General features: G+C 34.6%; 1 protein-coding gene across 1 annotated transcript; it reads right to left on the reverse strand.

The window, feature by feature from the left end:
* Positions 1–24,584: 24,584 nt before the first annotated feature.
* On the reverse strand, positions 24,585–26,871 carry LOC131848567 (cytochrome P450 6B6-like). The gene is made up of 2 exons (XM_059198481.1): positions 25,506–26,871; positions 24,585–24,766 (listed from the first exon to the last, which is right to left on the reverse strand). Exons 1-2 carry the CDS (start codon positions 26,869–26,871, stop codon positions 24,585–24,587), a joined length of 1,548 nt encoding a protein of 515 aa, XP_059054464.1.
* Positions 26,872–72,089: the final 45,218 nt, after the last annotated feature.

Here is a 72,089-nt window from a genome sequence, read left to right on the forward strand (position 1 = left end):
AGATTGTTTCAAGGGAACCAGTTTAGACCGATCAAAAAATTTTTTTATTCCATATATCTAAATATATATATAACTCAAAGGTGACTGATGGACATAGTGATCTATCAACGCATAGCCCAAACCACTGGACGGATCGGGCTGAAATTTGGCATACAGGTAGATGTTATGACGTAGGCATCCGCTAAGAAAGAATTTTGATTAATTACTACCCCCAAGGGGATAAAATAGGGGATGATAATTTGTATGAAACTTTGTCAATTTTAAACCGATCGGGCTGAGACTTTGCATGTATAAAGCTACTATGACATAGGCATCCTCTAAGAAAGGACTTTGATAAAATCCACTATGATGAAGTTAACGCGAGAAGCCGCGGTAAAGTTACACATTATAAGTAGTCAAGAATATGTGTCTAACATCTAATGCAAATTCCATTATTCCTAATTCTATGAGGACTTAATGAGGATAAAGCGTACGAGACAGAATGGCAGCTCGTTGGAGATGGTGAAGGTGGTGCTTGTATAGGCTTCGTTTTTAGTGTGTTTAGGTATGTGTTTTTCTTTATTCAAATAAAGTTTTCTGTTTCAAGTCGATTAAAATTGTGTATTTATAATGAGATTATATTTAGGTGGTAACCTCATTGTCTTGGTATCGGAAAGTGTACTAACGCACAAGTTATGCAATATCAACCTAATGCATTTGTATTGTTGATGTTGGTACAGCCTGTTTTGTTGTAGTCACTGATTTGTTGTTGCTCTATATTAGTGAACATTACTACAACATTATTCATTTATTTATATATATATATTTATATGTATGAATATTAAATTAAAACTTTAATATTTATACACATATAAATATATATAAATATAATATATTAAAAATATAAAAAAAAATTTATATATATATATATATATATATATATATATATATAAACTTCGTAAACAATATCGCATGCCGTGGCAACCAGTAATTAAATCAACATATACCTGAACCTTTTTCGTGTTATAATAATTGTAACCTCATGGTGTATGTCTTGTTGGTCGCTCAAAGAAATAAAATAAAATATATATATATATATATATATATATATATATATGAATTGCTGTTCTTAAGTCTCCTAAAACTCGAGAACAGCTGAACCGATTTGACTAATATTAGTCTAAACATGCACGCGGTATAGGGCACCGCGACTACGTCCGCGGAATTTATTTATTTTTATTCTAAAATAAAAGTAGCCTAAGTTATCTTCTATTACATAAGCAATACTAGTTGGGCTGTGCGTTGATAGATCACAATGTCAGTCAGTCACCTTTGAGTTATATATGTATATTTAGATAATGGATGTGAAATATTAGAAAAAATATGTTTACTAGAAAAAAATATGTTGCCATTACCTTGTCTTTGTATATTTGAAATGAGTTTATTTGTGAAAAGAAATATTGATATGTTCGCAGATCAAAATCTAAGAATACAGAATAAATTAATAATACCGATGCATACTGCACATGTTTCAGAGAAATTGTTATTGCATGGCTATTAAATTAAACAACAAATTGTCTGACAAAGCAAATATATTAAAATACGCTAATTAAAAAAGAAATTTTAGAATACATATGTGATAAATAAATGCTTTATTCTGTAGAAGATTTTAACGAACTGCAATGAATCAAATATTTGGTGAATCACGTTCACTTAAAAACTGAAGATACAAGAAATATAATAGAAAATAATCTTTATTCAAAATAAACTTAATATAAGCACTTGAATAGTCAAGTTTTTTTATTCTACCGTTTATTCGAATGCAGACTTATCATAACAAGAATAAGGCAGGAAACATGTGCTGGTTTCAAGGAATGTCTAGATAATATTGTTGTTTTAAATAGAATACAATTTTTTTATACTACGATAGTGGCAAAGCATACGGCCCATCTGATGGTAAATGGTTACCGTAGCCTATGAACGCCTGAAACACCAGGGCACGTTCTTGATCCTTAAAAATTTTTAATATATCCTTTCTGAAAAACCCTATGCTGTAGTCTCGTGGGAAAACCTCGGCAGGAAGTTCATTCACACCAAGTGTACACGGAGGAAGCCCTTCTGAAACCGCACTGTTCGAGACCACTAGGTTCCAGTGTGGGGATGAATTCCCTGTCGATGCGAGCGGTGCGATGATAAAAAAGGTAGCCATCGCATCATGTCGAACTTATTCCTCAGAACACAGTCCGTTGTATAATCGGTAGAATACACAAAGCGAGTATGAAAGTCTCGCTCAAATGAATTAAATAGGAATACAAAAAAAGATAATTTTCACGCCTATAAATAATACCTACAATGACATACAGTATAGTTATTTTCTTAATTCCATACCAACCTATTATAATGTATTTAAAATATTAAGCTTGATATGACATAACAGTATGAAGTTAAGTAGTGTGATATCATCATAATCATTAGGTTAATCTTGTCAAAGCAGACTGACACTTAATGATCATCATGACAGCCTACTTTGTCCACTACTGGGGACGGTTTTCCTGAAGACTTTGCCACGTGGCCAAATAGTATATTATATTTGTACTAGCTACTCGTCCCGGCTTCACACGGGTGTACATAATAACAACAAAGTTTTTATGTTTAGTGTCGTATGCCTTCTTCTTGTTAATGTGTATTTAGTTAAAACAATGTTTATTTAAAATCATAAATAAATGTTGTTTTCAGTAAATACTCAAAAATTTGCGTGGCTCTTTCAATAGCAGAGATTTTTTTGCTTATTTCCATCTCCCATCTTGTGAGAAGTCTGCTTTACAAATGAGTGGTAGAATAAAAAAAACTATTTCAAAGTATGCAAAAATATGTAAATAAACGTTATTATGTAAATAAAGTAAATATTCAAAAACTTTGTGTGGCTCTTGCAAGAGCAGAGAATTTTTTGCTTATTCATCTTGTGAGAAGTCTGCTTTACAAATGAGTGGTAGTAAATTTATTTGAATAAGATTATTTCTATATCTTAAACAGATAGAAATGAATGGTTCACCCATCTCGATGAACCAGTGATCATTATACCATCAGTCAAAGATAAGATGACCCTAAATACAGTCAGATCTGATTGACTACATCCTATCGTTTCTCACACTTCAGTTCAGTTAGCTTATCCTAACAAATTACCCGTGGATATCCCACGGGAAAACGGGCGATGAGTAAACTGGCTTTGTATACACTGGTAGCAATGCTCAACAACTCGATATCTGCCTTCTATTATGAAATGAAAATGAAATTATTTTTATTTTGTGAAGGAATGTGGTGTGCACTGATGTTATAAAGTGGGTACATATGGTTTCATACAATCCGCCTTATATGAAGACATGCAAAATTTTATATCAGTTACGCTTCTGTAAATAATTACATATTCTTATTAGTCTTTCAGATAGCATATTACATTATTGTATTATACATTTAAAAAAACATATTATACCTATATCATTATTTAGTCATTATATGTCAATACTAGCATTATTGTGTGTATAGTGTTATTTTATCCCCTTAGGGGTGGAATTTATCAAAATCCTTTCTTAGGGGATGCCTACGTCATAGTAGCTTTATACATGCAAAGTCTCAACCCGATCGGTTTAAAATTGACAAAGTTTCATACAAACTTTCATCCCCTATTTTATCCCCTTAGGTGAGAATTAACCAAATCCTTCTCCTCAGCGGATGCTTTACGTCATAACATCTACCTGCATGCCAAATTTCAGCCCGATCCGTCCAGTGGTTTGGGCTGTGCGTTGATAGATCACTACGTCAGTCACTTTGGTTATATATATATAGTGTTAGGGAAAATACACTCTGCTACCAAAATGTTAGGGAAAGTACTATGTATATATATATAGGGAAAAATATGTGTGGAAGCGTCTGTCACGTACCTTTATGGTACTGCGGATTTCTTGGGCTTCAGGGTCTCGAAGATATCTTCGCTAGCTTTCCAGCTTCACAGTAGGTTTCACAGTAGGTTAACACAGTTCTAATTTATTTTAATTCACAACAAAGGCGCGCGCGTCATGGCCGGCGTACGGTCCGTTCAGTACTAGGTGAGGGAGGGGAAGGGAACGCGCGGGAGCACAAACTAACGGACTCAATATAATAATCTGTGCTTACGATGATACAGGGTATATTTTGAACATATAGATAGATTTACATACAGTCAGTTATAGATGAAACAAACCCAACTGACTCGAGTTAGGTACCAGTTAATATTGTAGAACGAATACTCATCGCAGTAATTGGCCGGCCGGAGTATATAGGACACATTCGACCGATACCTCCAGCCCAGCACTTGGACTTTGTTTGTGAATTCCTCTTCCCCGCAAGAAGCAACAGTTAATAGCTTATTTCGATCCTGCTAACTCCAAAACGACCTTACACCGTCAGGATAAAGTTTAAATTGTGAAATTGTAAAAGCTCCTATTGGGATTATCCTTACGGGGACGTCATCTCTAAAGTTAGGTTTAATTAAAGTTACCACTGAGCTCGTCTTAAACTCCGATTTCTAGTTTAGTTCAGTTACTATTTGCATTTTATGTATTACTTGTTCAATAATTAAGTTGTGCGGATCACGTCGACTTAGATCACTGCGTAATACTTCAAAGTGACACAGACGCCGCTCTGACTGTCTTATATGTATACTGGAAGCATTAAACATATAGTTTATATATACATATAAATAAAATTGTAGCGTCTGTTTGTAATATTGAAATAACTGTTTTTTACTACATGCATATGAATATAAATACGGCAGATACACCAAAATAAAATTTTTTACAATTTTTGTCTGTCTGTCTGTCGGTCTGTTTGTTCCGGCTAATCTCTGAAATGGCAGGACCGATTTTGACGGGACTTCTGTTGCAGGTAGCTGATGTAATAAAAAGTAAATTAGGCTACTTTTATTTTAGAAAAATAAAGTTAAAATCCACGCGGACGAAGTCGCGGTTACAGATAGTTATATTATAATTCGGTGGTCTAGCGGTTTAGCCTTACCTTCCGCCTTACTTCCGATGTTCACGGGTTCGATTCCTCGCACGGCACTAACATTTGTATTCATGAGTAAGATTGTTTGTATCGGTCTGGGTGTATTCTAAGTATAATATGTATGTATTTACGACAAAAAATTATCTATGTGTTAGTATCAGTTATCTAGTACCCATTTATTATTATTGTTATTCTTTATTTTTTCTCAGCTATTGCTGGTTTTCTCCACACTTACGGGCCGAAACCAAGTAAGTGCAGAGTGTGTGTATGTGTGAGTGTGTGTGTACTTATTGTGTGCCTGGTGTGACTGGTGTTATATCATTTTATTTATTTATTATTATTATCATTATCATTATTATTATCATTACATATTATAAAAAAATAAAGTCGCTATCGCTGTCTGTCCCTATCTATGCTTAAGTCTTTAAAACTACGCAACGGATTTTAAAGTGGGTTTCTTTAATAGTAGAGTGATTTAACAGTAATATTTATATATATAATACATTTACACTCGTGCGAAGTCGGGGCGCGTAGCTAATATATTATATAAGGTAACTATGTGAAAATCTATTGACTTACATGTAGAGAATAAGAACTTATAAATAGACCACATTCAGCAAGAATAGAATAGAATAGAAAATCATTTATACAAATAAATTTAATTTAAGCACTTTTGAATAGTTACAATATTTTTTTTTATCTACTGCAGCAGCAGATACACCGTAGCAGCAAGATACAGATTTGTGAAATAATAGAGATGTTCGTGTCACGTAGTATATTTCTGAACTACATAAAAAATAAGATAAAAAATGACGTGTCATAAGCGTCTAGTACGTCCCTACATATCACTAACGTTATAAACATGAAAGTTTGTGGAGATGGATGGATGTTACCCTTTCACGTAAAAACTGCTAGATGGATTTGACGACCTCGCTGGTCTAGCGGTTTAACGCACCGCCATACTTCCGATGGTCGCGGGATCAAATTCAAAATGTCTTTATTCATGTAGGTATATTACAGACTCTTATGATATGTCAAATCTACCGTCAGTTCGGAATGATTGCGAGATGAGAAGAACTGACAAGAATCTCAGCTCGTATTCTTTTTAAAAAAAATTACACGTTGATAATATTGTAAAAAATAAAAAATCTAATCAGTGTTCGCAACCTGAACAGACCAGTCCCCACAAGCAGCACCCATTTACGAGTATATCGGATCGATTCCTGTTACAAACATTTGTATTTATGAGTATGATTGTTTGTATCGGTCTAGGTGATTTCTATGTATAATATGTATGTATTTACAAAAAATTATGTATCTCTTGTCTAGTTAGTACCTATAACACAAGCTCTGCTTAACTTGTGACTAGAATGCTCTATGATTTGACATAAAACATTATTATTGTTTGTGAGTTTTAGGGAGAAGAAAAAAAAAAGAAGAAAGAAAAGAAAGAAGAGCGTCTTGATGGTGTAATTAAAGTCGGAGATTTTAGGCTAGTTTTTAATTTACTACAACACAATACAAATACATGCGTATGATAATGTAAATGTAAACTTACAAGGATTATTTAAAAGACCAACACACAAGTTTCTTGCTCGTTCTTGTGATGAGACAGCTTTCCGAACGAGCGGTAGATAAAAAAAATTTTTATGACTATTCAAAAGTGCTTAAATTAAGTTTATTTGAATGAATGATTTTCTATTCTATTCTATTCTAAATGCGAACGTTGATAGATTATGAATATGAACTTATAATTGCGTATTGTCTCTGGCCCGCTGGAATACCGACGTTGTAGGGTTGCTATACAAAAAAATAATATCTGGGCCACATGTACTACAACCGTGCCTGTATAATTATTATATTATTACAAAAAATTGTAAAGTATTTATATAATATTTTGATTAGATAATAGTGTGATTATGTCACATATTCTATATATATTAGAAATGTGAATGTAGGGATATCTGTTAAGCTTTCACTCAAAAACTACTGAACCGATTATCATGAAGTTTTGTACACATGTTCTTGGAGGTATTAGAATGAACATAGGATACTTTTTATTAAAAAAAACAAAAAAATTAAATATGTATATTTTGCTAATTCAGAGCCATCTAGCAGCCAGTAATAAAGTTATGCGAACCAAGCCGATGAAGATGGGCCGTATGCTTGATTGCCACCGTTTTTTTTTTGTTCTATGATATAGAACAAAAAAAAAAAAAAAAATTAAATTAAATTAAAAAAATTTGTTAAAATTAAAAAAAAAACCGCGGGTAAAAGGTAGTGTTCTGTATTAACACATATATAATTTAATTTTAATTATTTTTATATGTGTTAATATAAAATAATACGTTTATTTTTTAATTTTACCACATTTTTTATATTTAATTTTAATTTGTTTTTATACTATGATGGTGGCAATCGAGCATACGGCCCATCTGATGGTAAACGGTTACCGTAGCCTTTGAACGACAGAAACACCAGGGGTATCACGTGCGCGTTGCCGACCCTTAAGAAACCTTAATATACCCTTCTTGAAAAACCCCATTTAATACTTAAATTTTTTTTTTCACATGCAAGAAAGTACGTATATTATTGTGATTAAAAAAATCGTTGAATGTTTTGCAAACATTTTACATAGGAATGCTAATTACGAGCATGTCAACTCATCTCGGGCTGGGTCCGGCTCCACTCGCTTTGATAATCGGACCGTGGTACCTTTTGCACACCTACGCAATATACTTCCAGCAACACTGAGAGTACGAGAGCAAACGTACAAAGTACAAAGAACATTCATAATATTAAAAATAAAATTCAAAATATCTTTATTCATGTAGGTCTATTACAGACTCTTATGATATGTCAAATCTACCGTCAGTTCGGAATGATTTCGAGATGAGAAGAACTGATACGAAACTCAGCTCGTATTCTTTTCAAATAACTGTCGTACTTGAATATACATTTATTTCTACGTAGTATATAAAAAAAAACATATATTAAAAAGAGCAACACGCAAGTTTCTTGCTCATTCTTCTTGTGATGAATCTGCATTCCGAGTGAGTGGTAGAATCAAAATATGACTATTCAAAAATGCTTGTAATGAGTTTATTTGAATAAAGATTTTTTTATTTATTCTCTTTATTAAATTAATTTTAATTAATTAATTACAGAACAAAAAACAATTTAAATAGAAAATATACATTGACTATGTACAAAAGGCGGTCTTATCGCTGAACAATCTCTACCAGACTGCCTTTGGGTGGATGGAGAAAAAAAAAATAAGAAATAGGTAGAAATTGCGCACGTAATAAACAAACATAAATATATCAAATGTATTCTAATGTTTACTAATTGTCTACATAGAGTAGTATAAAATGTTTATACAGAAAAGTCCTATCTTGTCTCATTGTGCCTTGCCTCTTATGCTCATTGTCCCGCAGGAATTAAGATCTGCCTTAAAAGCAAAAAAATTTGGAGTCATCATCATCATCATCGCAGCCCGGAAGACGTCCACTGCTGGACATAGACCTCCCCCAAAGATCTCCACGACGATCGGTCCTGCGCTGCTAGCATCCAATGCCTTCCAGCGATCTTGACCAGATCGTTGGTCCACCTTGCTGGAGGCCTTCCCACGCAAATGTTACTATATATGCAAATATGATACTCCAAAAATTTTGGAATAACATATTTAAATTAAAATTAACATAAAGGAAGAAGAATAAATAAATGACGACCTCGGTGGTGTAGCGGTCTAGCACACCGCTTTACAACCGATGGTCGCAGGTTCGATTCCTCGCACGGTATGGACATTTGTATTATAAAAGCGAAAGTTTGTGAGTATGGATGGATGTTTGTTACTGTTTCACGCAAAAACTGCTGAACGGATTGTGATAAAATCTTTACAGTAATATAGTATCATTATTACATATGTAGTATAAAACAAAGTTGCTGTAGCTGTCTGTCCTTATCTATGCTTAAATCTTTAAAACTACGCAACGGATTTCGAAGCGAATTTTTTTAATAGATAGAATGATTCTAGAGGAAGGCTTATATATGTAATACATGTACACCCAGGCGAAGCCGGGTACGGTACATACACCAAAATAACAGTTTTACAATTTTTGTCTATCTGTCTGTTTGTACCGGCTAATCTCTGAAATGGCTGGACCGATTTTGACGAGAATTTTATTGGCAGGTAGCTGATGTAATGTGGAGTAACTTAAGCTACACTTATTATAGATATATAAAGTTAAATTCCACGCGGACGAAGTCGCGGGAACAGGTAGTTTATATTAATCTTGTCTTGTCTTATATTTGAGCTATTTAGTAAAATAGTATTAAAACAAGCGAATAAATATTACCTCGTTATTTTCAGTGCAGATTAATATCATTCCTTCAAAATGTTCTTAGAATAGGGCCAAATGGGGCCAGCGATAAACATAATCACCGCCCTTTCGGTTCTTTACCGATCGTATCATTAGGACATCCTGTTTCAGCGACATTATACGTAATTACGTATTATACATCTATACATATAAAAAAAATTGGAGTGTCTGTCTGTAATATTGAAATAACCGTGCTTTACTGCATGCATTTGATGAATATAACGGTACATACACCAAAATAACATTTTTTACAATTTTACTGTCCGCCTGTTTGTACCGACTAATCTCTGAAATGGCTGGACCGATTTTGACGAGACTTTTATTGGCTGGTAGCGGATGTAATGAGGAGTAACTTAGGCTACTTTTATTTTAGAAAAATAAAGTTAAATTCCACGCGGACGAAGTCGCGGGAACAGCTAGTCTGAAACAAAACGAATAGGAAGGGGGAGAATCAAAGCGATTTCATGTGCGACCATGGTTCAAAGAGAATCATTATAACAGCCAGGGGCGGATCGGGAATTTGTGGGGCCCTGCGCTAAAACTTAGGGCCCTAATTATATTACTCAACTAAAAAAATACACCGACCACAAACAAGCGACAGATTCACCATTCCGTTCTATAAACGCGCACATCCATGCGTTGATTAATCTCAGATATCTAACCTTACGATTCATTTATTCATAACTGACAGCCTCGGTGGTCTAGTGGTTTAGCATACCGCTTTACTATCCGACGGCCGCGGGTTCGATTCCTCGCATGGTACAAACATTTATATTCATGAGTATGATTGTTTGTATCGGTCTGGTTGTTTTCTATGTATATTATGTATGCGTTTACAAATAATGTATCTATGTATTTATATCAGTTGTCTAGTACCCATAACACAAGCTCTGCTTAGCTTGGGACTAGACGGCGCTGTGTGAATTGTCCTGAGATATTATTATTATTACATATAATTTAAGAGCTACTTTATTACCAGCTGCTTACCCAACTTAGTCTGCAAGCATTGTCTTGCATCATCTTCGTTATCATCAGTCTCGCGGAGCTTATCACCATATCAATATATGTGTAATCCTTGTTATAGTATTTATGTAGTATAAGTAGTTTAATAACATAATTCATCACATTATTTACAGTTTATTCAGACTTTATACATTTTGACTAGCTCTTGCCTGCGCCTCGCTTGCGTTAATTTATCCCCTTAGGGGTGGAATTTATCAAAATCCCTTCTTAGGGGATGCCTACGTCATAGTAGCTTTATGCATGTAAAGTCTCAGCCCGATCGGTTTAAAATTGATAAAGTTTCATACAAACTTTCATCCCGTAGTTTATCCCCTTGGGGGTAGAATTAATCCAAATCCTTTCTTAGTGGATGCCTACGTCATACCATCTACCTGCATGCCAAATTTCAGCCCGATCCGTCCAGTGGTTTGGGCTGTGTGTTGATAGATCACTATGTCAGTCAGTCTTTGAGTTATATATATTTAGATAAAGAGCTCGATGTTTAATATTTATGTCATTTTCTTAGTAATAAGTATAGTATAAGTAAGGAATCAACAGAATATCAGTGCTGCAGAGTTATCTGTAGCATTATGCTGAGTTGGCTACCTTTTCACTTTTGCGGCACATAAAGTCACCTACATTTCATTTATAATAATAATAATATAATAATAATAATAATTTTATTTTGCATCCAATATTTACAATTTAACTTGTTCCCTGGTACCTAAACTAAGTAGAAACTTGTATTTTAGGTATCAGTTCCCTCCTCTTACAATTCACAATGTTTGGAATTACAATTTATAAAAAGACAATTAAATAAGTTAATAACACAAGCTTATCATTATTTACTTGCAAAGTGTATGTGTATGTGTGTGTGTGTGTGTGTGTGTGTGTGTGTTTGTGTGTGTGTGTGCGTGTGTGTGTGTGTTTTATTAATTCGTGTTTTTTCTGTATCTCATCTATGTTATGCGTCTGTAATTGTGAATAAAGAATTTATCTATCTATCTATCTACGCTCTTGTCGGTGTATCTCTTGCCATTTTCCGCGATCTTCCATGCTCTTTAATTGTTAATACGACACCACTCCGATTTTGTTCTTAATTTGTTTGATGTAGCTGTGCCTCGGTCTTCCCCTCCCCTCTTTCCTTCTATTTTCCCCTCAATAATAATTTTCATGAAATCATCGTGCCGTATCAAGAGTCCCAACATTTTTCCTCGTCTTACCTTAACCTTACGATAGGTTTTTTAATCCAAATATTGCCTATTCAGTGGGGGCTGGGGGCCCTATATATCCGCGGGCCCTGGGCTACCATAAAGCCTGTAGGTAGGTCCGCCCCTGAGTAATAAATCTGGCAATATGCTGCCACGTGTGAAATCATAGGCAATTATCATTTTCATAGAGGAGATTACGTGATATCCTCTTAGTGCCACATTGGGATATTAATCTGCAAGATTGTGTGCAGTAGCATCTGTAGATTGCGTGTAGCAATTACATTCTATACTCGTAAAGAGTAATGCAACTTGCGGGAGACATTAATTTAATACTACACACAGACACCTATTTATATGTAAATAATGTACTCAAACTGGCTTTAAAAAAGAAAAGAAGTTTAGTTAAGTTCTAAAATATTTTTGATTTGATTCGATGTAAGCTGGGAAATAAATTTTGCAATTACAATATAATAATATCTCAGGACAATTCACACGGCTCCATCTTTTCCAAACTAAACAGAGCTTGTGTTATGGGTACTAGACAACTGATATAAATACTTAGATTTTTTTTTAATATGACCATAACATATGTAGAAATCACCCAGACCGATATAAACAATCATACTCATGAATACAAATGTTTATGCCGTGCGAGGAATGGAACCCACGACTATCGGACGTAAAGCGGTGTGCTAAACCGCTAGACCAACGAGGTCGTCTTAGTAGTGTATATGACTTGTGAGTGATGAGTGATACTACATGTATTGTTGCCATCATGTTTGTGGAGAAATAAATAAATCATAAAAAAATATGAGAAATTATTTATTTAGTCTTTTGTACACAAAATCCAATCAAAACTATAGCGAGTTGTTATTTATTATTATATTATATATACCTGAATGTTTGCACCGTACGAGGATTCGTACTCGCGACCATCTGAAGTTAAGCGGTGTGTTAAACAACTAGACCACTACGGCTTATTATTATTATATTATGATTTAGTTGTCAAGTTATTTCCAATATACATATAGCATAGAATAGAATAGAAAATAATTTATTCAAATAAACTTAATTTAAGCACTTTTGAATAGTCATAACAATTTGTTTTTTATCTACCACTCGTTCGGAAAGCTGTCTCATCACAAGAAGAACGAGCAAGAAACTTGTGTGTTGCTCTTGAGTAATAAAGTATGTGATAATAGTAGATACGTACTATATAAATCTACAGTATATTCATGCATAATATCGATGTATAGAAATCGCCTATGAATAATGTATAGGTGTTAATTTGAACAAATCCAGCGTCGCGTCGTTGTAGCTGGCGGAGGGAAGTGTATCGGTTCCCAGCGAGGCATTATCGGCCAATCGATCATAGAGTTTATCACACATTGTGTACATTTAGTCCCTCTAATTAACCCTCTATAATATATATCAAATATATATTATAGAGGTTTAATTATATAATATATATCAAATTTAATTATAATTATAACGTTTTTAGTGATGTCAGAGTATCCGACATGGGTTTTATATATTTGTATATAAGTCAATTATATATTATTAGGTCTCTCGACAAATTAAACTATGCGTTTGTTATTGCATAAAAACAAAGCGTAAAGGGATGCTAAGTAAGTATTTCTCTATATGTATACTAGCTGTACCGGCAAACGTTGTTTTGCCATGTAAATTAATAACGCTATAAAAAAATAGGGGTTGATGATAGAAGGGTGAAAATTTAGGATTGTATGTATTTTTGTATGTTGTATCATAAAAAAATAGAAACTAAAAATTTTGTCTAAAAAATAAAAAAAAAAATTTAGGGATGGACTACCCTTAACATTTAGGGGGATGAAAAATAGATGTTGGCCGATTCTCAGACCTACTCAATACTCATACGCTCACAAAATTTCATGAGAATCGGTCAAGCCGTTTCGGAGGAGTATGGGAACGAAAACTGTGACACGAGAATTTTATATATATAAGATAAATCATTTTTCTGTATTATATAAATACATTAATTTTCTGTATCTATTTTTTATAATTTTCTTTTTTTTTCTTTCAATTAATTATAAAAGCGCACAGCCTTATTATCTCTGATCACCGCGACTGTTGACTGGTAGGAAATACCATCAGGCATCAAGTCTGCCATGTATACATTTTTATGTACAAAAGAATAAATAAATAAATATAAGCTAGTAATTTGTGAAGCATGATTTAATATAAGTAGCACAGTATGTATGTATGTATGTGTGTATATTAGGCGACATACATTACACGTGAGCGACATTAAACTCGTATTATCAGATATGAGTGTGGGAACAATCCGCTAATGTTAGGTCGAGTTGGATTTACATATAATTGGCGCGGTGACATTAGCCTCCACTGCCAAGTCTAATACGCCACACACCGCCCCATACTGCCGGCTGTTACCTAATTATACCATTAGTATAGACGAGGGGGAGGGATTATTAGTAATGGGGACTAATATCGCCATTGGTAATCGCTAGGTCTAAAGTCAGGTATAGACGAGGGGAAAGGATTATTAGTAATGGGGACTAATAACGCCATTGGTAATCGCTAGGTCTAAGGTCAGGTATAGACGAGGGGAAAGGATTATTACGGGGACTTGGTAATTGTAGGGTCAGAGGTAAGGCTATATTGGAAATATTCGTGCCCAGTGACTGATGACTGGGTTTTTTTTAGAGGATGATAATGGAATGGTGCAGTCGCCTGCGCTAAAGGTTTAGGCCATATAAGATGAGCATGAGGTTCAGTTAGCCCACCGTGACAAATTCACCGTAAAATTTATCACTGGGGGTTTTTAAATCACATGGTTTTTTTTAGAGGATGATAATGGAATGGTGCAGCCGCCTGCGCTATCAGTTTACACTGGCGGGGCACCAATGGAGGATGATAAGATGAGCATGAGGTCAGGTCAGTTAGCCCACCGTGACAAATTCACCGTAAAATTTATCACGATGGTTTCCAGGGGTAGCCGTGTTGAGAAAGGGAAGAATTAAATCACATGGTTTTTTTAGAGGATGATAATGGAATGGTGCAGCCGCCTGCGCTAATGGTTTACGCTGGCGGGGCACCAGTGGTGGATGATAAGATGAACATGAGGTCAGGTCAGTTAGCCCACCGTGACAAATTCACCGTAAAATTTATCACGATGGTTTCCATGGGTAGCCGTGTGGAGAAAGGGAAGGGAGGGAAGAATTAAATCACATTACTGACAATTCCTTCCCCCCAGGGGAAGGGATTATTAGTGATGGGGACTTGGTAATTGTAGGGTCAGAGGTAACGCTATATTGGAAATGTTCGTGCGCAGTGACTGATGATTGATTAACGGTTTACGCTGGCGGGGCACCAGTGGAGGATGATAAGATGAACACGAAGTCAGATCAGTTAGCCCATGACCATTTCACCGTAAAATTTATCACGATGGTTTCCAGGAGGAACCGCGTGAAGGTCGACCTGACATGGTCCATTGCTAGCAATGGGATGATTAGTCCACATTACTAACAATCCCCTTTCCCCTGATGACTGGGTTAACCAATTTGACTTCAAGTCCATTCCCTATAATAGATTTTTGGTGCACCCGCCTGCGCTAACGGTTTACGCTGGCGGGGCACGAGTGGAGGATGATAAGATGAACATGAAGTCAGGTCAGTTAGCCCATCTTGACAAATTGACCAGGAATTTATCACGACAGTTTCCAGGAGTAACCGTGTGAAGGTCAACCTGACTTGGTACATTGCTAGCAATGGAAGAATTAAAGCTCATTACTGACAATTTCTTCCCCCCAGGGTAAGTGATTATTAGTGACGGGGACTTGGTAATCGTTGTTCCAGAGATAAGGCCAAATTGGAAATGTTCGTGACTGATTATTGGGTTATCCAATTTGACTTCAAGTCCATTCCCTCCAATAGGTTTTTTTGGTGCACCTGCCTACGCTAACGGTTTACGCTGGCGGGGCACCAGTGGAGTATGTCAAGATGAGCTTCAGGTTAGGTTACTTAGTCCAGTATGATAAATTCACTGTGAGTTTATTAAGTGAATTTATCACGTCCGATTTGATTAAGATCCGTTCATCCGAACGTTTAGTGGTGAAATAGTAACAAACATACGAACACTCTCTCATTTATGATATTACTAGCTACTCGCCCCGGCTTCACACGGGTGTACATGTATTATATATATATAAACCTTCCTCTTGAATCACTCTATCTAGAAACACCGCTTCAAAATCCGTTGCGTAGTTTTGAAGATTTAAGCATACATAGGGACAGACAGTGACAGCGACTTTGTTTTATACTATGTAATGATTACGGTATAAACTTTGATAACAAAGGACAAACATTTATAATAGAAACGCAAATTTTATGTTTCTAAACACGTAAAGTTAGGACTATTGGCAAATTTCAGTGGTCTTGTGATTTTGCATATTGTAATAGGTACTTAGAGGTAGTCGGCTTAAGGTCGATTTCGGCACAACTAAAATATAGTCACAGAGGACATTCAGGCCAACACAAACAGTCATTCAAATTTAAATTCAAATTATATTTATTCATGTAGGTCTATTACAGACTTTTATGATATGTCAAATCTACCGTCAGTTCGGAATGATATCGAGATGAGAAGAACTGACAAGAAACTCAGCTCGTATTGTTTTAAAATTAATATTATACATGTTTACAATAATACTGATTAATTTAATTATGCTTATGAAAGTGTAACTAAATCTTTACCTTACCTTTCTAGTATAGTTCATATATTTTCTGTCCCTCTTGCATTGATTGCCTAAAAATGTATAGTACAGCTAAAAACTATAAATCTCACAACTTATCGGTGCACTCGTAACCGATTATCGACTTAGCTGTATTAAGAACTGAGCTCAATTTAGTTTCACCATGTAAACGCATCCACTTGTAAATTAGTGGAATCCAATGCGATTGGAACAATCAGTATAATTTGCATTAGAAAGGTGAAGGCGTTGGCCTGATGGGGCTAGCGAGGGCGGGCGCGGCGCGTCGGGGGTGGAGGGGGGTGGAGATTTTTTCTTATTTTCGTCGGTAATTCCGGCGCTTTTTTAAATCTCGTCGTGATCCGCGCGATGAGCTCGCAAATTACCGGATCTTCTATGCATACGAATGGCTCGTTGGGCCTCGCCTGATATTCGCATTTGGCAGGTAATAGCTATGGTCGACCATCCCCAGTGAATTATACCGCCCATGTATTACAGTACATGACGACCTCGGTGGTCTAGTGGTTAAGCACTCCGCCGTAATTCCGATGGTCGCGGGTTCGATTCCTCGCACGGCACAAACATTTGTATTCATGAGTATGATTGTGTCGGTCTGGGTGTTTTCTATGTATAATATTTATAAAAAAAAATATCTATATATTTGTATCAGTTATCTAGTACTCATAACACAAGCTTTAGCTTAGCTTAACTTGCGTCTAGATGGCGTCTAGATGGCGCTGAATTGTCCTAAGATTATTATTATTATTGATACTACACTTGTTTTATTATTTCTTACATTTTATGTACCAGTTTATATATTTATGTGTCAGTTTTTCTGTCACAATTTTTTTCAATTCACTAGTTAGTCCTAATGTAAGCAGACCTTGTTTGGGGTACTAGACAATTGATATAAATACTTGTAGGTCTACGGAGTCGAAATAATTCAAAATCAAATTTAAAATACCTTTATTCATGTAGATCTATTAGACTCTTATGATATGTCAAATCTACCGTCAGTTCGGAATGATTTCGAGATGAGTAGAACTGACAAGAAACTCAGCCCGTATTCTTTTAAAAAAAAAAGCAAATTCCGAAATTAAATTAATAAATAATAATAGAATTTTTGCGCGTTACTAATTTAATTTCGGAATTTGCATGAAAGCACATACGAGAATGGTTAAAAAATAAGGAATTTTACAATTTAATGGATTTTTTTGACAATATATAATATAAATATCAACGAATTATTATTTATCTCTGTATAGACTAATCTAAATATATATAACTCAAAGGTGACTGACATAGTGATCTATCAACGCACAGCCCAAACCACTGGACGGATCGGGCTGAAATTTGGCATGCAGGTAGATGTTATGACGTAGGCATCCGCTAAGAAAGGATTTTGATAAATTCCACCCCTAAGGGGATAAATCATAATCATAATAATATACATAGGAAAGACCCAGAAAAATACAAACAATCATACTCATGAATATAAATGTTTTGACTGCGCGATATTATTTTTGCATGTCAGAAGTGTGCTCAACCGTTAAACCATTGAGACCATTCGTATATATTATTCTAAAAGATAAAATTATAAAAATGCTTTGATAGAGGTAACATTTTTGAATTAGACTACGAGTGAAACCGTCGGGACCGTGCTACGTCTTATACGTTATATTGGGAACCAATAAAATGTCTTTGTAAGTTAATAAGGGATTGCAAAACTCGGTTCCTTCTGCGTGCAGCCCGTCAGCCGGCGGAGTGGAGTGGAATGGAGTGGAGAGGAGAGGAAAGGAGAGGCGAGGAGGCTGCAGGCTGCCACTTCGCTTATTGCCCAATTACATAAACTGCACTTGGCTGGTTCGCTCGCTCGCTTTAAGTTCTCCGAATTAATATCCTCGTATATTTTGAAGTTGGAGTCGCGAGTGCATTAAAGTTGGCAAAAGTCATTGTTGCCACTTCACTGTTGGAGACCGGAGTACCTATACTATACTTAATCTTTACTTATAAAATATTTCCTATTGACACACTATCAATAAACTCAGCAAAGTTGGTAAGTATAGAAAGCTTAAATTACTTACATAGTTTTATTAGAATAGAAAATTATTAAAATATATATATCTATTCTATTCTGCTACGAAGTGCTGGAATAATATATCTCCTACTATAAAGGATTCTTTAATTGTGCAGATTTTTAAAAATAAATTAAAAAAAATACTCCTTCTCACTCAGGAAGCTGTGCCGTGATGTGTCTGCACTCTAACAGCAGGGTAATGCAAAGTGTCAGCCTACTAGTGTCATCAGAACTTTATGTTTCAGTGTGTAGTTATGTTTGATGTTTATTTATATCCCATCAAAAACATAAATGTGAAATGATAGCCGAGTTTAATATTATGATATATGCCTTGATTGTTGACTTCTACGACAAAAGAGGTGAGATCTAAATGGGTGCCAAGTTCAATGGTATGTCCTGAAATGTATTTATAACAATATATAATATCATTTCTTCTTATAACTTAGGATAATATACTGTAGCCTAAGGTCTAACTTGGCCAGTTCTCATATACCAATTATTACTTTCGATTGCTAGTTACTACTAATAATAAAATAGGAACCGACAAGTAACTGTTGTAAATGTTTAGAACTTGCGAAGGCTACAGTATATTTCGTTTATATTCCTTTATTTTTTCCTTTATATTCACCTAATTACCTATCTGCATGCCAAATTTGAACTTCCTAGGTCATCTGGAAGTGGGTTATAATTTTGATCTATAGTTGATAAGTGATAAAAATGACGATATTTGGACGTTAATATCTAAATAACCGTTTGCAACATAATAACACATATTTATCTCGCAAGTCTCAATATATGGACCAAATTTGACAGGTTTATGTGAAAGAGTTTTTGAGTTATGAGGGGGTCAAAAGTGGCTCCAAATGGTTCGTGTAAATATACACACGGTACTGCTTGCCAGTTACTTGAAACTCGGCTTGACACGCTACCGCGTGTCTAGATATGGTAGTATGTCATAAATGTTTACTCTGTGTTATCCGCCTAGGTCTATGTATGTATATTATTATATTATTATATATGAAGGTATCCGCAGAAATCCAGCGTTGTGGCACCCCGTCACGACATATGCTGAGCGGAGACCTATTTGGTACTGTAAAATTAATATAAACCGATAAAATGTAAATTAAAATTAAAAATTATTTTCAGTGTACCAAATAAACAATTTTCTTTCTTTCTTTCTTTCAAAATAAACTTAATTTATGCACAATTTTTTTTAATCTACCGCTCATTCGGAAAGCTGTCTCATCACAAGAAGAACGAGCAAGAAACTTGTGTGTTGCTCTTTTAAACAATTCTTGTAAGTTCACATTTACAAGTCGAAACGTGTGAATACAAACTACCAACCAGCACTAATTTATTAAGATCAAATTTTATAAGGATGTAAAGTTTGTTTGTTTGTTTGTATTGAATAGGCTCCGAAACTACTGGACCGATTTCAAAAATTCTTTCACCATTACGAAGCTACACTATCCCTAAGTATCATAGGCTATATTAAATTTTCAAAAAAATTAGGGAGCCTTACTAAAAGTCTAATATTGTAACCCAAGGTGTAATAACATCACACTACTGAGCACGGACCTTTAATCACGCAGTAACCAATAGTCCACGCGGGCGAAGTCGCGGGCGGAAAGCTAGTACATAATATGATTATTGTTTGAAAATCATTTGAAATGAATATTTAATAACTTAATCGTAATCAACTCAGGCACGTAAAGATGTGAATATCCATACATTCATGTACGGAATATTTATATATATAAATAAAATTGGAGTGTCTGTTTGTAATATTGAAATAACCGTTTTTTACTACATGCATATGAATATAAATACGGTACATACACCAAAATAACATTATTTACAATTTTTGTCTGTCTATCAGTTTTTTCCGGCTAATCTCTGAAATGGCTGGACCGATTTTGACTGGCCTTCTATTGGCAGGTAACTGATGTAATAAGGAGTAACTTAGGCTACTTTAATTTTAGGAAAACCAAATAAGGTAAGGAAATTGTTAGTAACGTGTGACTAATAACTAGCAATGGGTGCTAGCAATGTACCACGTCAGGTTCTTCTCTAGAACCCATGGTAATAATTTTTTGTTGAATTTAACTCTATGGCCTAACTGACCTGATCTCATGCTCATCTTATCCTCAACTGGTGTCCTGCCAGCGTAAACCGTTAGCGCAATCAGGACCATCATTCCTTTATCAACCATTAAAAAATTTGAAATATTTGTGTTCCATTCGTCGATTCAAAGAATAGAATAGAATAGAAAATCATTTATTCAATTAAACTTACATTGAAGCACTTTTGAATAGTCATTACATTTTTTTAATCTACCGCTCATTCGGAAAGCTGTCTCATCACAAGAAGAACGAGCAAGAAACTTGCGTGTTGCTCTTTTAAATAATTTTATTATTACTTTACATTTTTAAGTTTAAGTGTGTGAATACAAACCACCAATTAGGACTAATTCAATTAAATACTCAAATAGAAAAAATATTAAATATATAACCAACTGGTTAAACAATTAATAAGAGGAAATCAATCATAGTGATTAGAGCAGACCAGTCCCTACAAGCAGCACCAGTTCACGAGTATCATACTCGTAATGTGGCGATAGATACTTTTTTTTATGTGGGGAAAATCCCTCATGAAGACCCGGCCGTTTCAGGAGTTGGACGGACGGGTACTGTGAGACTCCTACTCACCAAAAACCCTACGATATTCCTTCTCGCCGCAATAGTGCCAGGGTCGCGGGATAGAGCTGGCAATCAACCGCGACATGGTGATACATACCTAGATATTATGTATCTATCGTTGATAAAATAACTTAGACCTCGGTGGTTTAGCGGTCAATCACACCGCTTTACGACCGATGGTCGCGGGTTCGATTCCTCGCACGGCACAAACATTTGTATTCATGAGTATGATTGTTTGTATCGGTCTGGGTGTTTTTATATGTATAATATGTATGTATTTATAAAAAATATATATATGTATATATTGTATCAGTTATCTAGTACCCATAACACAAGTTATAGCTAGCTTAACTTGGGTCTAGATGGCTCTGTGTGAATTGTCAAAAAAAAAACTTATATATATTTTATATATATTTATCTATTAATTTTATATCAGTAGGTAGATGTTGTAATAGATTACAATGTTTCAAAACAGGATGCTTATTAACATGATTTGAGATTATGATATGATTTATTTATTCATGATAATACTGGCTTTGTTTAAACATACTAATAATAATCTATACTAATACTAGCTACTCGCCTGGCTTCGCATAGGTGTCATCATCATCATCATCATCATCATCGCAGCCCGGAAGATGTCCACTGCTGGACATAGGCCTCCCCCAAAGATCTCCACGACGATCGGTCCTGCGCTGCTCGCATCCAATGCCGTCCAGCGATCTTGACCAGATCGTCGGTCCACCTTGCTGGAGGCCTTCCCACGCTGCGTCTTCCGGTCCGTGGTCGCCACTCGAGGACTTTACTGCCCCAACGGCCATCTGTCCTTATGTGTATATGTATTAGATTGTAAATGAGTAGTTCTTTTGATAACTTTAGTGGTGTGGCAGTTTAGTATGTGAATTTACTTCTGATGGTTTCCTGTTCTATTCCTCGCAATCTATAATTCAAATTCAAAATATCTTTATTCATGTAGGTCTATTACAGACTCTTATGATATGTCAAATCTACCGTCCGTTCGGAATGATATGGAGATGAGAAGAACTGACAACAAACTCAGCTCGTATTTTTTTCAAATAATAGTTGTGCATAACGCACCTTTTTATATGATAATTATATTTTTTTATCATCATCATCATCGCAGCCCGGAAGACGTCCATTGCTGGACATAGGCCTCCCCCAAAGATCTCCACGACGATCGGTCCTGCGCTGCTCGCATCCAATGCCTTACGATCTTAACCAGATCGTTGGTCCACCTTGCTGGAGGCCTTCCCACGCTGCGTCTTCTGGTCCGTGGTCGCCACTCGAAGACTTTACTGCCCCAACGGCCATCTGTCCTACGACCTATGTGCCCTGTCCATTGCCACTTCAAAGTCGCAATTCTTCGGGCTATGTCGGTCACTCTGGTTCTTCTGCGGATCTCCTCGTTTCTGATTCGATCACGCAGAGTAACTCCGAACATAGCCCTCTCCATTGCCCTCTGAGTGACTCTGAGCTTGTTGATGGGGCCCATAGTTAGCGACCACGTTCCGTAATGTTCCGTAAGTCATCACTGGCAACACACATTGGTCGTAAACCTTCATCTTGAGACACTGCGGAAATTTGGACGAAAAGATATATCAGAGCTTCCCGAACGCGTTGGATTCGAGTTGGATATCCGATATCCGAGTTGGATTCGATTTTTTTATATATGTATTTAAATATTTTATGTTTCGTTCGATTTTTATTGTCAATTTGAAATATATGTCTTTTACGATCAGTGACCGTAGTTTCTCTTGTAACTAAAATTAAAATATATATTACAAATACAGTCCTTAGAAACATTAATAATTAATAATAGTGGAACATGTTTATAATAATATACAGTCAATAAAATTCAAATTTGGGAGAATAGAGTGACCACCAGCATATGCTATCGCAAAGAACAAAAAATTTAATCAGTGTTCACAACCTGAACAGACCAGTCCCCACAAGCAGCACCCGTTCACGAGTATGACGTATGATGTAATATTTATGAGTATGATTGTATGCATTGGTCTATGTGTTTTCTATGTTTATTAGATATATATAAACCTTCCTCTAGAATCACTATATCTATTAAAAGACTGCTTCAAAATCTGTTGTGTAGTTTTAAAGAGTTAAGCATACATAGGGACGGACAGTCAGCGACAGCGACTTTGATTTATGCTATGTAATGACAATTCACACACCGCCATCTAGATCCAAGTTAAGCTAACTAAAGCTTGTGTTATGGGTACTAGATAACTGAAATCTGATACAAATACATAGATATATTTTTTTCGTAAATACATATCATACATAGAAAACAATCAGATCGATACAAACAATCATACTCATGAATACAAATGTTTGTGTCGTGTGAGGTTCGAACCCGCGACCATCGGAAGTAAGACGGTGTGCTAAACCGCAAGACCACCGAGGTAGAATTTACTTATAGTTAATACAATTTGACGGCAACATTTGTGTTTATGAGTATGACTGTTTGTCATCAGGAGTACCTATCTAGATTTTAGAAGTTAATTACAAAAAAAAAATTGTAAAGATATTTACTCGACTGTGAGTTGTCTACCTATAACACAAGCTTGGGACTAGATGTCACTGTATAATCTGTTCTAGGTTATAATTATATAGCTTTTTGTGAGATTATTATTATTATTATTACTAGCTGTTCCCGAGACTTCGTCCGCTTGGAATTTAACTTTAATTTCTAAAATAAACGATGTTTTTCTAAAATAAAAGTTACTCCTTATGGCATCAGCTATCTGCCAAAAAAAGTCTCGTCAAAATCGGTCCAGTCATTTCAGAGATTAGCCGGAAAAACAGGCCGACAGACAGACAGACTAAAATTGTTATTTTGGTGTATGTACCGTATTTATATTCATACGCATGTAGTACAAACGGTTATTTCAATATTACAAACAGACACTCCAATTTTATTTATATGTATATATTATGAAGAAGGTTTAAAATAAAAAAGTGTATTTTAATATATTTATAGTTGATGTTATAGACATTTGCTTTGGTTACATCAACATACACATATAATAAGACAGTATAGTTTTAAAAAGCAAAATATATAAAAAAGTAACTGTAAATAGAACAGAACAGTTCTGATTTTCAGTTACTATATGAAAAGGCACTCGTAAAAAAATCTTGAAATAAAATTGGAGTATGTATAGATAAACCTATATAGTAAAACCAGGTATATACCAATAAAATGTATTGTAAATTTTTAATTACTTTTATTATAAATGATAAAATATTAATTTAACACTATTTACAATATTTATACACACTTAAATCATAATCCGTGATAAATTAGTCTTCAACGAGATTTCTGTAATCTTCTAACAATAAATGTATATTTATCATAATTATAATTATCTAGAACCTACGCTATGATGAATTATTTAATAAGAATGTCAATTAACACGTTTTGTCCTTTCTTTCACGGAATATAAGTGGTATACCGCCAATGATGTTCTGCACGATGTTGGATTTGGGGTCTGATGTCAGCTCCTTCTTGGATTCTGAAGCCGGTTCAACAGTGAACCGAGCTAGAACCGCGGCTAGACCTGCCACAGACTGCATCTGGCCCAGACGACCTCCTGTAATGTCCACGAATGCATTTTAGTACAGGACTTAATATATAAGCTACATATAGAGTATCATTAAAGTGTGATCTGCTATTCCATGTAAAAAAGTAACAAACAGACAGATACTCGTACTTAGAGTTTGATTATAATATTACAATGGATAAATTGACAGTTAATAATTTAATAGTAATTGCCTTTGTTCAGCCGTGGACGTCTTCCAGGCTGTGATGATGGTGATGATAAATAGTGATTGGCAATTTGTCGATTGTTAATATGAATAATTAAATAAAATATTTATACTATTACTAGGTGTACCCACAGTTTCACTAGTGTGAAATTTATAGACTACTAGCTGTCCCGGCAAACGTTGCTTTGCCTTAAAGTAAAAAAAAAAAATTAGGGGTGGACTACCCCTAACATTTAGGGGGATGAAAAATAGATGTTGGCCAATTATCAGACCTACTCAATACGCTCACAAAATTTCATGAGAATCGGTCAAGCCGTTTCGGAGGAGTATGGGAACGAAAACTGTGACACGAGAATTTTATATATAAGATATGTTATTCTATATTACTGTAAACTTTAATCAAAATCCGTTCAGTAGTTTCTGCATAAAAGAATAACAAACACCCATCTATACTCACAAACTTTCGCATTAAATAATATTATAATATTAATAAGATTAATCAAAGTTTAGTAATAAGAAATTTAAATTAACGATAATTAAAATTTATTTAAAGTTAATACATACCAATACAGGAGCGGGGTCCATCTCCAAACGGCAAATAAACAAATTTGTGCCTCTTGCTTACTTCCTCGGGTGAGAACCTCTCTGGTCTGAATTGTGTTGGATTATCAAAATATTTAGGATCATTGTGCAAGGCCTGTATCGGAATAGTCACCTTAACACCTTCATCAATTGTTATATCAGTACCAGGTATCGTGTATTTCTTCACGCACCGTCTCATCAGAAATCCTGATGATGGAAACATTCTCATTCCCTCCTGGAAACTCCACTGTAAGTATGTCATTTCTTTTATTGCATCATAGCTTAGTTTATTGTCATATTTATTTAATACTGCATCTATATTTTCTTGTACTTTCTTTTGAACGCTAGGATTGTAAGCCAGTTGGTGTAGTGTAAAGCTGGTAGCCGATGATGAAGTTTCGAAACCAGCTGCGAAGAATATAAAGGCCTGAGCTGCTAGCAAGTAGTTATCCATTTCGAGTTCTGCTATCTCCGGGCTGCCATCTGGCTTCACTCGTTCCAGAGATTCTACTACAATTTTGCCTTTTTGTTTTAATTCTAATAGCATATCTATGAAGTCATTACGGCCTGATGGTTCATAATTTCTTTGCTTTTGTATGGCATTTACCAAACTTACTACGTCATCTTCCAGATCTTGACCGAGAAATTTAAGGTGCTTGAACACATCAGGAAACAGTGTCTTTAGTATTACTGTAAATGCACGCGTTAGAGTTAAATTGAAAATTTTAGCGCCCAGTTTTCTTACTCTAGAATTGTCATCGTTCAGTGAATCTGCATCGAGTCCGAAGCCACAGGCACCAATGAAATCGGTTGTGTATCGTGCCATGAGATCTCGTGCATCTATAGGAGTTCCAGATGCAGCGGCTGCAAGCGCTCTCGCTTGCAACTTTTCAGCGCGGTCGACGATAAGTGGAAACATGGCTTTTAACTTACCACTCGTAAACGCCGGACTCATCCGCTGGCGTAGCAGCCTCCACAGATCTCCATCCGCGAAGAACAAATTACGCAGTAAAGGTTCAATAACTTTATGTTCAGGAGAGAGGCCGCGGGAGTAGAAGTTATTGAAATCAGTTATTATAATACTTTTTATGAGGTCTGGATCTCTCACCACTAGTTCAGGTATGCTTCCTCGGTAGTAGCCAACGAAGCGTTCTTCTGGAAACTTCCAATATGTGTCCACCGCCATCTGAGTAACGTTCTTCTGTAGGAGATGGCGCTTGGTGTCGTTGCCGAATAGGGGAATTGGTTTCTCATGCTTCACCCCTCTCTTCTTCCAGTAGTCGTGGTTCCTCGTACCGTAAAGATACAGAGAGCTGATGAAGATTACTAGCAGAATTATTGCAATCATGTTTGCGCTGATTGACACTGTCTATCACTGATAAATAATTTGGTGAGCGCTACTCTTTATATATAGAAAACAAAATATGTAATCACTAAGACTGTCTAATTAGGCAACAATGATTTAGCAATGAGTCATGATAACAATTATCCTGGTAGATAAGAGAACAAAAATAATATGTTTACATGTTATATTGTATTAGTAAAGATATAATCAAGGTATTTTTATATTCAGGTTAATTGAATGACTGCAATATGTATGTAGGTTATAAACTGCATACATAACAAAAAAACTTACGCTGTGGCATACCTGGAACAACAAATTTGATGGCATTTAACCTGACGACCTCGGTGGTCTAGCGGTCTAGCACACTGCTTTACGACTGATGGTCGCGGGTTCGATTCCTAGCACGGCACAAACATTTGTATTCATGAGTATGATTGTTTGTATCGGTCTGGGTGTTATACATAGAAAATGTATAATATGTATGTATTTACAAAAAAATCTATATATATGTATCAGTTATCTAGTACTCATAACACATGCTTTAGCTAGCTTTACTTCTAGATGGAGATGTGTGAATTGTCCTGAGGTTAGGTAGGTTAATAAAGTCATCCAATATTTTTTTGTCATATATCTGTCCATCCCCTAAGATCGATACCCCGTCCAATTCAAACGGGGGTCGAAATTCCGAGTGCTTGAGCCGAGGTTCGAACCTCTAACGGTGCCCTTAGAATAAAGTCGTATCCGTCAGGCGGAAGTTGGCCTTCAGCCGCTTCATAATAATAATAATAACAATAAATGCTGAGAAAACATAATGTACCAAGAATAATAATAATAATAAGAAATCCTTTCAATCGTTATGTCGGTGAACGGTCTTATCCCAACCAGTCTGGAACAACATCTCAGACGGTTGGGATTCCGAGGCGGCTCACTCCCGGGAAAGATGCAGAAAGCGGTGCTCTTAGATTCTGCCCGCATTGTACGCCGGTTTCTCTACCTGGGGCCCTGCGGCCGACTGTGCTTCTGCCGGAGGTATGTTGCCATCTCCTCTCCTTAAGAGGGCAGATGAGAATTTTTGGAAAAGAAAAATAATAATAATAGTGTGGAGAAAACCAGCAAAGGCTGAGAAAAAAAAATACAATAATAATAATAATAATAATAAATTTTATTTCATCTCCCCAAATTACATAATTCCAGTTTTATTATATGAATGCCAACAATAAATATAATTTGTGGGAAATCTGGAGCCCAAACTAAGCAATAGCCTGTACCTCAGACACCAGGTCTTCCTTCATATAAATTTGTAATACATCTAGTATTAAGCGTAAACGTAGAATGCATTGAGTATGTGTGTGTGGACTTGTGTATGCTCCATAAGTCCTTCCTTTGGTTTGGAGTGCCATCTGCACTCGCCCCTATCGTCCGGTGAAGCTGTAAAGGCCAGCTGCAGCTAACAGCATTAGAGTAGTCCGAAAAAAAATCTATCTAAGTACGGACAGCAATCACTAATGTTTTTATATGTATAGAAGAAGGAAAATGCAGTCGTCATTGTTGATGACTCGTATAAAAATGATTTCACTAAATTACGTATAGATTATAAATGCAGATAACGATATGATTTCTTGTTTTGCCACAAAACTGATTGGGTTGTAACCAAGTGGCTTGCTTCTCTGTGTCATCACAACGTAAGAATGCAATGTGTCACTAGTACTTTTTTTTATTGGGTTGTTTGGACTATTGTCAGATGTTTGTAGCACCTGTAGCACTGCGACTTACATAGATCTATTGTGCTCGCCCTCTTTCAAAATTCGCTACCTAGACCCGTCAGGGACAAGAATTGAAGGATATTCTTAGGAGCGATAGTTTTTACCTCCTCAGGAAAGAGTGTTAACTTTCCTAAAGAGGTATTTCGTTTATGCGTGAGTGGGCTACAACCACATAGGATGTGTAGTGGCGTTTCCTCTTCAGTTTGGCAGAATCTGCAGATTTTTGTCGTGCATAGACGACTTCATTGACGACCTCGGTGGTCTAACGGTCTAGCAAACCGCTTTACGACCGATGGTCGCGGATTCGATTCCTCGCACGGCACAAATATTTATATTTATGAGTATGTTTGTTTGTATCGGTCTGGGTGTTTTCTATGTATAATATGTGTATTTACGAAAAAAATATCTACGTATTTGTATCAGTTATCTAGTACTCATAACACAAGCTTTAGCTAGCTTAACTTGGGTGTAGATGGCGCTGTGTGAATTGTCCTGAGATTATTATTATTATAGGCCTAGTTTTGCCACGAGGATGCCGTGAGAGGCAAATAGAGGAACAGAGCAAAATTGTATCGTTATAAGAGAATAAAAACTAAACTGAAGAAATACAGCACTATGATGTTTAATAAACCGTATTATCCACAAACCTAATACATACTAATAAATATAATTGGATTGTCTGTTTGTATCTCAGTAAAGAGTATATGTTGTACATAAAAAGAAACTAATATAAAATATTTTTGTTTGTCTGACCGTTTATTCTTGCTAATCTTAGAAACGTTTGATTTTGACGGCACTTTCAGTAGATAGCATTTTTTTTATTTATTTATTTAAAAGTCTAAGTTGCACAATATTATTAAATAATAATAATAATATTTCAGGACAATTCACACAGCGCCATCTAGTCCCGAGCTAAGCAGAGCTTGTGTTATGGGTACGAGCCAACTGATAAAAATACATGGATACATTTTTTTTGTAAATAAATACATATTATACATAGTAAACACCCAGACCGATACAAACAATCATACTCATGAATACAAATGTTTGTACCGTGCGAGGAATCGAACCCACGACCATCGGATAGTAAAGCGGTGTGCTAAACCACTAGACCACCGAGGCTGTCAAATATTATAATATTATTAAATAGTAAAAATATACGGAATCGTCTACTCGTGAGCGCTATTCACCCTTAGTCGCTCTCTCACCAAAAATGCCCAAGATAACATCGCAATGGTTTTAATTCCACAGATAATTGTAGGACACAACAATATCTTTATAATTAGTGTAAACAGTGTCTCAATCTGATAGTGTAATAAGTATTAACTGATAACTGGATTTAGGTACCTATTAATGATATGTATGCATCACACCAAGTATCCGTTTCATATCAAATCAGTATATTATAATAACAATTAGTAATGGTCATTGAATGATCTAATAATTTTTTTTTAAATTTATTTGAGCGACCAGACTTACACTATGAGGGATGAGAATAGGTTGTTATATATTTTTTCTACTCCTAAGTGATAAACGTAATCCAAATGATGTGACATTAACAAATACATGCATTCCAAAATTTTCACCGTTCTACCATCAACCCCTATTTTTTAATAGCGTTTTTATTTCAACCAAATTTCAGCCCGATCTGTCCATTGGTTTGGGCTGTGCGTAGACAGATCACTATGTCAGTCACCTTTGAGTTATATATATTTAGATAGAAAACATCATAAATAAACATATTCATTAATACATATATGTAAAATATTTTATATACATGTACATAAAATTCTCGTCTCAGTGTTAAGTGCCATACATCTCCGAAACAGCTTAACCGCTTTTGATGAAATTCTATATATAGTAGGTATGAGAATAGGTTGTTATCTATTTATACCCCTAAGTGTTAAGGGATATCTGTAGGGTCCTAAACTAAGGACTTTTAAATTAAAGGTTTTTGTTATGGACTGAAGATTAGATGTAATTATTTAAATATGAAATACAAAGAATGGTAGAATATTTACTGTATCGTCTGTTTATAGTAAAATATAAAATGTAAAAAAAAAAAATTCTAACCTTAATATCTAGGCTCATTATGTCAACACCACTTATTAATATAATACTACTAAATACTTTTCGGTACTCGTTGTCTATCAACTATCTATTGTTAACTATCGTGTGACGCACCATTAATTAAAAATGGTAAAGTCAATAATCATGTAACCTGAAACGGAACGTCAGAGGCCAGAGCCAAAGTAATCTGTGACATTGACAAGTGGATGACGGATAATTGAACGGGGGCAGCGGGAGTTTTGGAGCGAAAGTGTTTATATTATTATAAAAACAAATAAGAGATAGGTAATTGTGAATATTGTAGGCATTGAGGTGTTTCTCTCCCTGACTAACCGGTATTACGCCTAAGTCGTCAGGATACTAGTGATTTTAAAAGTTCAGAAGCGGTACCAATCCCGCCTACAAATTCGACCGTAAGGTAATTCTGACTAGAAGTTGTGGTAAGTGAATTTACGTTAATAACACGCATACCATTAAACGCAGTATCTCACTTGTTTTATTGAACTTTTGGATGAATTGCTTTCTACATATTAAATAGATTTAGTATGTACGATAACTTGCGAGAGTAATGACATGACATGTAGCACGATATTGAGGTATACAATATACCTAAGAAAGAAGTATTATGAATACATTAAGTATAAAACAACATGGATATCTAATTAGTTTAAAATACAGAGTAACTATTGTTATGTTATTAATGCCTATGATACGAGTATGATAGGATATCAACAGATTAGAAACAGTTACATTAACTATGTTGACATACAGGTTGAACATGAGAACACATACCATGTTATACATATAAACAGTGTAATGGTATTGCTGAGTTTGTTGCTAATTCACAGTAAATTAGTCAAACTTACTGTTCAGTTTTGTGTGTTTGTTCTACGTGAATTGAATTGAAGAATTGTTATTATTTCTTTACATAGGTACACATATATGTTTGATGATCCCATTTCAGATAAATGACAACCACAGGCATAGTCCAGGTATATGTCTTAATTGTGGTTATAGTCCCAAATTGAGATACTGTCATATATATATTATATTGGTTGATACTTTGATATGTGTTTATTAATGAATTATAAAGCATATTAATATAGATAGACACAGTATATTGTTGACATAAACTGATACAAGCTACATAACATGTTATATTTCATAATATTACATATTAAAGACATTTTAGATGCTATCTCATGATTAGCTGTGAAGCTCTCAGTGAAAATAGTACTTAACTCTGATAGTACAATTATTATATTTATTTCTTGCTGTGTTTTGAATTTTATATATATATATAGCAATGGCTAACAATTGGTAGTAAACTCCAATGTTAAAAACTGAATAACTGTAAACTATTATTATTAATAGTTCCTTATTTAATTATTAATTAGTATAAAATCCAATTGAGATCTATTAGGATCCTCAAGGTTATCATAATCATATGATATTGATTATTAATGTGTTGAAAAAGCACCTAGAGATGATATCCAATTCCTCAAAGGTGTCATATTATGCTGGAATTATATATTATATGTATGCTCATAATGAATGTATTATATGTTTGAGCAATTGGTTCGCTTCTTTGATGCTTCTCTTGAAATTCATTAGAATGGCCCTTAGCAGCCATTGTTGATCAATAAAGGTACTTAAAGGTCCTGTACAGGTACCTGTAGCTATGTACATTTGTCATTTGAGACAATGTTTAGTAAGTGATTGTTGGAATTTATAAGCACCCAATTAATATGTGACATGTTAGAAAGTGATAGATTACAGGTAAGACTATTCTTACATGGTTCAGTTTTGTAAACTATGAAGTTGTCTTTTAACCTAAAGAAAGGCTTTTGGTAAAGCCAGAAATGGATGTTGTTGGGTCTTGATTGTACAAAAGACCTGTTGACTTTAGTTTAGTTTTATAATTTATGAAGTTGTCTTTTAACCTAAAGAAAAGCTTTTGGTAAAGCCAGAAATTAATGTTGTTGGCTCTTGATTCTATTATTGATTGTACAAGAAACCTGTTGAATTTTCTAAACAATACTTGAGCAACAAGTTTGTCTTTAAATTTACTATTAGTGTTATGAATATGAATAAAAGTTTTTGGAAATAAGTTAATATTTGTGTACATACAGAATGTTTGGATATATATATTGAGTCGCAACAGTGAGAGTATTTGCCTTTTGATGAGTTATAACTCTCCATACAGTAAATTGCACAAAATGTCATGATTTTATAATATGAATATGTACAACATAAGACAATTGTTATCACAATAATGAAAATAGACTATTGTAATATATTGCAATGTATTGCTATATTGTCCAATCTTGTGTACTGCATAAGCTAATGAACTGAAGAAGTTATCCATTGAGTTTTATTATTTAGTGTCATTTGTAGAATGACAGTACTAAGAAACTATAAAGTGGACAGATTCATTGTTAAATCTATATTGGAATTGAAATGTCAACCAAGGAGGAAATCATAATTGTTTAAATTCAAATTGTATTATATATTTGTGAAGTACAGATAATAAAAAAAAAAAATAGAATATATAGAATATATTATTGAATATTAATATAAATAAATGTATATCAGAAGATGATAATAACTGATTTAAAGCATTCATGAGTTAATAATGAACTCATCTTGAAGTTAGCACATGGATTGTGTCAAACAGTGTGGTCTAGAATTGTGAAATTTGGATAATAAACTTTATAATTCAGATATTATGGCAGGAAAATGGAAATAAATGAGTGCATAGCACTCTTTTGTTGTATATAGGTATGGACAGATGGGAGAGAATTAAGTGAATACATGTAAACTGTGATATGGTGAAATAGAGGAGAAAGGAAAAATTGGATACTATTTTTAAAAGGTTTATGTAACTTACCTTTTATGTATTTGTATACTACAGGATTATAAAATATTTTATGATTTGACTAATGAAGTTTCTGTATATTAATTAGTTATTATTAAATAGTCTCTGTGGGAGGCAATGTTAAGATATTCAAAGTACATAAGCTTTAAAATTATTATAGAGGAAAATTATGAGACACAGACAGACAAGATTGTTAGGAAAGTAAAGAGATATGGATATTCTAGAAAACTTTGCTGATGACCTTGGTAATGTGGTTATTAATAGGCTGCATAACTTTCCATGCATGGAAATTCGTTCCCATTCTATACAACCGTTATATATTTATGAGAATTCCTGATTGTTGGTGTTTTATGCTATGCCTTTATAAGCATGTGGTTTGTTTTATTTAATATAACTTTGTTACCAAAGAGGATGAGACTGAAGTAAGTCAGTTTTATGAAGATAGCACTCCTATACTGTGCCACACTTCCAATTATCTTCTGTGAGTCTACTGTACTGTAGAGGACAGTGCATGGCGATTTCGGTATAGCTATGACAGGAATATATAAGTAAAAAAAAAAAGAAGAATAGGAAAAATCCTCATTATCTTGTGAACACAAGTTAATCACTGCAAATGTAACTTAGATTGAAAGTAAGATGTTGGTATAGTATAATTTATAGAAAAAAAAATGTATAAATAGCAATGATTCAAAAGAAGATTGTATCATATGTACAGGTATAAATACATATAGTAATGCCTATTTAACATTTAAATAGTATTGTGATTGATTGGATTGTATGACGCCATATAATGAAATGAAAAATTTATAAGCCAAGAGACCAGTGATAGCCAAAGAATATATATAAGAAAATGGCAGAGACGACAGACAAAAGAAAAGTAGGACAGCAGAAAAAAAAGATAAGCAGATGACATAAGAAAAAAAAAAAAAGGAAACAGCAGGAAAAGACTGGATGCAAACTTCCATAGGGAGAGACGTGGATAGTCAGTATGGACGAGCTGGTTTATGAATATGGATACTGGCGTAATTTATGAGATTTTTATATGGTTTACTGATGGATAATAAACTACTTTATGAATAGCATATATGTAGAATGAAAAATAAATACTGCATGGTCTAAGTTGTAAGTTTTACATGTTATAGAGAAGTATTTGTTGAGAAAATGTTTGCGAGCTGAACCATTGTTCTTTAATTATAATGATATTATAGTGAATACAAATTTAAGAAGCACAGGTAGTTAAAAGAAAAAAAAAACAAAAGGACAATTGATTGTTGTTAAATGTATGAGCAGTAAAGTTTTGAAAAGTGTACATAGGTATACTAGATCTAAGTTGAAAGGATCCTATTGAACCTATAACTGTTTTAAGAGACCTTTATATCCAATGCAAATAAAATGAGAGAGAATATAAGTTGTGGAAGTAAGGCTATATCTGTCAATTTAATCCCAGGAATATATAAGAAAAGTTACTAGAGGACATAAATGAAAGTTAAGATATAAGAAAGTTAAATATTGTTAAGGATTACAGTTTACAGTTATAAATTACTGTTGTAGATGGTTTTGCCAATTTTATTAATTTCTAGTTAACCTTTGTTAAATCTTGAGATATTGTATCTATTAAGATTTTAATTGATTAAAAAAAAAAAAGAGAATAATCGAAGCATATAATGCTAAATTAACGAGCATGTAAGAATTGTTGGTATACATGTTGACTCAATTGACTTGAATATGAGATTGGATGTGTTGTATTTAGACCATTGTAACTTTTGACATAATTGTTGAGTTGAAGTAAAATAAAAGTGTTAACTAAGGCTTTTTAAATAGTGAACTCATCAACATATAAGAATTGATGTTGTCACTTGCATAGCATACGAGAACGGATGTATTAAATAAGTGAGGGTGTTTTAATGTTGAATTGTACAAAATTACAGGTGTAGAGATATTGGAAGTTTATAATAATAACGGTGATGTTGTCTTCAAATATTTGGTTAAGTTAAAATTTTTATAAGTAATGATCAACGCAATCAAATGCTGGGCATTTGATTCCATAGATTAGTCTGAGCACCTATATGCACTTGTATGTGTGGCTGAACGCTCTTTGGAGAAATCGGATTGACTATTGTACTAACTAAATAGTTTAAATTGAAATTAATCCTTTCAGAACTGATTTTATGTGTCTGGAATTTAAATATAACTAATGGCTTGATAACATGGTCTGCTAGTAAGCAGAAAGTTATAGCCGAATACGCAGAATATTTTAGAAAATGTGTTGTAATTAATGGGAAATTAGAAGAGGTGCTAATTTATAGAACCCAGACACCGTATACAGACACTTTAGAAATATTATGAATAAAGCGCTCGAGGTGTACAAGATAGTTACACTGCAAGATTGTAGTAAGGACGATCACAAGGTAAAATTTGATACACCTCGATGGAAAATAGTCGGTAAATATACGCGGTGAAGAGTTGTACATGAACGAATAGATCTGAAAGATTAAGGAATGCTAGTGATACAATGATGAGTTACAATCGACGACAAGCTGAATTTCATAATTCAAAATGGCTAATAGAACGGGCGGTTGATATGACAATGAAAAATGATTTGCAATACTTTGATGAAATTATGAGATTAATATAATAATTATATGACTATGAATACGATTTATGGATTTTAAGGTAAATGATGGTGATTTAGATTTGATGATATACTGATGAGATGATTGCACTGAGATCGCGGCTGATGGTTCCGTATACGTTAGTTCACGGAGAAAATGGGGATCCGCGTGTGCTCAATGCGACGTACAACGAACGACTCGCTTTTTGTTGATGCTACTCAAGATTTGGTAGATAATAATAGGAGTAAGGCATGTGGTAGTAATATATTGCAAGTTCGTTCAGAAATTGATAGATATATATCAACCAGATATATAATTCGAATTTGGTACATAATTAAATTGAATTAACTTATGATTAAATGTTATAAAGTCCTTTAAAGCGTTGGAGAAATAGTAAAATAGAACCAGCAAATCCAGTTCTTAAAGAAATGTAATAGAATAAAAAGTAATAGTAAAATTTGATGGGAGTGCATATAACCCATAGTTGAGTTGCAATGTAGAGCACTTGAGGCTGAAGTAAAAATAGCATAGTACCATAAAGAATATGACTAGTTGGAGGCCGTAACTCCTTGCGTGCGCAAGCGGTGAATGCCTCATTGAGAAAATGACCAGTTGTTAAATATTTGATGTGTTTCAGTTGGAGCCCGTAGTTCCTTGTGGCGGCAAGCGGTGGCTGAGTCTAATGAGAATCTGACCAGTTTGAGGCCGTAGCTCCTTGTGTGGGCAAGCGGTGGCTGAGTCTAATGAGAATTTGACCAGTTTGAGGCCGTAGCTCCTTGTGCGGGCAAGCGGTGGCTGAGTCTAATAAAATCCAGATCTGTTGAGACCGTAGCTCATAGTGGGCAAGCGGTGGCATTTTTTTTAATGTTTTGTTTTAACAGGTATTTCACTAATTAGCTAGGCAGCCGTGTTTGCAGAGATGCTGACTAGTACCTGGTGTGAAAAATTAAGTGATACAACTTAAGGCGGAAAAATATAACAAAGACTGAATTCATGATGTGAAATGTAATGTGTAGTTGTCAGTGGCAACTTTCATATTTTAAGTATGTAAATTATCTCAAACTAAATTTTATATGATTTTAATTTTATTATATTACCCGATGTTAACTGTTATGATAATATCGAATGAGGCCCTTCGATAACGTTGGATGGCCGAAGTGGCTACGAATACCATCGATAAAATATAAAGTGAATAGTAGGCTTACTAAACTCACGTTCGTTTGACGAAAGTTAGTAATTCTTTTAAAGTTTTATGGAAATTGCGCAAGGTTTTACAACAAACTCCCAGAGTCTACTCAATTTGCCAGAAAAAGAAATCAAATGTGTCATAAAATATTTTCTTTGTAAAAAAAAAAAAGCTTATTATAAAATTGAAGAATTTATAAATGTCATCATTTATAAATCAGTGTTTTTTAGAAAATCTCTAACTTGAAATTCATAGCGCTGTCAATGTTGTCTGATTGAACGGAGATTAAGTGCGTAGCGGAGTTTTATGTTGATTGCCGCATGCCTAATCCTTGTTGTTAATTAAATATAAGTAAATCAATATTTATTTAAAAGAGCAACACACAGGTTTCTTATTTATTCTTCTTGTGATGAGACTGCGTTCCGAATGGGCGATAGATTCTGAAAACTTGACTACTCAAAGTGCTTGTGTTGAGTTTATTTGAATAAAGATTATTTCTAATTCACATTAATCTGGAACAGTGGGTTTTGGTTTATGTTAAACTGGTGTTGTAAAGAAAATTGAGATCAGTATCTACAATCATTTATAGTCCCCTAAATGTACAGGGTTCAAAGGGTGCAATAGATTACTTGACCAGTGAGCTGATGGTATTATTAAGTAAATCATAACCGAAATTCAATGAATTATGTTAGATTAAAATAATTCTCTGGTAAATCAAGAGTATCATCGAAGTAAAATAGTAGTAGTAGTATTGAGGGTATTAGAACCACTTGAATAATATTGACCTGTTATTTTCTATTGGTTAGGTGAAGGCAGGCAGCGATTTTGTTCTAATTTTATGTCACGAGAATATTACTTTCTCTTTATATTTTTTTTTCTCTATATACGTAGGTAATTAAGTTTTACCTTTTGTAATGTGATATGTTAAATTTATCCGTTAAAATATTCATGACGAGAAATGTCAAGTTCTATTTTGGAGGTATAAAAAAAAAAATGCAATGTTCATAAGATCGGAAACTTACATTGTAATGGTGATATGTTACAGACTGACTCATAGAAGTCAATCACCGCAAAATAATTGTTTGTTACTCTAAAAGGTTGTTCATGTTTTTGGGTGATTTGGATTATGTAAATTAATATATGTTATGTTATATTTTGTGCATTTCTTAATGCATGCCGAAACTTAGCTCTGTTAGTATTGATTTTAGATTGTAAACCTTTGACAGTATACTAAGATAGTCAATGTTATGAAAGTAATGTGTATCTTTAGTTTATTTAGTTTAGTATTTGTTATATGATCCTGTAGACACTATATCCTTTGATAAGCATGACTACGCTCATCAGTTACCTATGTGTCTGGGCCAGACACTATTGCAGGATGGCCGACTGTTAACTATCGTGTGACGCACCATTAATTAAAAATGGTAAAGTCAATAATCATGTAACCTGAAACGGAACGTCAGAGGCCAGAGCCAAAGTAATCTGTGACATTGACAAGTGGATGACGGATAATTGAACGGGGGCAGCGGGAGTTTTGGAGCGAAAGTGTTTATATTATTATAAAAACAAATAAGAGATAGGTAATTGTGAATATTGTAGGCATTGAGGTGTTTCTCTCCCTGACTAACCGGTATTACGCCTAAGTCGTCAGGATACTAGTGATTTTAAAACTATATATATATATTTGTAATTATAATTGTAATGACTGTTTGTACCAAAATAAATTAAAAAAAAAAAAAATTTAGTGCGCGTGTCGTAATCGGTGGCGAGATCAGAAGTGAGGGCCGGTGCTATTCGCACCCCCTTCGAGCCGCACCCTGCAGCGACGATGTCTGAACAGTCTGCCCGGGTTGATGGATTCAATTAATGGGTAGAGGGCAGAGGATGTTGAAGGTTCTCAGCAATGTCTCCTTCTTAGTTTTCAACTCAGCAACCCTCGTGACTCCATTGCTGCCAGGGTAGACTTTCATCACTTGTCCCAACGGCCAGAGTGGGGGCGGTTGTCCCTTCTCCTTAATAAGTACCAGTGTACCCACAGCCAACTGTCCTGTAGAGGCGGTCCATTTGGTCTTATCATCTCCGAACAATATCAAAATGTGGCATTATTAATTACATGCATTCCAAAATTTTGACCACCAACCTCTACTTTTAAAAGCTTTTTTAATTTTATAGCAAAATAATCTCTCAATATTTTTTATATTTTTATTGTTGTATTTCGTTATATTTATCCGGCGGTCCTCGCTCACTTCGTATTGAGGCGAAGTCAAAGTTTAATTAATCGTTTCCTCCATTTCCTATTTTTCTGAGCTATTGATTACATTATTAGATTTTGAAGCCGCTTTTGTCCCAGAGTTCGCTTAAATATTGCATCAGTATGATTGCCTCTATGTATCTTTTATCTGGGGCTGTAAAATCTAAATATATATAACTCAAAGGTGACTGATGTAGTGATCTATCAACGCACAGCCCAAACCACTGGACGTATCGGCCTGAATTTTGGCATGCAGATAGATGTTTTGACGTAGGCGTCCGCTAAGAAAGGATTTTGATTAATTCTACCCCCAAAGGCATAAAATAGGGGATGAAGATTTGTATGAAACTTTGTCAATTTTAAACCGATCGGGCTGAGACTTTGCATGCATAAAGCTACTATGATGTAAGCATTCCCTAAGAAAGGGTTTTGATAAATTCCACCCCTAAGGGGATAAATTAACGCGAGCGAAGCCGCGGGCAAAAGCTAGTCTATCTATAAATTCTTGGGCAAAATTTACAAGACCATGATCCGGCCTGTTGTTTTGTATGGATCAGAGTGCTGGCCCGTAAATAATGCAACTGTTAAGATGGATGTGTGGTGTGACAAGAATGGATAAGATAAAGAATGAATACATTAGAGGAAGTATGAAAGTGACGCCGGTGCCGGAGAGGTTGAAGAGTAATCGTCTATCGTGGTATGGGCATGTAATGCGTAGGAATGAAGATCATATTTTAAGGAAGGTGTTACATATGAATGTGGATGGTTATAAGGGCAGAGTAAAACCAAAAAAGAGATGGCTGGACTGTGTGAAAAACGATATGGTGAGAAAGGGAGTAAATAACGAACAGGGATGAATGGAAAGAAAAGAAAGAAAAACATATTACGCCGAACCCAAATAAATGAGATAAGGAAGAAGCAGATGATGATGTTTATATAAATTCTTGCTCACAGAAATCAAAGTACTGGAAAAATGTTACGACAATAATAGCAGAACCATCATCACCATCATCTCAGCCCGGAAGACGTCCACTGCTGAACGAAGGCCTCCCCTAAATATCCACAACGATCGGTCCTGCACTGCTCGCAACCAACGCCTTCCAATCTTGACCAGATCGTCGGTCCACCTTGCTGGAGGCCTTCCCACGCTGCGTCTTCAATAACAGAATAATCTATATTATAAAGCTGAAGAGTTTGTTTGTTTTAACGCGCTAATCTCAAGAACTACTGGTTCGAATTGAAAAATTTCTTTTTGTATCGTGACCACTTGAAGCGAAGCATCAGTGAAAAATGTTGCAAAACTGGAAAAAAATATTCATTTTTGATGGCTTCCGCTCCATGCGCTGGGCGAACGAAGTCGTGGCCACAGCTAGTAGCAGATGAAATTAATACACTTGTTACATTACACCATCAGCCAGACCATAACTTTTTTTATCCGATGGTAATTGGTAACCAAAAATTATCTATTTTATATACATATTAAATTAAATTAAAAAAAATAAAAATTAAAAAAGCCTTTTTATTTCTTGCTTATTACAAATTTATGGTGTTAGTAACTTAGAAATATATATTTATCACTATTTGTTAATTTATATTCAAGTATTTTTATTATTATTATTATTTACTATATGTATTTATTATTATTAATCTATTTGTTACTAATATGTATTTATATATTTACATATATTTAGTTATCAAGAACCCCATTTTGGGTAAAGGCCTCCTCCAAAGATGTCCATTTGTCTCTGTTTTGTGCTACTAATGTCCAGTTTGAGCCAGCTACTCGTTTGATATCATCCTCCCAGCGAGTCAAAGGTCTTCCTTTACTTCTCTTGCCTGGTGGTCCGCTCCACAAAGTTACTTGCGTTGTCCATCTCTGGTCTGTTACTCTCGCGATATGTCCTGCCCATTTCCATTTGAGCTTCTTTGCATAACTCTTAGCATTAATTGCTTTAGTTATCCCTCTAATCCTGGTGTGTCTTATTTTGTCTGATTTTTTAATATTAAGCATGCTTCTCTCTAGTCCTCTTTGACATACGTTGATTCTATTTGTAGCTTTAGCGGTGAATTTCCATGTTTGACATCCATACGTCAAGCATGGTAAGAGACTGCAATTCATAACTTTTGTTTTTATAGCTATTGGCATATTACTTTTAAAAATTTCTTTAAGGCTCCAATATTTGTTCCATGTTTGTTGTATTCTTCTTTCTATTTCTAGTGTGTTGTTGTTTCTGTCAAAACTTATTCTTTTTCCGAGGTATACATATTTTTCTACATATTCCAGTGGCTCTCCATTAATTATAATGGGTACTTTAAAGCTGTTTGTCATTACCTTAGTTTTAGTGAGGTTCATTTCCAGTCCCACCTTAATACTAGCACTATGTAAAGATTCTATCATGAACTGCATCTGGCAACCCGACTCTGAAAGTAATACCAGGTCATCTGCAAACCTAAGGTGGCTTAAATATCTTCCTTTAATATATATTCCTGACTTATTCCAATCTATCTTACCCATGGTGGATTCTAGGATGGCTATGAATAATTTTGGAGAGAGGGGATCTCCCTGCCTTACTCCTCTTGTTATGGGAAAGGTTGGGCCTAGGCTTTCGAGTTTAATTCTTCCTGTATTGTTGTTGTATATACTTTTGATAGCATTTATATACACTTCTTCAACTCCTTGTTGGTTTAAGCTTTCCCATATACTTGTGTGTGTTACCGAATCAAATGCTTTTTGGTAATCAATAAAAGTGATATATAGAGATCCATGTTTTTCTTGATATTTTTCCATTATTAAGTCGATTGTGTGAATGTGCTCAACTGTGGAAAAACCCTTGCTAAAGCCTGCCTGTTCTACCGGTTGTTTTGCTTCTATCATAGCGCTTATTCTTTTATTTAAGATAGTAGAGAAAAGTTTGTAAAGACTGGGTAGCAAGCTAATCGGCCTATAATTACCAATATCCTTTGGATCTCCTTTCTTGTAAATTAGTATGATGTTTGCTTCCGACCATTGGGATGGCGTTTCAGCTTTTTGAAGAATCAAATTAAACAATTCACTTAATGGTGCTGCTAGTATCGTGTTCGCGAATTTTAGTGCTTCATTTGGTATGTTGTCGGCTCCAGAGCTTTTTTCTAGTTTTAAACTCTTTATTGCATCCATAATTTCATTTTCATTTATCAGTTTAATATTGTTACAGTAGTTGCTTTCGATTTTTTTCTTTAATATTTTAGTTGTTTGCTTGCTGTCACTGTATAAATTTGTATAGAATTCTGTTGCAATGTTGACAATATCACTCCGTTTACATAAATCTTTTCCTAGGCTTCTTAATCCTTCTATCCATGATTTATTTGTTTTAAGTTCTTTGTAAGCCTTTTTTGAACTTCCGCTATATTGTAGGTGCCTCTCTATTGTATCTTGCCTATATTTTGCATAATCTCTCCTTATATATCTATTAACTAGCTTGTATAAAGCTGAAAGTTCATTTTTCATAGAGCGTGTTTTGTTTTTTCTAATTTGTAGTTCTTTCCTTCTTTTTAGTAGTTGTAGTGTATGTTCATTTAAAATTTTATGTTGTTTATGTTCTTTTGTTGTTTTGGTGATTTTCAAGCTTTGGCTGATAGCATTTATTAATCTGTCATAGTAGTTTTGCACTGATTTATTTTCTCGATACAATGATAAATCGGATAAGAATACTGTTAAGTTTTCATTGTATTTTATAATTTCCTCTTCACTCTTAAGTTTACTTACAGATTTATTTGTAAATTTGGCTCTACTTTTCTTTTGTTTGGAAAGCTTTATTGTTGCTCTTATTGGTCGGTGGTCTGAGGGATAGTTCAAGTTCATGGTATCCAGATTTTGAAATAATTTTGGTTGGTTTGAAAGGATATAATCAATCTCGTTCTTGTACTGTCCGTTTGGAGAACGCCATGTCCATCTTCGGTTTGGTTTTTTCTTGAAATATGTATTTATGATTGTCAATTTTTGTTCTAGCGCAAAGTCTACCAGTCTCTGACCTCTTTCATTTCTTTCGCCATATCCGTATTGTTTCATTATAATGTATTCTTGCTCTTTAGGAGCTCCAATCTTCGCATTGAAGTCTCCCATTAGTATAATGTGTTTGTGTGCTTGTTTGATTGCTTTATCGATTGTATTATAGAATTCCTCTATTTCATGATCACTGGCTGCATCTGTAGGTGCGTATACTTGTATTATGGACAATTTATGACCTTCATTATTCATGTTAAGTAAAGCAACACGTTCTGATATACCTGTGAAACTTTCTATGTTGTTCTTTAGAGACTTGTTTATTATGAAGCCTACTCCATATTTCCCAGGTGTATGTCCTATATAGCATAGTATCAGGGTCTCGTATTCTTCTATTTCGTTTCCATGTCGTCTCACTTCCGAGATTCCTATTATATCATAATTAATTTTACTTAAACTTTCTTCTAATTCAAGTAAACGATCATATGAGGATAAACTCCTGACGTTATATGTTATAATGTTTAATGTGTGGCATTGATCTTCTGTAAAGTTGTTACGTATTTGTGAATTTTTCTTTGGAGGGTTTTGGTCGTACTCTTCCACGGTGACCAGCCGGGTTGGAAGATTTTTTATGTTTCTTGTTTCGATTTGTTTGTTTTTGTCATTAATGTCGGAGGAGGCTTTTGATTGCTATGCATTATTGTTTATGTTCTCTTGAATGTTGTTTATCTTAGGTGTATTTTTATTAGTTAAGAAGTTTAGCATACTAGGTTTAATAACTCTTTCTGAAGTGCTATTTAATCTTTTGGGTGATGAGCCAGACTGTTGTGACTTTTTCTTTTTATTTATTTGTATGTTGTCTTCCCTTTCTTGCATAGTTATATTTTTATTAGAGTTTTTTGGCGAAATGTTAAACTTTCGTTTGGATGTTTGTTTTGATATGACGATTTTGTCATATTTTAGGAAAACTATATTTCCTTTCTCTCTCTCTAATTGTAACTGCTCTTGCAATTCTTTTCTCTTTTCTAATACGTATTTTGGATAATCTTCTTTCATGTAATAAATAGTATCTTTCAGTGCTCTTTTTTGTTTGTAAATTTTAATTTTTATACCTAGGTTTAAGAAGGTTACCACTACTGGTCGTGGTCTTTCTCTTTTAATTCCTAGTCTTTTTATTTCTTGTATGTCACTATAGGTCAGTTTAATAGAGAAATATTTTTCGATCCATTGTATAATATTCCTTTCTAGATTTTCATATGATGTTTCTGTCTCTTCAATCCCGAAAAAAACTATATTTCTTTGCCTTGCCTGTTTTTCTAAGTGATAAATTCTTTTCTCCTGGTTGTCTACTAGCTCTTTCAGTTTTTTCTGATTTTCTTCTAGTGCAAAAAATTTTTCTTCTAATATATTGTTAATGTTTTGTGTAACTTGTTCCGTCACTTTTTTTCCGCTTTCACGAATAGTTATTTTTTGCTCTTCTAATTCATTTTGAATTTCTTTAAGTACGTTCATTATTCCCTCCATGACTTGCAATTGAAGCGTTTTAGTACCTGAGGTGACCTCTTTTGACGTGCTTCTAAACTTTGAACTATTCCCGTATAGTTAATTTTAATTGATCAACTTCGTTAGTATTGTCGTAATTATCTATTATTTTCATAGATGGCGCTGAATGCATATTGCTTTTAGTAATATTTGCAGATCATGGTATTGTTACAATTTGCGAGCGAAAGTAATTAAGGTTAGATTTTTGTTACTTATTTTTAATGGTATTTCTGTAAAGGTTAGCTGTTTCGTTAATTGATTCGCTAATAGGTATTTAATTTTTATTGTTATTTATTTATTTCTATTTTCATACGGAGTTATTGTTTATCGAAACACAGTAACGACCTCTCTCTGACAGCGTAATCAATTGTAATTGATCTTAAGCGTTAGTAATGACTTAATTAACCATTATTTTCACAGATGTCGCTGTATGTAGGTGTTGCTTTTAGTAGTATATGCAAGTCATGGAGCTGTTATAATTTAAAATAACTAGTTAGATTTTTTTTGTTACTTATCTTTGAGGAATTATCTGTTGTTTCAATAATTTGTTTTCCTGTATTTATGCAAAGAGTTACACTGTTTTCTGGATCTTCACGATTTTTTTGTTAAACACTGATGATTGTTTACACTTTAAGTTATTTCGTTTATTTTTGTACTATTCAATTTATTTGTAAATGTTCATTATTTTATCACAACAGACACTGAGTTATTTATCACTTTTACAGGTTATTGTTTTAGTAGATGCACTTTTTCTAATTTATTTTAATATTTACTACGGAGTTAATGTTCATCGTGGCACAGTAACGCCTCTCTCTCTCTCTCTATATACATATTATTAGCTTTTAACCGCGGCTACGCTCGCTTGAAATAAAAAATATTTTTTTTTTAATAAAAAATATCCTATGTCCAATCTATATATGTATAATACATCTACACTCGTGCGAAGTCGAAGCAGGTAGCTAGTATCCTTAATTCTATTATAAATGTGAAAGTAAGGATGTTTTACGCTTTCACGTAAAAACTACTGAACCGATCATCATGAAATTTTGTACACATGTTCTTAGAGGTATTAGAATGTACATAGGATACTTTTTATTGTAAAAAATAAATGTTTTTTATAAAAAAAAAAGAAAAAATAAAATATCAACATTTTGCTATCTCAGCGCCAGTAATGAAGTTATAAATCAATTATACTTATACTTCTCCTATATTTAACGTATTCAATGCCAGCGAAGCCGCGGGTAAAAGTTAATAGCCTGTAATTTTCAAGCGCGTGAAATGCGGACACTGCTAGTGCTATAAAATACGTTTCTAGTTCGGTTTGGTAAGACAAAGTGTCAGAGGTGTTCATGCAGATAACTGTACAGTCTCTAGCGATTAAAAATGGCAACAATAAAAGATTATTAAACTTCAACATCTAAAGAAAGTAAATGAGATAGCACCTTACTGGAGGTCCCTCATCTCATCTCATAGAGAAAAAAAAAAAACTTTAACAATCCAGCAAGCGAGATATTTGTTATATAAACTTTGAATTTTTAAAATCCGCTCGAGACAAAACGGGTGATGCTGCACGAATAAATCATAACGGGAAAGATCACTGAACTGCATGAAACATAACATTCCCATCTTGTATTATGTATAACCGATCCTGACACGATTTTACTATTCTATATCACTTTGTTTTCGTTAAGTACGAATTGGCTGATCGCCAAATCTGTCATGTTTCTAGAATTTTCGATATAGTCGTCTCGACGAGGAGAGAGGACAGAGAAGTGACTAGCTGTACACGCGAATTCGTCCACGTGGAATTTAACTTTATTTTTCTAAAATAAAGCCGAAGTTACTCCTTATTCCATCAGCTACCTGCCAAAAAAAAGTCCCGTCAAAATCGAACAAACAGACAGACAAAAATTGTAAAAAATGTTATTTTGGTGTATTTATATTCATATGCATGTAGTAAAAAACGGTTATTTCAATATCACAAACAGACACTCCAATTTTATTTATGTGTACAAATGTATAGATAATATAATTTATTCCCTCTTGATTTTTTTATTCTCTCTAAATAGTATACCGCTCAATCCCTTAAGCATTAATCATAACCTTCGCAACAGCTATAACGTATTTTTTATGACACTTAAAACTGCGACTTATAATACTAAGTTACAAACTTGAAAGCGTTTCGAAGTCGCCTCTCGGGGCAACTGAGAGCTGCAAAGTTTATTTGTGCGATCCCGCCAAGTAATAGGACTTTAGTGAGGCAGGCGTCTCGCACTTTCACAGGTGTCTGTATCTCAGGAAAGAAATGTTAGCAATAACTCACGTTATTTCCATGACAATGGGAGCGTAGGAACCGCAACAATTCCTGGCCATTGAATGGCGTTCGCTCGTTAAGGGGAATAAATAAAGTGGGGAAACTTGATGTCTGAACGCTCGCATACCAGTCGACGTGCGTCTCTACACATCTAAAACCACCTCTATTGTGAGGTACTTAGAATCGGGGGTGACCGCAGCGCGTGCAGTGTTGTTGGTAAATCTGAAGAGAGCCCGCGATCGTGCCGTAATTGCTTATAGTCCTTTATATTTAGCTTTATTCGCTGGATGCCTTTGTGGGTCGGTTACGATGCTCAAATACAATTTGTTTTGTCACAGCTCTCGACTGCGAGGGACGTCGTTTTGCATGTCATTCTTGGAATTAAGTCGCCGACGTGGAAGTGAACAGCCTTTGTAAGTTGAAGACTCTATTAGCGATACCCAGTTTAACATAACAGATATCAGAGCGGCAAATTGTTGTACAATTAACCATTTTTGAATGAGAGAGACGTGCCCCAGTTTTATAGACACGAATCAAGTCTTCATATTTAATCTTGAAGCGTGTTTGCGGTGGTATAGTGGTTTAGCATACCGGTTTACTATCTGATGGTTGCGGGTTCGATTCCCCGGACGGTACCAACTTTTGTATTTATGAGTATTATTGTTTGTATCGGTCTGGGTGTTTTCTATGTACCATATGTATTTATTTACAAAAAAAGTGCATCCATGTATTTATATCAGTTGTCAAGTATCCCTAACACAAGGTCTGCTTAGTTTGGGACTAGATGGCGTTGTGTGAATTGTCTTGAGATATAACAAAATAGCCATATGATTACATATAAGAATAAAATTATAAAATTCGAATTTGAAACGTCACGCACGGAACGTCGATGTTGTTTTGTTTTACTATATATACATACTAGCTTTTGCCCGCGGCTTCGCTCGCGTTAATTTATCCCCTTAGGGGTGGAATTTATCAGCTCAGCTCGGCTACTCTCTCCGTACTGTTTTATATTAAGTCGCTGTGAATGAAATTTCGTATGTTTAAAATTATCAATACAATAAGTAATTAATCACTAATAATATGATAATAAACAATTATATATATGATATTTATTGTTTATGTCTAATCCACATAGAGAGTTTTGAATCGAACGTACACCAAAATCCTATTTACTTATCGACGTCCCCCTACTGGGATGAAGGATGGGATGAAGTTCTTAGAAGATCGTTTAAATTTTCTTTTAGTTTTCCGTAGTTTTATTTCTCTAGTTACAGCTTATGACTTAATTCAAATTTAAAATATCTTTATTCATGTAGGTCTATTACAGACTCTTATGATATATCAAATCTACCGTCAGTTCGGAATGATTTCAGCTTATGACATCATTCCAATTCAAATTTAAAATATCTTTATTCATGTAGGTCTATTACAGACTCTTATGATATATCAAATCTACCGTCAGATCGGAATGATTTCAGCTTATGACATCATTCCAATTCAAAATTAAAAATATCTTTATTCATGTAGGTCTATTACAGACTCTTATGATATGTCAAATTTACCGTCAGTTCGGAATGATTTCAGCTTATGACATCATTCCAATTCAAATTTAAAATATCTTTATTCATGTAGGTCTATTACAGACTCTTGTGATATGTCAAATTTACCGTCAGTTCGGAATGATTTCAGCTTATGACGTACTTCGAATTCGAAATTCAAAATATCTTTATTCATGTAGGTCTATTACAGACTCTTATGATATGTCAAATCTACCGTCAGTTCGGAATGATTTCAGCTTATGACATCATTCCAATTCAAATTTAAAATATCTTTATTCATGTAGGTCTATTACAGACTCTTATGATATATCAAATTTACCGTCAGTTCGGAATGATTTCAGCTTATGACGTACTTCAAATTCGAAATTCTAAATATGTTTATTCATGTAGGTCTATTACAGACTCTTATGATATGTCAAATTTACCGTCAGTTCGGAATGATTTCAGCTTATAACATCATTCCAATTCAAATTTAAAATATCTTTATTCATGTAGGTCTATTACAGACTCTTATGATATCTCAAATTTACTGTCAGTTCGGAATGATTTCAGCTTATGACGTACTTCGAATTCGAAATTCAAAATATCTTTATTCATGTAGGTCTATTACAGACTCTTATGATATATAAAATTTACCGTCAGTTCGGAATGATTTCAGCTTATGACGTACTTCAAATTCGAAATTCAAAATATCTTTATTCATGTAGGTCTATTACTGACTCTTATGATATGTCAAATCTACCGTCAGTTCGGAATGATTTCAGCTTATGACGTACTTCGAATTCGAAATTCAAAATATCTTTATTTATGTAGGTCTATTACAGACTCTTATGATATGTCAAATCTACCGTCAGTTCGGAATGATTTCAGCTTATGACGTACTTCAAATTCGAAATTCAAAATGTTTATTCATGTAGGTCTATTACAAACTTATGTCAAATCTACCGTCAGTTCTGAATGAATTCAAGGTGAGAAGAACTGACAAGAAACTCAGCTCGTATTTTGAAATAAATGTTGTAAACATACATCATCATACTGTGATTGATTGATTGATAATGATAGTTGATGACACATTGCGGTGTTACTCCATTATTATCATGCAGACTTGTTTGCACAAATACATTTAATTATAATAAATATATAATCCATCAAACTGATAACATTCTATGAAGAAACGCCGAACATTTGTTATCGCGAATATATGTAGGTGAAAGTAATCATTTTAATAACAAATCTTACAAAGCAATCTGAGATAATAATGTTTATACTTTTGTTTAATAATAACGTTGGGTTTTAGATAGATAGATAGATAAATTCTTTATTCACCAATTACAGACACATAACATAGATGAGATACAGAAAAATACATGAATTAATAAAAGAATAGAATAGAAAATAATTTATTCAAATAAACTTACATTGAAGCACTTTTGAGTAGTCATCACATTTTTTTTTTATTTATCGCTCATTCGGAAAGCTGTCTCATCACAAGAAGAACGAGCAAGAAACTTGTGTGTTGCTCTTTTAAATAATTTCATTCTTACTTTATATTTTTAAGTTTATGTGTGTGAATACAAACTACCAATTAGCAGTAATTCAATTAAATACTCAAATAGAAAAAATATTGAATATACAACCAAATGGTTAAACAATTAATGAAAGAAATGTAGGTGACTTTACGTGCCGCAAAGGTGAATAAGCAGCTAACTCAACGTAAAGCTACAGATAAATCTGCAGCGCTGATATTCTGTTAGCTCCTGTACTATTATTATACTTATTACTAAAAGTCTACACTGATGTAATTAATTTAATAAAGGTCATAAATATTGTATATTTAATTACCGCGGTTTCACGTTCACTTACCGAATCACTTTGTCTTCAGATTCTATAATAATTATAACCGAAGACTCTACTACTACAGCATCATCTAGTACCAAACTAATCAGAGCTTGTGTTATAGGTACTAGATAACTGATTTATATCAGTCACTAGGTACTCGCCCCGGCTTCACACGGGTATTCATGAGTATAATTGTTTGTGTCGGTCTGAGTGTTTTGTATGTATAATATGTATGTATTTACGAAAAAATATGTGTTTGTATTAGTTATCTAATACCCTATAACACAAGCTTTAGCCAGTTTAACAGATTATCCTGAGTTTATTATTATTATTATTATATACTAACTACCTGCCCCGGCACGGGTGTACATGTATTATATATATAAACCTTTCTATAGAATCACTCTATCTATTAAAAGAAACCGCTTCAAAATCCGTTGCGTAGTTTTAAAGATTTAAGCATACATAGGGACAGACAGCGACAGCGACTTTATTTTATACTATGTACTGATAAGTGTGCGAAATTTCATACTCTTTTATCCGCGTAATTTTCATCAAAACGGGTACAAAGTTTTTCCTTCACATCATCATCAGCCCACTGCTGGACATAGGTCTCTCCCAAGGCACGCCACTGGGCACGATCTCCAGCCCTTCACTTCCAGTTTTTCCCGCAACCCTACGTATGTCGCTCCACCTAACTGCGGGGCGTCCTACACTACGTTTGTCAATTCGCGGTCTCCACTCTAGAACACGCCTACTCCAGCGACCATCGGTTCTGCGACAGATATGACCAGCCCACTGCCACTTCAACTTACAGATGCGAAGAGCTATGTGACCTTAGTTATCTGGCGAATCTTCCTTCACATATTACACATATTACTATATTGATAATCAGGTTTGAAGGTATCTTAAAAAATAACTGATATCTCAATTGAGCGGTGACCCGGATAACCGTGTGGTGGCAAAACGCGCAGTTTCCGTATCTTTAACTCGGCATCAGTAAACTTTCAATATCAAAAATCGAGTGGCACAAACCGCGATCACCCCCTCCCCACTCCGCACCACCCCCAACAAATTACCCTCATAAAAGTGACTCTACTTCACTAGCTTCACTCTACGTCGTCACACGATACCTACACGCGATTCACGACTGAAATATTATATAATAAAGCACAAAATACAACAAATCTGGCATTGCACCACGCAAACCTTGTGATTTCATGTTCAGTCCGCAGTTTATTTCATTCAACGGAGTAACGAGTAACGAAGTACTAAATAAACTCCGAAAAATGTAGTTTAGTCCAAAATACAGGAATATTGAATTTAAAAAAAATGTTGAAAATCTGTATTTAAAAAAAATATAGAAAAAAATCGTTACAATACTGTGCGCTGGAAAGGGATGAAGATAGGGGGAATGATGCCATACCACTCAATATGTTTATAAATGGCGCTAACAGTTTCTCTTTCACGCAAAAACTACTACATGAACATCATAACATTTGGCGGCCTCGGTGGTCATGCGGTTTAGTACACCACCTTACGCGTCGCGGGTTCAATTCCTCGCACGGCACAAACATTTGTATTCATGACTATGATTGTTTGCATCTCTCTGGGTGTTTTCTATGTACATTATGTATATACATACATAATGTACAAAAAAAACAAATATCTATGTATATATATCAGTTATCTAGTACTCTTAACACAAGCTTTAGCTAGCTTAACTTGGGTCTAGATGGCGCTGTGTGAATTGTTCCAAGAAAAAAACATATAAATATACCGCGAACACAGCCGTACATAATTTGATTATAAACATTCAATACGCATCTCCAAATGCGAACAGAGTCGCGGGCACAACTAGTATCAAATAAATCACAGACTTCGTAAAAAGATTCTATCCGATAAACCTAGTACATATTTGAACGATTTAAAATAATCTATCAAGATTATTTAACGATACCAGATATTACTCGTATTTGTTGATAGGATATGAGTAATTTATTATTAACAACTAGAGATGTGTCAACCCAAGTTAACTCGAGTTGCGGATAATTCGAGTTAACTCGAGTTGAATTCCGTCAACTCGAGTTGGAAGAATTGAACTGGTAAATGAATGAATCAAGTGAAAGAGCGAGAGCATGATTCTGTCATCGAACTGAAAAACTGACCTGAAATTTTCCGATCATTTCATATCATACAATTTTCACTCGTCACAAATATTTCAGTATTGATTTGAGGTTATTATTTTGTTTTCACATATTCGTCCGATTATGTTATCCATAAAATGATTATGCGTTCCGTAAGTCCTTCCGCGGCTTTAAAGTGCCATTTCTACTCGCCCCCTAAAGTTCGGTGAAGCTTTCAAAGCGCAGCTAGCGCCCAAAAACATTAGAATTGTTCAAAACAAATAAAAAAAAATTTCATTCCAGGTAACTCGAATCAACTCGAGTTAACTCGAGTTAACTCGAATCATGTTTGTTACGAGTAAGCACGTCTCTTATTAACAATCATATATATAGAAAATAGACAATTTTAAAAGAGTTAGTGAGTACACTAATAAAAGCTTACGCAACAATAACAAACTGTTTTTATCTAAATATCTTTTAACTAAAGCTAGTAATTCGTTTTATGGCAATTGGGTATGGTTTTACAACAAAATACCAGTCTGTTATAAATCTGCCTGAAAAAAGATTTTAATGTCAAATAAAACACTCGCTTTGTAAAAAAGCTTACTATAAAATTGAAGAATTCATTAACGATAATAATGATTTTATAGAAAAACTTAAAATCCACAGCACTGACAATATTATCTGATTACACTAATAATGAGTGCGTAGCGATTTCTATGTTGATTGTCGCATGCCTCTAACTTGTTACACTGTAATTATTTATATAAAAAAAAATCAATTAAAAAGAGCAACACACAAGTTTTTTGCTAATTCTTCTTGTGATGAATCTGCATTCCGAATGAGTGGTAGAATCAAAATATGACTATTCAAAAGTGCTTGTAATGAGTTTATTTGAATAAAGATTATTTCTATTTCTAACGCGGATGAAACCTCGCGCAAGTTTAGTAAGAAATAAATACTAATTTACCTTGTGTGGTTAAATAGTTACAATGACGACCTCGGTGGTCCAGCGGTCTAGCACACCGCTTTACGACCGATGGCCGCGGGTTCGATTTCTCGCACGGCACAAACATTTGTATTCATGACTATGATTGTTTGCATCTCTCTGGGTGTTTTCTATGTACATTATGTAAGTATTTACAAAAAAAACAAATATCTATATATATCAGTTATCTAGTACTCTTAACACAAGCTTTAGCTAGCTTAACTTGGGTCTAGATGGCGCTGTGTGAATTGTTCTGAGATTATTATTATATAAACATTTGTTGATTATTTTTCTAAGATTTCTTTACCCTATATGTTGATCCACATAACAAATTCTATAAAAAAGTAATCTCTTTTCATTACGTAAGTCGATCTTCTCAAACATTACACTACCCAGTTCTGTTTGATATTACTATGATATACAACTAAGCAATTTAAATATAATTCCAGGTAACAATAGTAACGGTGGGTTTAAAACCGTAGTAGATACATTGCAGGTAAAGATACCCTCTGATTTACGAAGCAATCGCGCCGTGACACCTGCGATCGGCCGTGAAAAACTGCCCGCCCATCGCGATGTAAGCCACCCAACTACATCCACACCATACATACACATACCAACACACATACACACATAACTACCTCGCACTTGTAGCTACTTGCCCGACTTCACCCATATAAACCTTCCTCTTGAATCAATCTATCTATTAAAAAACCGCTTCAAAATCCGTTGCGTAGTTTTAAAGATTTAAGCATACATAGGGACGGACAGACAGCGACAGCGAATTTGTTTTATACTATGTAATGATTGGTTTTATATACGCTATCTAATATACTTATACATGAAATTATGTATGACGTTATATAAATTATTTGTTTATTTTTATCATCGGTGGATGCAAATGTATGTAATTAGATATATGTTATGATATATAGGTGTTATTGTATTTTTATTATTATTATTGTTTCATACAATAATCTGTGGCTATCTATCTATATATATATAAAAATGAATTGCTGTTCGTTTGTCTCGCTAAAACTAGAAAACGGCTTTTTTATACTACTATGGTGGCACACAAGCATACGGCCCATCTGATGGTAAATGGTTACCGTAGCCTATGGACGCCTGAAACACCAGGGGTGCCACGTGCGCGGCTGGACCGATTTGGTTAATTTTAGAGTTGAAATACTCGTGGAAGTCCAGGGAAAGTTTAAACGATGATAAAATATGAAGAAATTGCATGTAAAATAGCAAAAACTACACTTGCTTTCCCATACAAACTGCTGATACCTGTCAAACAGGGTGCGCTCAAAAATTTATCGCGTAACTAAACTTCAAAAAACCTTTGACATATTTAATTTTGAGGCGGAACGGAGTCCGCGGGTTCAGCTAGTATATGATATATCAATGTCAGATTATCAGATATGTTTATGTTTGTATATACGTACATATATGTAGCTACATATATGTACGTATATACAAACATAAATATATATGAATAAATAGCTATTTATTCATATATATTTTTATGTGTATATATTTGAAATAAAGAGCTGGTGATCGCGCTCAGTGGCGGGTCTTGGGAGACACCTATGTCCAGCAGTGGACTGCAGTAGAGTGAGATAATGGTACACACCTGGCTAGAATCTTTTCGAGATGAATAGGTTCATTTGATTTCAAATTCAAAAAATAGAAAATATCAAATCTTATTCATATATAATCTTTATTCAAATATACTTAATATAAGCACTTATAAATAGCCACATTTTTTTATTCTACCACTCATCATAAGCAGAATCAGCAAAAACTTGTATGTTGCTCTTTTAAAAAATTCAAAATTCATAAATCATTTATTCATGTAGAACGTTTTAGCTGCTTATGAACGTATTTTTTTTTTACATTATAGGATTAATTTTTTCCCCACCGTCCAGTTCAGTATATAGATCCAATTGAGAAGACCTGGCAAGAAACTCACTTCCCTTCGATCGATCCCCCGTCCAATTCAAATGGGGATCGATATTACGACGGCCTGAACCGAGGTTCGAACCCCTAGCGGTGCCCTCAGACTAAAGTCATATCCGTCAGGCGGGTGTTGGCCTTCAGAACGCTCCATAAGTCCTTCCGCGGGTTTAGAGTACCACCTGCACTCGCCCCCTATATAAGGCCAGCTGCGACCACCAGCATTAGTCCGAACAAAATCGTAGAATGTTCGAGAATGTACGGTTCTATCGACCTAAATGTACCTATTTGTGAACGACCAATAACCATATATAGTATATAGACACAAGTAAAGTGTTTGTTTTATAGTACCCTTAGGACCTCAAGGTTTTTCAGGTTGGAAGAAATATTTCTGGTAGTCACTCAAAACTAGCCTTGAGGAATCAACTATGTAGAAGCTACCAAATAGCCTGTCTATAGGTGGAAATTAATATTATATTATTCACATTAGAAAAGCATAAATCAAATGAAGGATCGAACCGACTCCAGTGAACAAAGGAATCATCCTCGGACGCCTCAGAACACGCTTTGTGGAAACAATGGTTATTACCTATGCGTAATTAGATATAAACTAGTATATATATGCTATTATAATAGGTATTGTTAATAGAAAGATTTATTACTACAATTTTGAGAAGATGGAGTTGCGTTCTGGAATATTCGCAAGCAATTTTTTTAAACGGTCGAAGAGCAAGATGTTCTCGAAATCTCCCTCCAATTCTTTGAAAGGTTAAAGTGTGTGCGAGTTGTATACCAGCGAAATCTCTCTACAATAGAACAAAATAGAATAGGAAATAATTTATTCAAATAAACTTAAATTAAGCACTTTTGAATAGTCATAACAATTTTTTTTTAATCTACCGCTCGTTCGGAAAGCTGTCTCATCACAAGAAGAACGAGCAAGAAACTTGTGTGTTGCTCTTTTAAACAATCCTTATAAGTTCACATTTTACAATTCGAAACGTTTGAATACAAACTACCAACCATCACTAATGTATTCACAAACTTCAACTTAAAAATGTAAAGTAACAATAAAATTATTTAAAAGAGCAACACGCAAGTTTCTTGCTCGTTCTTCTTGTGATGAGACAGCTTTCCGAATGAGTGGTAGATTAAAAAAAAATGTGCTGACTATTCAAAAGTACTTCAATGTAAGTTTACTTGAATAAATAATTTTCTATTCTATTCTATTCTAATCCCAAAGTGATCTATAACGACCCCCAGGGGTCTATGACAAACTGCAAGAGGTCTACGACAGCGATCATCTTGTTGTTTTTACGTTGTGTTTTTAACACTAAACTTTACTACAGTTAGAAGTTTACAAATATGGCAAGAGGTCTACGACATAAAAAAAAGTTTGGGAACCTCTGGTCTAGAGTTTTTTTTTTAAACCAAACAATCTATGTAATCATTCATCAGAATCAGAAATAGATGCCGCAAAAATGTCATAGGATTAGATACATCACATTCGGTTTACAGCGGGCGACCTTCGTCTTTCATGGGCGAACAGGAAAACGGTGGCTTTAAATTGATCGATGCCGTTTTAAAGCAGTTTTTGTTTTGTCTGCTACAACGCTTGGCGATCTGAATGGTTTCCTCATTCGACGACGAGAAAACAAAAAAAAAACATCAAAGTCATCGGCCAGCTTGATTTCCGTGATATACGCTTGTAATGTATATGTATGTATATGCTTGTAATGAGTTTATTTGAATAAAGATTATTTATATTTGTTAGGGAAAATACTCTCTGCTACCAAAATGTTAGGGAAAATATTTGTATATATATAGGGGAAAATATGTGTGGAAACGTCTGTCACGTACCTGTATGGTTCTGCGGATTTCTTGGGCTTCAGGGTCTCGAAGATATCTTCGCTAGCTTTCCAGTTTTATAGTAGGTTTCACAGTAGGTTTAACACAGTTCTAATTTATTTTAATTCACAACAAAGGAGCGCGCGCGTCATGGCCGCCGTACGGTCAGTTCAGTTCTGGGTAAGGGAGGGGAAAGCAAAAGCGCGGGAACAGAAACTAACGGACTCTAATATAATAATCTGTGCTTACGATGGTACAGGGTAGATTTTGAACAATATTTCTATTTCTATACACCAGAGATAAAAAGTTCAAATTTTAAATATCTTTATTCCTGTAGGTCTATTACAGACTCTTATGATATGTCAAATCTACCGTCAGTTCGGCATGATGTCAAGATGAGAAGAACTGACAAGAAACTCAGCTCGTATTATTTTCAAATAAATGTTATACATGTTTACAATAATACAGAGTCAATTAAATTCAAATTTGGGAGAGTAGAGTGACCACCAGCATATGCTATTGCAAAAGCAAGTAGTCTAATCAGTGTTCGTGTTCCGAACAGAGCAGTCCCCACAACTATAGAAGGATTGTCGTATCAATATGTGAGATTATGAACTTTGGTACTGGGATAGTTATATATATATATATATATTGTAGGTATGTAATAATTATTAAAGTGCACCGCCTTATTATCTCTGATGACTGCGACTGTTGACTGGTAGAGAATGCCATCAGGCATTAAGTCCGACTTGTATACAATTTTATGTATGTAGAATAAATAAATAAATTATGCAATATTTTATTTACAAAATTTAATATTATTAATTGCATATAAGTACAATTGTACAATTGCAGTTAAGAAGAGTAACTACTTATTTTCGTATCTAGGAATTCATAGGAGAGCGTCGTGGTGTAGTGGTTTACTACTCTAACTTAGACCAAAAGGTCGTGAGTTCAAATCTGGTAAACACAAAAAATGCACAGCGCCTGACAAGTACAATTGTAGGCTAATTCCTCTTTTTGTCCTGGGAAGGGTAGGGAACACTATTGGGATGGGTTATTGTTATGATAAATATTATAAATGAGAGTGGCTTTTATTATGAAATCACTGAAATTCAGATAAAATTCATTCACTATCAACGATATTGGATTTCGCACAAATAAAAAATAAGTTCATGAAACACTAAAATGAAAATCCGCTTACAGTGTGTAGTTGTGAGGCGTGAATGGCAACAAATATAATAACTGCCATTCATACGGTGGTAGTGCTTGGCAGGTATATCACGTACCCGCATTATTGGACGTTAACGAGTAATCTCTTTATGCAGGCTGGTCATAGTATTGTTTTTATGTTTTAATCTGTGGGATTTCGTATCGGCCATCGTATGGTAGTGGCAGATTATAATGTAGTAAAAAAGATTGGGTTAGCTTTTTTATGTGACCGGAATTGCAAACGTGGTAATGGCCAGTCCGATTGCAGGTAACTTCAATATACTTTTGAATAGTATAATCTATACATATAAATAAAATTGGAGCGTCCGTTTTGTAATATTGAAATAACAATAATAATAATAATAATAATAAAACTCTTTATTGTGCATAAAAGAAACAAATAATTACAAAAAGGAAATAAAAAAAAAGAAGGATATGCAAACAAAAGGCGGCCTTATCGCTTAAAGCAATCTCTTACAGACAACCTGGGAGATAAAAGCATTGAGTAAGGGGAAGCTAGGTGGCGCACTATAAAAAGTTAGATATTATATGAATACTAAATATACATACATACAAATACCATTAATATGCATATATATATATACATATAAATAGAATACATATACATAAATAGAATATATAATTAATTACATGTCTAACAGAACAGGACATTACAGAAAGATTTTTAATTGGAGAGAAAGTGAGATTTTACTAGTTTTTTAAAAATGGACTGGGATTGGGCAGATCTGATAGAAAGTGGCAAGTGAAATAACCGTTTTTTACTACATGTTTTTTTTAAATAGATAGAGTGATTCAAGAGGTTGGTTTACATATATAATACCCGTGCGAAGCCGGGGCGAGTAGCTAGTGTCCTAATAATTTATAACGGATCTCATCGCTTGCTCTATATATCTGTTTGTCACATATTGTAATAACTAGTTTTAGCCCGCGGCTTCGCTCGCGTTAAGAAGTATTATTATAGGGTATAGTTTTTGCGACTTTACAGTGCTTTCATACAAACTTTCATCGCCTATTTTATCCCCTTAGGGGTGGAATTTATCAAAATTCTTAGGGGATGCCTACGTCATAGTAGCTATATACATGCAAAGTCTCAGCCCGATCGGTTTAAAATTGACAAAGTTTCATACAAACTTTTATCCCCTATTTTATCCCCTTGAGGGTAGAATTAATCAAAATTCTTTCTTAGCGGATGCCTACGTCATAACATCTACCTGCATGCCAAATTTCAGCCCGATCCGTCCTGTGGTTTGTGCTGTGCGTTGATAGATCACTACGTCAGTCACCTTTGAATTATATATATTTAGATTTATAAAGACAGCAATTCTTTTCCTATATAAAAATGTAAAACAACGAAAAACCTTTTTCATGTTAAATATAAGTTCACCTGTATTTCTGTACGTACGTACATTAGACACTTGTCTGACAGTTGACGAGACACGAGCCAGTTATGATGAAATAGTAATCATTCCATTCGTATGATGAATAAGGCGAGAATTATTTATAACTAGCTGTACCCGCGACTTCATACGCTTGGTTTTTAACTTTTATTTTCTAAAATAAAAGTAGCCTAAGTTATTCCTTATTACATCAGAAAAAGTCCCATCAAAATCGGTCCAGCCATTTCAGAGATTAGCCGGAACAAACAGACCGACAGACAGACAAAAATTGTAAATAATGTTATTTTGGTGTATGTACCGTATTTATATTCATAAGCATTGTAATAAAAATCGGTTATTTCAATATTACAAACAGACAGTCCAATTTTATTTATATGTATAGATGTTTGGGAAAACAATGGAGCGTTGTCGTATCAATGAGAGTTATTGTCAACTTATAATTCAGGTGAAATATTCTAAAACAAACAGATGGATGTGTGGTGTGACGAGGATAGACAAGATAAAGAATGAATACATCAGAGGAAGTATGAAAGTGGCGCCGGTGTCGGAGAGGTTGAAGAGTAATCGTCTATCGTGGTATGGACATGTAATGTATAAGAATGAAGATCATATCCTAAGGACGGTGTTACATATGAATGTGGATGGTTATAAGGGCAGAGGAAGACCGAAAAAGAGATGGATGGACTGTGTGAAAGATGATATGGTGAGAAAGGAAGTAAATAACGAGATGACTGCGAACAGAGATGAATGTAAGAGAAAAACATATTACGACGACCACAAATGGGATAAGGAAGAAGCAGATGATGATTCTAAAAAAAAACAATAATCACAATTAATATTTTCTTTTAGAATATTTCATCTCAATAATAGAGAAAAAGCCTAAACGATTACTTAAAAAAAATATATTTCTCGCCAGTTCTTCTGAATTGAATCTGTTTTTTTCTTATAGCATAGAGGACAAACGAGCATGCGTTTCACCTGATGGTAAGTGATTACCGCCGCCCATGAGCACCCGCAACACCAAGGATTGCAAGTAATTTGTCGGCCTTTTAAAATGGAATAAATTGTTTTATTGAAGATTAAAGTAAAGATTATTATTATTATTATATTTTAATGTTATTAGAAATGATTAGGTACATTAAAAAAATTGTGGAACTGTTAAGCACATTGCCTTATTATCCGATGGTTGCAGGTTCTATACCCCCAAAACCATAGAAATGGAAATAATCTTTATTCAAATAAACTCATTACAAGCACTTTTGAATAGTCATATTTTGATTCTACCACTCATTCGGAACGCAGATTCATCACAAGAAGAATGAGCAAGAAACTTGTGTGTTGCTCTTTTGAATAGACGTTTATTTTATATATATATATATATATATATATATATACATACAAAGAGAAACACTTAGATATATACAGAAACCCTAGATAATTGTTGTTAAATATGGATAAATTGATTGAAGAATTCGTTTGTTTGTCACAGAATCGCCCGCTGTGACAACCAAATTATCTTTTACCTAAACAACTTCACCAATGCCTCAGTCGGGCACAGAACTTACTCTATAAATGTCAATAACAAATTCTAAATATCCCAAGCACGTAGAAAGGCACGTGTACACATATTATCTATCTTAAAGCGATAGAGGGAAGGTCGACTTTTGTAAATCGGGGTAGAAAGAAAGCTTGGCGGACTCGCAGGAAATTAAATCACTAAGATATTACTTTGAAACAATTCGTGCTCCGGCATAATATCGTCCTTTAGACAGAGTTAGCTAGACAGGTTTTGATGCTATTTTAACCCTTTCATTTTGTTGCCAATTAAAAAAAAACGATCTTTGTGACTTATTCTATACTAGCTGTACACGTGACTTGTTCGTGTGGAATTTAACTTTATTTTTCTAAAATAAAAGTAGCCTAAGTTACTCGTTATTACATCAGCTATCTGCCAATAAAATTCCCGTTAAAATCGGCCCAGCCATTTCAGATATTAGCCGGAACAAACAGACAGAAGAAATGTTATTTTGGTGTGCGCACCGTATTTATATTCATATGCATGTAGTAAAAAACTAATTCAATATTACAAACAGAGACTCCAATTTTATTTATTTATATTAGAAAAATAAAATAAAAATACACGCGGTCGAAGTCGCGGTTACAGCTAGTGAATCATAAAAAAGGGCATGACAATAAAAACATCTCAATCGCCAGACCGGTACCGAGTGAGCAGCATCACGCATGGCGGCGACGCGGCGCACATAAAAGAAAATGGTTAATCCAATTACAAGGTGAAAGGGCAATCTGCCTTCTCATAAGGGACAATTATCCTAACCTTAGCCTTTTGAACGACTAATAAAGGCTGCCGGATCCGATGTGTTAAATAAAACCGAGCCACAGGGGTTCCGCTCGATAATTCTTACATGATGTAAGCGGACTCAATTCCGTTAAGATATGGCACGCTTTTAACAGATCTAATAGTAGAACTAGTAGAAAATCATTTATTCAAATAAACTTACATTTAATAGCTAAATGGGGTTTTTCTAGCTATTACCAGAAATGAAAACGTATTTTATATTCTAATACTTTATTTGTACGTCTTAACACAACTGTGGCCAAGACAAGAATGAATAATTATCTCTAAATATCGTTTACAGATCAGTTTTGTACCCTCACTATTTTTATAAAAATTATGAAACTAACTCGGTCGATATCAATAACATTACTTCTATTTATAATTAAACAATTCATTATTAATCGGCATATAAGATCATGTCAACATTCAATTATTATAAATATATCTGCTATACAGCTCTGTATATTTATTATCGTAACTATTATAATCTAACACATTGAAGCACTTTTGAATAGTCATTACATTTTTTAATCTACCGCTCGTTCGGAAAGCTGTCTCATCACAAGAAGAACGAGCAAGAAACTTGCGTGTTGCTCTTTTAAATAATTTTATTATTACTTTACAATTTTAAGTTTAAGTGTGTGAATACAAACCACCAATTAGCACTAATTCTATTAAATACTCAATACTAACTGTAAGACAATACTAATACTAATTGTAAGACAGATAGTACCTATAGAATAGTGTTAGGGTACACATCGATATTGTCGAAAAATCTGATATTTTAAAAACATTAAACGAAGGTAGTTTCATTATTACTCGGTATGGTTACACTAGTTGCGTATAACCCCCACTCATATCTTCTCCATATATAAATAAGGTACATAACATTTTATATAATTTTTTCTGTCTGTCTGTCGGTCTGTTTGCTCCGGATAATCTCTGAAATGGCTGGACTGATTTTGACGGGACTTTTTTTGGCAGGTAGCTGATGTAATAAGGAGTAACTTAGGCTACTTTTATTTTAGATAAATAAAGTTAAATTCCACGCGGATGAAGTCGCGGGTACAGCTAGTCTACAATAGAAATAGAAATCTGTATTCAGATGTTTCGAATGAGCGGTAGATTAAAAAAAAATACTGGGACTATACAAAAGTGCTTCAATGTAAGTTTATTTGAATTAATCATTTTCTCTTCCTGTCCCTGTCCCTGTCCCTGTCCCTGTCCCTGTCCCTGTCCCTGTCTCTGTTTCTGTTTCTATTTCTTGAACTATTGAGTATATATTAAGCAACAGTAGATATTCAATAGTTCAAGTTTGTATTTGCACAAAATTCTTAAAAATCTACTTTATTATTTTTATATAAAAATGATGTTTCAGGAAGCTCTTTCCAAACTTTTTTGTGTTTTACTTTATCATTTTGTTTGTATAAAGTTCTTGTCGGAAAATCTCTCTTTATTAGATTTTCTATATTTCATAGAAAACCGTTAAAAACCTTTCAATTTATCGTTCATAATCACAACCACTATACGTTGAGGATTTAATCTTTAATTAGTATAGTAAAGTACATCCGTGTAAATTGAACTTCAGCCAAGATGAAAAGAAAAGCTTAAGTTACGCTCAACGAATTTCTTATAACTACCCACATAAAGCAAACATTGCGAACCTATTTACCAAACGAGGAAAATATATTTCAATTCAATTCAAAAGATCTTTATTCATGTAGATCTATTACCGACTATGATATCTCAAATCTACCGTCAGTCCGAAAGGATATCGAGATGAGAAGAACTAACAAGAAACTCAACTTGTATTTTTTTCAAATAATAGTGGAACATGTTTATAATAATACACAGTCATTAAAATTCAAATTTGGGAGAATAGAGTGACCACCAGCTATATGCTATTGCAAAAAACAAAAACTCTAATCAGTGTTCGCAATCTGAACAGACCAGTTCCCACAAGCAGCACCCGTGCACGAGTATGACGGATAAGCCAGCCGTCATTGCACTCAACCATATTAGAGGGAGCACATCGACCCGGCCCACCACGCCGCCACTAGTTTGAACTTTATAGCGAGCATGACTGTTTCAAGTTACTCCACTACGTCATTTATATTATTTACAGCATAGGCTGTATGGGACACAGTAACCTAGATACATCAAAATAATAATTGTATTTAATAATGTCTAGTAAGACAAATTCAATATTGTCTACTAAGCACTGCTGTGTCTAAACTGTGTCACCCCACCTTACATTTTCCTATTGTCATTTAGTATATAAGATCAATATTTCTATGTACATATTGTCAGTTTATTATCATCTGTAATATACATCGTCTCGACCAACAACATAGTATCACTCACCCGCAACAGGCTGTACTGATCAAAGTTTTTACCCACTACTATATTAAATTTACAATATGTCATATAAAGAAAGAGGTTATGGTTTAAACTCTGTAGATTTTCGAATGAATTAATATAGCCCCATAGCATTCATGGCGTCGATTTTCCATTTTTCAGGGCACGAAGTTGAGATCATTAACTATGACTTATCGACTTAGAGACCGGACAAGAGTAAGCCGTTGTAATGTATATATAGTTCCTTATCATTATAAAATCGTTTGTAAATAGAAATAATCTTTATTCAAATAAACTCATTACAAGCACTTTTGAATAGTCATATTTTGATTCTACCACTCATTCGGAATGCAGTTTCATCACAAGAAGACTGAGCAAGAAACTTGTGTGTTGTTTTTTTAATAGATGTTTTTTTTATATAAATAATTACAGTAAACAAGTTAGAGGCATGCGATAATCAACATAGAAATCGCTACGCACTCATTATTAGTGTAATCAGATAATATTGTCAGTGCTATGGATTTCGATTGTTTTGTTTTGTTGTTGGTCGAGACGATGTATATTACAGATGATAATAAACTGACAATATGTACATAGAAATATTGATCTTATATACTAAATAACAATAGGAAAATGTAAGGTGGGGCGACACAGTTTAGACACAGCAGTGCTTAGTACACAATATTGAATTTGTCTTACTAGCCATTATTAAATGCAATTATTATTTTGATGTATCTAGGTGACTGTGTCCCATAGTTCCGAAATACCATTGCAGGAAGGTGATTCCACAATGTGGTTGTGCGTGGGAAAAAGTTTCTAGAAAACCGCACTGTGGAAGACCGCCATTCAACCAGACGATCAGGATGGTATTTTAGTCTAGTCTAGACATTATTAAATACACTTATTATTGCTACATAACTGTGTCCCATAGTAAATTAATACTAGATTTAAACACAAACTTCTGTCTCCAAGTATCGTTTAGAAAAAGTCCATAGGTCTTTTATGGGAATAGGTATAAAAATTTACAATAAGATACCAAAGGATATTGTTGCCGATGGCAACCTTTTTGATAGTTTTTATGTTTTTTATATATATTTGAATTTTATATTTTGACGTTCTGTTTTTATATACTATTTGTTTTCTTATGCCATATTGTCTTTATATTTTTGCTAGCGAGCTGATTACACCTATTTTACCTCACCTAAGAACGTGTCTCATTTTTAACCAGCCTTAATACAGTCCATCCTTCCTTCCGTAACATTGTGGTCCTTTCTTTCGCCGTCTTTAATATTATATTATAATAAAAATTCTAAATTTTTCTCCGACATGAAGACACGTTCCCAAACGAAGGGTGAGAGTAGTCAGCCAAGAGCGGAATCCTCCGCGGATATAGTTGGTGAGGAACCTAGCGCGCCGCTCGAAACAACGGGCGCAGCACGCTCTTTTGTTTCAGGTTCCACAACTTCATTCCACTGTCAGAGCCCGTTCCGTAGCCGCTCAAGTCGAGCATGCGAAAAAGCTCTTGCATTTGGAACGAGCCGCAGCTGCGAGAGAAGCGGAGCGTGAACGACAATTACAACAAAGAGAACGTGAGGTACTCGAATTGGAGCTATCTGCTCAACTAGCTGAGATTGAAGCTGAAGATGAACGTAACAGTCGACATAGCGTACGTTCCTCTATTAAATATGTCCAGGGTTGGCTCAACAAATGTGTGGATGTTGCAACGGAGCCTAGGGAGGTGGTCACTCCCAGTCGTACTGCCCCTGTTGGTATTCAAGCCACCGGTAGTTCGGCTCTTGTGGATTTCCTACCTTCTACAACGTGTCCCCGCAGTCGTACCCCTGTTTCGGAGGTCGCATATTCGCGCCTCGGTACGTCTGCCCTTGTGGATCGCGTCTCTGTTTCTAATAAATTCACTAACAGACATTTGACTTTTTCAGAGCCCCAATCTACATATCTTCAATCTTCAGGTCTTCTTAATGCGGTGCTGGCTGAATCATCAGCACAGTGTAGTTACCAGTGTCCTCAGGGAACAGTGACTACAAATCAGTACCCAGAAAGTAATATTTGTTGTAAAAATAATACGCACACAGGTAATTCAGATATTCGTTTATTAGCAAAGGTAATAACAACTTTAACAAATAATAACCGTCCTTCTCAATATATGGATGATCGCCTACCTCCCTATGATGGTAAGCATTTAGATTCGTTTATTTTTAATTGGTCACTTTTAGCTGATTTTTTGACTAGAGAGGTAAATATCCAGTTGCAATTTAGCATCATCATTAATCATCCTGGCAGTTCTTTCGATAATTATTCTAAAATAAATTCTAAAATGAAAAATTCATCATCACATACATTATCTTTGAGTGACAATGTTGATAATACGCATGACAAGACATTAACATGTCTTTATTGTCAGCAGTGTCATGTAATATATATGTGTAAAAAATGTATTTCTCTCACACCTCAAAAGAGGTTTGAGTGGTGTAAAAATGAAAAAGTTTGTAATAGATGCCCTTAAGAAAGATTTACATAGATATAAATATTGTACTAGAGGGGATTGGTGTAATAATTCGGAGTGTATATATATGCATCATAAACTTTTACATTTTTTGTCGGGAGTGTCGGGGTCCTCCGTCAGTAATAATTATTTTACTATAGAGGATATATCTAAGCAAGACCAACCTCGAGCACAGATTTCCCTGATTTCCGTAGTTTTTCCTCCGATAATGACAGCCGAAAAATATGAAAACGAGACAGTTGCTCATTCATTTATTGGTCAGACTGTCAATGAACTCAAGGCTTTACGGCCATTGTTGTGTGGTTTTTCACATTCGTCAAATAATGTACCAGGGACGGATTCAGAAGTTAATGTAAATTATTATGTAACAACTTCTGACACTTTAGAAATAGACAAATTGAATAAAAATAATTTTAAATTAGACCCGACAGGAATAGGTACTAAAATGTCTAGCTAATAATCAGACACGCGAGCGGTTTCTATTTTATTAAATTCGGCACAACTGATGGGCAGCCGTAACCAAACTACGAGGTCGGCAGCTTCAAGAAGCCTCACACATTTACCTTCTTCAACAACTGAAGAGATTCTAGAGCCAGGTATCTTCATGCACCGAAGAGCTAGCAGCAAAAAGCTACTGTGGCCTGCCAACACCTCGAGGTATTAAAATAGATGTTGCAATATTGAGTCATTGCGAGAAGAGAGACACTACTACAAAATTATTTGGGATAACTGCACATCCTTCCTGAGTACTGTGAGAGTTCCTGAGACATTGAGTAAGCTGTACGGTGCGAGTATTTTAGATGGGCAATCACAACACTCGTTTACGCATTATTCCTTCTGTAGCACCGTTTATGGGTGACACTTGAAAACGCCTTGTCAGAAATGTTAAGTGCGCCATGAAGTCATCATTGCATTTACGCTACGAGTTTTTGAAGGGATGCTGACAAGTATTATTATTGTAGATGCAGAAGTCTTAGCCAATTCACGTCCCTTGACCCATGTCTCTGATGTTCCCTTGTGCACGCTGGTTTTAAGAACATTAAAATTAATACCAAAATCAAGGACTAATATAAATGCCCAGTCTCCTACGCGTCGTCGACGTCGGTCGGTTCTAATTTTAGAGAGCAACCTTCCTCGAGGTAGCTGACTTAAAGGCAGAGTTTCGGCGGTCCACACTGGCAACGATGGCGGTCCACCCTGGCAAGTCTCATCGATGTCAAACCACTGACGGAACACTGCGTTGAGCTCCCAAGAAGCTGGTGCGGTTGCCCATCAGCTAAATTGGGGAGGATGTTGCCGATGGCAACCTTTTTGATAGTTTTTATGTTTTTTATATATATTTGAATTTTATATTTTGACGTTCTGTTTTTATATACTATTTGTTTTCTTATGCCATATTGTCTTTATATTTTTGCTAGCGAGCTGATTACACCTATTTTACCTCACCTAAGAACGTGTCTCATTTTTAACCAGCCTTAATACGGACTGTATCCTTCCTTCCGTAACAGATATATTGGAATTACTCTTAAATAAATTCAAAACATCTGTTAAATCATATTTACTGCGCAAAGCCTATTACTCACTAAACGATTACTTGAATGACGAGCGTGCATGGCAATAGTTGTTCATGCACGGGATTTTCATTTAATGTTAGACATAACATATATAATATGTATTGGTGTGTAAGTTTATTTTTTTATACTTATAAAATGTATGTTTATCTATATGTGTATTATAAATATGTTGTCTACTGTGCGCGTTCTACCTTCTCTATATAAATAGTATCTGTCAATACCAGGTTGTCTAAGAAATTGCTGTTAGCGATAAAACAGTCTTCTGTATAAATTTTTATTATATTTTATTGTTGTTTGTTTGTCTGTGCATAGTAAAGAATTATTACTATTATCACAGATAATATAATATTACATTATTGTTATTAAATTTAGATATTTCTAATGTGATGTCGTAAATAAACTCATTTTTTGAGCTTACATTGCAAACGCTGGCTGAACCTCACGAGATAAATCATAACAATGTACTACAGTATTGTACACTTTAAAAAGGTTAACAAAAAAGTCCGCGATGGTATATGTCTATCTCTTAAGAATAACCCACAATAACCATTTTTATCCTTTACATTTCACGCACTAAATGTTTATAAGAACACTAGCTTTTGCCCGCGGCTTCGCTCGCGTTAATTTATTAGGGGTGGAATTTATCCAAATCCTTTCTTAGGGGATGCCTATGTCATAGTAACTTTATGCATGCAAAGTCTCAGCCCGATCGGTTTAAAATTAACAAAGTTTCATACAAAATTTCATCCCCTATTTTATCCCTTTGGGGGTAGAATTAATCAAAATCCTTTCTTAGCGGATGCCTACGTCATAACATCTACCTGCATGCCAAATTTCAGTCCGATCCGTCCAGTGGTTTGGGCTGTGCGTTGATAGATCACAATGTCAGTCACCTTTGAGTTATATGTATATATATTTAGATTCTGTAGTAGGTAGGTATATTTAGTAGCAGCATTGCACCCGTGCGAAGCCGGGGCGGGTCGCTAGTCTAAAATATAAAATTCTCGTGTTTATACGCCTCAGAAATGGCTTGACCGATTTTGATAAAATTTATATGTATATTCAGTAGGTCTGAGAATAGGTTAATAAGTAACTTTTATACCTCTAAGTGTTAAAGGTGGCTCACGGCAAAATATTTTTTCATTTTTTCGACAACGTTTTATAAAATGTGGCATTTAAAATACATCCAAAACAAGAGTAAATAAAGTTAAATGTTAGATATCAGCGTAGTGCAGGGAACCCCGAAAACAAACATGATTGGTGTATTGCCCCGATATTTCCTATTCCAGGGCTTTCCAAACTTTTGTATTTCGACGACTTAGCTATTTTTTTGTGACGCCCCTCAACCTCAAAATATCAAATTCAAAATATCTTCTTCTATCTGGTCGTCCTCTTTTTCTATCCTTGTCTTAGGTACCAAGTAGTCACGACCTTGCTCCATTTATTTTTTCCACGTAAAGTATCGCCAACCCGGCGCCATTTTTGCTGTCTACTTTTGACATTTATATCTTGTGTTTTAGTTAAATTTCTAATTGTTTGATGGTTCTCTTTCTATTTTGTTTGACCTGTAATTGTCCTTATTTACTGCAACTGCAGAAAAGCAATGTCACAGAGACACGTGACGCCTCTGAGACGCTGCAACAAACTGGGCCATCGCGACGCACAGTTTGGGAAGCCCTGTCCTATACGATTCAAAGGCTATTGATGGTAGTATATCACGCGTGTTAAGGTAAAAAAGCTATTCAAAGGGTATTAAAAAGCAGCGATAGTGGGTCTTTCACACCATTAAAAGCGTTAAAAAGCTCGATATTTAGAACGGAGCTTTATTTTGTTATACCTTTCGTATTTGTGAATATTATTTATTTTTATTTAATTACTGGATAATTGGAATAACAAAGAAGCTGTTGTTCATATAACTAAAGTAAAATAAATAATGATATTAGACATTTTAAATTGACTTTTAAAAAATATATATTAGAATAAAACAATATATACATACTATAAAATAAACTCGTCACCACTGTCTGTTCGCTTATATATCTTTTAAATTACACAACCGATTTTAATGCAATTTTCAGTAATAGATAGAGTGAAATATTCCGGCTAATATCTGAAATGGCTGGACTGATTTTGACGGGACTTTTATTGGCAGGTAGCTGACGTAATAAGAAGTAACTTAGGCTACTGTTATTTTAGAAAAATAATGTTAAATTCCACGCGGACGAAGTCGCGAGTACAGCTAGTATCATTACATAGTATATAAAATAAAGTCGCTGTCGCTGTCGCCGTCCCTATGTATGCTAAAATCTTTAAAACTACGCAAAAGATTTTGAAGCGGTTTAATAGATAGAGCGATTCAAGGCCACCCGTGCGAAGTCGGGGCGCGAAGCTAGTAGAATATAAAATGTAAATAACGACAGAAGATGTTTAAAATGCGTTCCAATTACTTGAGTGTATCGCATTGAGATGAGTAACAATAATATGAGAGTGGTCCGCGCAAACTGTCGCCAACGTAAACAGAGGGTGATCAATGATGATAAACAGCCAGAGATGGAAGACCGGCCCTTGACAAACAACCGCCGACACCCGACCGGACCGTACTCTGTGTAGCTCACTGTAGCCTACTCTGTGATAGGCATTATAGCTAGGTTCCAATCACGTTGAACCGGAAGCTGTAGACATATTCTGTAAGCTACACTTTTTTTATTGGTTTGTTGGGCTATTGTCAGGTGCCTGTAGCACCTGTAGCCAAGTAAGAATAGGGAGGAATATAGTATATAATATTTATAAAATACTAGTTGATCCTGTGAATGATGTTCTGACATATAAATTAAAATCGCTATTAAAAATAGGGGCTGT

This window comes from Achroia grisella, unplaced genomic scaffold (genome assembly GCF_030625045.1).
Source record: "Achroia grisella isolate CSIRO2021 unplaced genomic scaffold, CSIRO_AGI_Agris_v1 utg5591, whole genome shotgun sequence".
Lineage (NCBI taxonomy): Eukaryota > Metazoa > Arthropoda > Insecta > Lepidoptera > Pyralidae > Achroia > Achroia grisella.

Coding starts and splice junctions, on each gene's coding strand:
- LOC131848567 (XM_059198481.1), bottom strand. CDS start 26,871: ATGATTGCAATAATTCTGCTAGTAATCTTCATCAGCTCTCTGTATCTT. Junction 24,767..25,505: donor TGGACCCCGCTCCTGTATTG/GTATGTATTAAC, acceptor TGGACATTACAG/GAGGTCGTCTGGGCCAGATG.